At 40.1% G+C, this 72,089-nt stretch overlaps 3 protein-coding genes and 1 long non-coding RNA gene across 6 annotated transcripts; 3 read left to right on the top strand and 1 right to left on the bottom strand.

Moving 5' to 3' along the window:
* Positions 1-19,048: 19,048 nt before the first annotated feature.
* On the top strand, positions 19,049-32,333 carry LOC131299135 (truncated transcription factor CAULIFLOWER A-like). 2 transcript variants are annotated; one of them, XM_058324730.1, is made up of 9 exons: positions 19,049-19,138; positions 19,176-19,524; positions 29,199-29,277; positions 29,382-29,446; positions 30,034-30,133; positions 30,212-30,253; positions 30,848-30,889; positions 30,986-31,119; positions 31,940-32,333. In XM_058324730.1, exons 2-9 carry the CDS (start codon positions 19,340-19,342, stop codon positions 32,046-32,048), a joined length of 756 nt encoding a protein of 251 aa, XP_058180713.1. In that variant the 5' UTR covers positions 19,049-19,138; positions 19,176-19,339; the 3' UTR covers positions 32,049-32,333. The 2 variants fall into 2 exon arrangements, with proteins under 2 accessions (XP_058180713.1, XP_058180712.1); XM_058324729.1 differs by having other exon boundaries at positions 19,059-19,127; positions 19,160-19,524.
* LOC131299136 (uncharacterized) lies at positions 20,473-29,192 on the bottom strand. 2 transcript variants are annotated; one of them, XR_009190634.1, is made up of 4 exons: positions 28,385-29,192; positions 27,676-27,727; positions 25,787-25,995; positions 20,473-20,994 (listed from the first exon to the last, which is right to left on the bottom strand). It is a non-coding gene; the product is annotated as an uncharacterized LOC131299136 (long non-coding RNA). The 2 variants fall into 2 exon arrangements; XR_009190633.1 differs by having other exon boundaries at positions 20,473-20,946.
* Positions 32,334-35,220: 2,887 nt separating the features above from the next.
* On the top strand, positions 35,221-43,070 carry LOC131298655 (uncharacterized). The gene is made up of 6 exons (XM_058324131.1): positions 35,221-35,331; positions 38,747-38,797; positions 39,013-39,026; positions 40,081-40,352; positions 41,944-42,020; positions 42,780-43,070. The coding sequence occupies exons 1-6, from the start codon at positions 35,221-35,223 to the stop codon at positions 43,068-43,070; spliced, it is 816 nt and encodes a 271-aa protein (XP_058180114.1).
* A 12,868-nt stretch (positions 43,071-55,938) lies between these two features.
* Positions 55,939-69,717, top strand: LOC131299134 (hexosyltransferase GAUT11). The gene is made up of 2 exons (XM_058324728.1): positions 55,939-56,583; positions 67,789-69,717. The coding sequence occupies exons 1-2, from the start codon at positions 56,428-56,430 to the stop codon at positions 69,241-69,243; spliced, it is 1,611 nt and encodes a 536-aa protein (XP_058180711.1). The 5' UTR covers positions 55,939-56,427; the 3' UTR covers positions 69,244-69,717.
* Positions 69,718-72,089: the final 2,372 nt, after the last annotated feature.

Genomic DNA, 72,089 nt, shown 5'->3' with positions numbered 1-72,089 from the left:
TTAGCCACTACTTCCGGATTCGTTGCCAAGTCAAGTATATCTAATTCTACTCAGAGTCTTCCTTTATTTATTGGAAATAGTGCTTGGATAATTGACTCAGGTGCTACTGATAATATGACTTGTGATAGCTACGTATTCGGTTATTTATCCTCTAACTGTTCAAAATCAGTAATTACTAATGTCAATGGTGTCTCTTCTCCAATTATCGGCATTGGTATTGTATCTTTGTCACCTTCTTTATCTTTTAATTGATATTTTATTTGTCCCTTCACTAAACTGTAACCTTATGTCTATTAGTCAGCTAACCAAGTCTCACAATTGTGTTGCCACTTTTTTTCCTACTCACTATATTTTTCAAAACATCCATACCAAGGAGAGGGTTGGCAGTGGTAAAGAGAGATGAGATTTGTATTATCCGGATGGCGGATTACAACGATCAGATGGCGCATTGGTTCATGCTATGGGCGACACCATATTGAAAAATCAGAGAAAGATTTGGATGTGGCATAGACGACTAGGTCATCCCTCATTTGGTTATTTAAGATGACTATTTCCATTCTTATTTAATGGTTGTCATCTTTTAGAGTTTGCTTGTGAAACTTGTGTAGTAGCGAAAAGCAATCGTACTATTTTTTATTCACATGATAGTAAAGCTGAAGCTCCTTTTGCTTTAGTTCATTCAGATGTTTGGCGTCTAGCTCCTCTTTCTACACATAATGGGATGAAGTGGTTCATTACATTTATTGATGATTGTACCAGAATGACATGGATTTATTTAATGAGATGAAAGAGTGATGTATGTGCTATGTTTCGCTCCTTCCATCAGATGGTACTCACCCAATTTGGTGTGTCTATTAAAGTTCTTCATTCTGACAATGGGGGTGAATATGTTAAAAGGGAATTGACTTAATTTATGACTTCAGTTGTAACCTTACCAGACTTCTTGTACTAATACTCCTCAACAGAATGAAGTTATAGAGCGCAAAAATTGTCTCACTTGATCTCTGTTACTTAGCGGTCATGTTCCCTCCCACTTGTGGGGTGAAACCTTGAGTTCCGCCGTCTACTTAATTAATAGAACTCCTTCTAGTGTTCTACATTTTCGAAGGCCTTTGGATGTGTTATCCGATCAGTGCACGCTTTCTTCCGTTGCTCAATTGGAGCCCCGTATTTTTGGTTGTGTGGTGTATGTATATTTACACACCTATCAACGTACCAAGCTTGATCCACGAGCTTAAAATGTGTTTTTGTTGGCTATGGATCTTCTTAGAAGGGCTACAAAGGGTTACCATCCCCCTACCAAGAAGTTTTATGTTTCCATGGATGTCACATTCCATGATCAAACATTGTACTAGTCGAAAGGGATCACTGATTCTTCACTTTAGGGGAAGACTAGGGAAGAAGTACAGAATCGTGATGATATGGGGTTCTTTGAAATGTTTCAAATCTTTAATACATCTTCCACTGACTATGAAAGCCCAGCACCCTCCAATGAAAACCAAGCTGACTCAGTTGATTATAAAGATCTAGTTCATGATAGTACATTATCTCCTACTTCTACAACAGATGCATTAACCCAATCTTCTTCGGATGACTCTTTAGAGGTATCATCTGACCATATTCTTGTTGATTCAAATATCCATGATTTAGTTGATACAACTGATCTTAATTCTGAACCATCTCGATATCATCTCCCACCCTGGTCTAATCGTGGTCAACCACCATCTAGCTATGTCCCAGATATCAAAGCTGAAATTAAATATTCCATAAACAGTCATGTGTCCTCCCATAGGTTGTCCAAGTCATATGCATCATATGTACTTCAATTATCCTCTGTGTCTATTCCTAGTATGCAAGAAGCTTTGGCAGATTCTAGATGGACCAAATCTATGGCAGAAAAGATGGCAGCATTGGAAAAGAATACTACTTAGGAACTTGTGCACTACCAAAGGGAAAAAAGATAGTGGGGGTGTAGATGGGTGTTTGCAATCAAACACAAAGCAGATGGGAGTATTGAGAGATTCAAAGCTCGGCTAGTTGCAAAAGGATATACACAGTCTTATGGTGAGGACTATCAAGAAACATTCACGCCAGTTGCTAAACTTAATATTGTGAGAGTACTTCTATCATTAGCAGCTAATCGAAATTGGCCACTCCTCCAGTTTGATGTCAAAAATGCTTTTTTGCATGGAGACCTAGTTGAAGAAGTGTATATGGATCCTCCTCCCGGTATACCAGAATGCTCTGAGATAAAGATGGTGTGTAAACTAAAAAGGCGTTGTATGGGTTGAAACAATCTCCAAGGGCTTGGTTTGGTAGGTTCACTAAGTCTATGAAAAAATTTGGTTACAAACAACGTAACTCAGATCATACTTTATTCTTGAAGCACAAAAGAGGTAAAATTACTGGTTTGATTATCTATGTGGATGATATGGTCGTGACCAGTGATGATTATGAGAAGATTTCTAGGTTACAAGTTTGAGATGAAACAACTTGGAGACCTAAAATATTTTCTTGGGATTAAGGTAGCTCGATCAAAGCATGGAATTTTCTTATCCCAAAAAAAACATGTCATTGATTTATTATCTGAGATAGGGATGATTGGATGTAAGTCAGTGGACAGTACTCCTATTGAGTAAAATCACAAGTTATTTGAATAATTGAGTGCCTCTCATACTGATAAAGAGAGATACCAGAGACTTATGGGGAAACTGATTTATCTATCTTATACTAGACCAGATATTGCATATGCAGTGAGTGTGGTGAGTCAATTCATGCATGACCCACGTAAACCTCACATGGATGTTGTAGATCGCATATTGAAGTATTTGAAGTATGCTCCGGGTAAAGGTCTATTGTTCTCTAATCATGGTTACCTGAAGGTTAAAGGCTATACCCATGCTGATTGGGCAGGTTCAACTGACAACAAAAGGTCAACCTCAAGATACTTCACCTTTGTAGGTGGTAATCTTAGGACTTGGAGAAGTAAAAAGCAACCGTAGTAGCAAGGTCGAGTGCCGAAGCTGAATATGGGGGTCTGGCATTTGGGGTATGTGAATTGCTCTGGTTGAGAAACTTATTGACTGAATTGAGGTTTAAACCAAAAGGGGACATGAATCTTCATTGTGATAACCAGTCAGCCATTGCTATTGCTCATAACCCTGTTCAACATGATCAAACTAAGCATGTGGAGATTGATAGACATTTTATCAAAGAGAAGCTTGAAGCTGGAATTATTAGTTTTACATTTGTGAAGTCTAAAGACCAACTAGCAAATGTGCTTACCAAGGCAGTAGCTAGCAGGGTATTCCTTGACTCACTTCTCAAGTTGGGCATGTGTGATATCTACGCACCAACTGGAGAGGCGATGTTGGCGTGACTCAACTGTGGAGTTAAAAAGTTAGTAAATATTCACTAATGTTAAGAAGGAATTAGTGAATATTCACTAATATCAGTACTAATGGGATTCCACTGATATAGCATATGTGTTTATGGTGTATATTTGACTGTAATTAAGCGGCATAATATTAGGTTTGATTAGTGGCCTCATTACCTGTAAATCCTCCATAGAATCCTCCTTGTAGGAATGTGCATTTATACCACTATTGTGGTCCTTATTCAATATCAAAAAAATTACTTACACAATTGTGTTATTTGATACTTAGTTCTGGTCAGTTTTCTTCTTCTTAACAACCAACTTATAGTTGTTATTGAGGACAACAATAACAAAGTTATGTCAAGACTTTATATATTAAGGAACAGTCAAACCGAATCAATTCTCTTATTTTTCTTCAAGTTGGTTGTCTTGAAATACTTATATAGTGAGCCTACATGTTAGAGGCAAATAGTAGGACCTCATGTCTTGCAACCTTGTGCGCGGATACTGGAAATCATTACATGTGATCCTCATGCACCGACCCACCTTCATTGCTACATTTTCTTTTAGATCTACCTGTGCAACAACCAGCACCTATCCTATCCTCTTCATATAACTTGAGAATAAACAAATTGACAAACTAAAAAGCAGAACTATGAACAATTAAATACAGCTCGAACACTTCAGAATTCAATACAGCTTCAAGTGTGATCACAAAATAAAATGAAATTTTTGGGGGGCAAAATGTATGCACATAAAAAGCATCATTTCTGCCACAAAAAAGAGCATGGTATAAAAAACAAAAAAAAAGTACCATACACCAAAAAAATGCCTAACATTTTCATGATACACCTATGTGTACCATACCATTCACCCTAAATGGATATAAATCTTCGCACCAATAACTTACTCCTGCCCCTTCTTCCACTTCTCTAATTGCAGCCATATATATGTCATGGTTTGTGGACCTGTGAGTAATAACACAATTGCTGGTAAAATGATAGAAACAACATATCTTTGTATAAAACTAAAGCTATCAAACCAATAACATACCAAAAAAGAAAAGCTCAATCTTCATTGAAGGCACCAGTAGGAAACTTCCATGTGCCTGTGCGGTTGTGCCTTTGTAATGCCAATGTTGTCCTTGACTATCCATAACCAGTAAATAAAACTCATTCCAACATCAGAGACAAAGCTTCAACTCATGGCACCAAAGTCACTCAAACTAAAAATGAGAACACAGATTAGATCAATGTAAATCTTAGAGAGAGAACCAATATAATGAAATCTAGTTTGCCACAATTTGTATTTCTTAAATGGTTTTTGGTTACCACTTTCTGATAACCATTGATTGTGAAGAGAATAGAATGAAAAATTTGCTTAGAAGAGAATAGAGTGAAAAGTTGATGGTCACTCCAATTCTAGACACAGTTCACTCAATTCATACCCATTTCATGTACGAAAATCCAAAATCAAAGGCAGGCCTCAATTTCCACTAGCCCTATCCCATAATAATACTATAATAATAGGAATCCACCATTCAAAAACATTACTACCAAGTAGTTTGGGTAACAATGTTTAACATAAACAATAAAGAAATACCATTCCACATGTGTCTTGGTATCCAAATCATGAATATCATCATTTTTTTTATCCAAAACTGTCTTTCTCCGGCTCAAACCCAGCCCGGCAAATATACAACTTTTACAAATGAGCATGTGATAGAGAAGACCAACACCAAACGTATTTGCAACACTCGTTCTATCAAAAATGCTTTTCATCGCAAACTCTTCTTCTTTTGTACCAGTAAATGCATCCCTACTTTCTATCATTTCATGTACAAAAATGTCTTGAACAAATTTACACCAATTTCATATCCACAACTTCTAATCTGGAGGATTTGAAAGCAAACAAAGAGTAAATACACAAACAGGACAAAAGTCAAATTACCTTGGAGGCTTGGAGTCATACTTGAGTGAAACATTTTATCAAACACATGGGATGCAGTGAAGCATTTATCTTTCTTCAGGGAAGGAAGTTCTTTGAAATCTATTTCGATGTCCTTACAGTTTTTTTCAAGGGGAACCATTGCGGCGAATTTGAACGAGCCAATTCGAAGCTTCAATGATGTGTTCGGAAAGCTTGAATGCTATCTTTGGAAACTGTTATGGGTTTGCAATATCATTGACAGATGATTAAACCGAAAATTGAAATCACTTCGGAAATTAAAAGATTAGTAATCCCACAATTGAAAACACTTCAGAACTTACTGCGCTTCTGAAATCAGGTTGGTGGCAACGGGCAAACACTTCACAACTCCTTTCCACTCCAAGATTGATTGAGAATGGGAGGAAACTAAAATCAGCAGAATGATAGCCAGAGAGAGAGAGAGGGTGTCAAGGCAAGAGAGAGGCAGAAGTAGCCATCGTGTGTTGTGGGGGAGAAATCCCAGGGGGGTGGGAGTTGTTAAACTGTTTGTTGGGCGGCAATTGTTGAGTCCTACGGAGTATAATAGAAATCCAAGTGGGGTATTTTGGTTTTCCATGTGGAGGTAAAGTGATGATGGTTGAACGTGGGTGTTTTTGTGTGTGTGTGTGTGTGTGTGACTGTGTGGTTCTTTTTCTTGCTGTAAAATGCAGCATGAGTAACAAACCGAAAAACTGGAATAAACCGAACCATTAATATTTGATATGGTTTGGTTTGTAAAATGTACAAATTGAAATGTCTAGTTTTGTTAGAAAAAATGCCAAAATTGAACCAAACCGAACTGTATACCCCTTAAGTTCAACAGGTAATTAAATTCAGTTGTGTGCTAAACAAGGTCATTCACAGACTTCTAGAGTCTTTTTGATCAATCAAGCCTCCTGTAGACACCCCATTCTGGACTGTCCATATAACGTTATTTGTCGATCTTTTATTTTCCCCAATGGTGATTAATGGTCGAGAACAGTCCGAGGACGATGGTGTGTTTGAGTTTTGAGCATCCCGAGCCTCTTTCAAACCCATGTCAAACCCTTCAAACCAGAGCCAAATGGCCCCAGCAAAACCCAACTGGCTTACGCCAGTACCTTGATGACGTACGCCAGTTAGCTGCCACGTGTCAGTCATCGACCGTTGACTCAGCTATCACCGGCGCATGCCAGTACATATGTGGCGCACGCCAGTCAATTCCAGTCAAATCAACTTTATTCAGCCACTTGGGCGAGACTTTGGTAGCCACCCTGACGTCGGCCACAGTTCCCCTGATGATTATATTCTGCAGGGACGTCCCCCTTCTCTCCTACACCCCCCATCAAGCCAAGTCCCATGCATTTAATGCATGGGAGGCTCCCTTCTTCAAACAACCAGCCAAACAAGGCCTTAGCCCCAACTGATCTCAGCCTCTCTCCTCTATATATACACCCCTCTCTCACTCTTGCAAAGGGTTCAGAAAAAAAAGGCTACACTCAAGAAGCTCTCAAGCTCTCTCCTTCTCTTCTTCTTGCTCTCTTCTCACATTAGTTGAAAGAGCAAGCAAACACCTCTCTCACACACCATTACACAGCCATTCTTTCATCTCCCATCCATCAACACTCAAGTTCAAAGCTTAAATCCATCATCAAAACTCAACCCAAAGAGGTATACCACCCTTTTGTTTACGTTCTGTTCTGACCCCTGAGGGGGGCTAGCAAGGTCAAGGCCGGTAATCAATACCAGTCCTGGCCCTAAAGCTGGCCTAATTTCAAGGATCGTAAGGAGTGAACAATGGCGCACGCCAGTAATATCGAGCCGTACGCCAGTCCTGGCGATATGCGCATTACTGGCGTGGGGATCATTGATCATCCATCTCTTGCTTATACTTTCTCTCATCACCTTATAGCATGCTAATAACCAGTTTTACAGCTTTCTGTATCCTAAAACTGTTTAGCTATAGCCTTCAATATTTGCTTTCGTCTGCTTCAAAAGGTCATCTGGGATCTTTCTGGTCGTGTTCCAGAGCCCAGATAATGCAAAGCCAAGCACTGGATTAAGGACGGACTGGCGTACAGTCTTCTATGACTGGCGTACGGCAGTGTTGCCCAGGATCCAGTGGCTGACCCTTGCATCTTAGCTTTGTCTTGGCCTCGTTTCTGTCCCCACACTGTTTTTGGGGCATTCTATTGTCTTTTGTGGCTTCAAGCCATTTCAACTGTTTGTAATCTGTTCATACGCTGCTATTTAATTGCGTGGTTTGTCCTGGGTGTGCACCGGTCCTTTCCAGAGCCCAGAGGGTTGAAAATAAGAGCTGTGGGTTTAGGCTTACTGGAGTACGCCAGTCTATGCGTGGCGTGCGTAGGTGAAGCCTGCATGTAGTGTTTTGGGCCAGTGCACGCAGACTTCTTCTTGCGCGTGTCATTCTGGATCAGTGTTATCCAGTCTGTTTAAAACGCTCACAGAAGTGTGTTTTCAATCTATACTATCTCAATAAGCATCCATATCATTTTGTCACATAAAATGCAACTTGTTACAGTATTTAATCCCCCTTTAACTGTTCCCCCGCCCTAATTGGCTAAAAAATGATTAATGAGAGAAAAATGCAAACGTTTTATAAAATGCCCGAGTAGAGACCGATCTCCGGATTGGACGAGAGGGGTGCCATAAAACCTTTCCCCTCTCGTAACCTGGCTCCCGAATCTCAGATATCGAAGGTGACGACGGACCGGTCTACAAGCCTTTTTCAAATCAAACAAACGTGGCAAACGTTTTCGAGTTCGGTTCCTCGGGTGCTCTCACCGCTAAAACCCGAGTGGCGACTCTGAATCGAGGCGTTTCGCCGCGCTTTTCCAAAGAGGGCCGCACACCGATTTTCTTTAAGACTAAAAAACGGAGAATTTTTGGGGCGCGTGTCCACATCTCCCAAGTGTTACTTTCCAACCGCTACACTCCTATAATTCAGGCATCTATCTATATCTATATAATATGGAAGGGAAGTATTTGAACTTATACATAAATCCAACGGCCAACATCCATTGGGTGCTTAATTGATGGTTGAGATTGAGTAGCCCCTTCCACTCAAGGGCTGAGATTGAAAGCAAGAAAAAGCAACATATGAGATGCATTTGAAACCTCCATTTTTTCCCGCCCATGACGCTACACACACGATAGTTCCCACTTCCAATGGAAGACTCACCCACGTTGCCCACTCATCTCTCTCTCTCTCTCTCAAATCATCATTTGATTTCCATTTAAAACTAGTCAAGTTAGCATTGAACTTGACCAAGGTCCAAGAACAATAAGGAGAGTATTGCAATGATAAGAAATCAAACTATTGGAGTGTGATATAATCAGGAGAGAACATGGGATAGTTGTCAAGCCCTGAGGCGGACAAGCAACATTCTGTTCAAAGACCGAACCAAACTTGCATTTGTTCTCTGAATACAAGTTAGTGCATGACCCAAAAATCTAGGCTCCTACGCCAGGGCTTGTTCTAAATTTTCTGAAGCCCTAGGTGAGCTTTTTAAATGGGGCACTGTATTTTTTTTTGATCCGCAAAAACGTAACTTTCTTGGTGGAGAAAACAATGCGGAAAATGCAAGGGCACTGTATGATTCACGAATAAAATACTTTAAAAATTCCTAAGAAAGAAGGAGGTCTAGGTTTTAAGAGGCTCACTGAATGGAACAAGGCTTCTATGCTAAGGCATTTATGGGCTCTCTGCAGAAAGGAAGACATTATGTGGGTCAAATGGATTCACTCTTATGTGATAAAGAACCGTAGTATCTGGACTATGGATCTCCCTCAAGACTCTTCTTGGACTCTGCGGAAGATCTTTGGTTTGCGAAGAGATGGTCAGAGGTTTATTAAACACAGGATTGATAATGGTTGCAACACTTTTCTATGGTTAGATAATTGGCATTCCCTTGGTCCTTTGTACCTTAAGTATGGGGATAGAGTGGCTTTTAATTTAGGGAGATCCCTTAATGCGAAAGTTAGCACTATAATCCATAATGGGGGATGGAGATGGCCTAGAAACAGAAATGTTATAGTTAAAGAGATTATGGATAACACTGCTCCAGACTTGTTGCCCCATCAAGGGAGAGTGGATACAGTTATTTGGACCTTGACTATTTCTGGTCGCTATTCTACTAAGTCAGCTTTGGATGCCTTGCGCTTCAAAGCTCCTGTTGTTGGTTGGTGGCCCATGGTCTGGTACAAAAAGCACGTCCTAAGGTGGTCCTTCATTTTGTGGTTGGTTGTTCTTGGTAGGCTTTCTACCTTGGATAGGTTGTGTAATTGGGGGATTATAAATGACTGCATTTGTGTGTTGTGCCGTGGAGGAGTGGAAAGTCATTCCCATTTGTTTTTTGATTGTCTTTTTTCCCCTTCTGTTTGGCTCCAGGTTAGGGTTGCCTGTGGCCTTCCAACCCACGCATGGGATCTCAATTCTGAAATTCAGTGGGGTCTTCTTCATAGCAAGGGAGGTTCTATGAGGTCTACTTTGTTTAAGCTCTGTTTAGCAGCCTCTGTCTACCATCTTTGGAAGGAACGAAATGGTTGTATTTTTCAACAGTTGGGTCATGATCATTCTGCTGTGGAGAAGTTGATTTTGGAGGAAGTGAAGAGTTGTACTAGCTCTTGGAGACATGAGATCAAATCCCCTGACAATTTCAGAGTTTGTTTTGATTGGAGGATTTCTAATTCAGTTTTCTTGTAACTTTTTTCTTCTAGTTTGGTTAGGTTGGTCAGGTTTTGGTTGATTTTAGTTGGTTTGGTTGTATTCTTTATTACGGTCTTTCCTTGAGTTTTGGGCTCGGTCCCTTTAATAAATCTGCTTTTCTCCAAAAAAAAATACTTTAAAAAACATCAATACAAAAAAATCAACTTTAAACGGGACTCTATATGATTCACAAATAAAAGATAAAATCAACTTTAAAGAGAAATATTACAAGTATTCAAAAACATAAGTACAAAAAATACAAAGTATCATTTCTTTTGTTCCAAAGTTATTAATTAAAACATCACTCTTCTTGCATTTTTAGTGGTACAAGTACGTAGTAAAGTAATTCTCATACTCCTTTTGTGCATATATAGTCATAAAATAAGAGTATTAAAATTTTGGAGCCCCAAAATTTGAATAAATATGGGCCTGATGCGGCCATTCTCACCGTATTTTTACCAAGTATCTTTACATTTCCGCATAATTAAATCACTCCTAACACTTTGGTGATCCAACTTGCAGACACCCCAATTTTACAACGTAAGTTAACTAAGTCCCCACTTTTGACTCAATGATGAAGCTAGTCCCTATCAACAACAAAAGCAAGGCTCTGGCAAAGACAAGGAGTAAACTAAGGCAACTTTAGAGTGAGGAAAACCTCCCCCGACACCTTTGAAACCAACACTAAGTCACGGCCCTCATTTCCCTTTTTTTACAACTCAAATAGCCCTTTATCTGGACTTTATAGACTAATTAAAGCCCAATCCTTTGTTTGACCCGCCTAAGGTAGTGCCTCACAATATTTGATGCATGCACTCAGAAGCAACAACTGAATGAATTGCTAGATTGGGGTGAGGTTTTATTAGTGGACTGTGTTCCACCCCTGTGAACTCATGTGGTTCCGATGCGCCGGGAGGCCAAAGGTGAAACTAATTTGAGGTAGCCGTAGATTTTATATAGTAGCTAGAATGGGGAAATTAGGATAAGCAATTTAGGAGATGGTCTTAAAATGGGTCTGGTATAGAAAGAGAACTCTCAAATGGGGCAACACCGACTACATCATTATTGATTTTAATCTATTACCATAGTAATCGTGGCAAGTCAAATGCCAATCTTACTATAGGTCAAATTGAAAACTTCATTCAGTTCTCTACTTGACTCAGATTTTTCTATCGATAAGTTAGGTCTTGTTACACCATCTATAGGGGAAGCATCCTTCCTTCTAGACTCCACGATTCAGGCCGTGATTAGCTCGACGCTTTTTCCTCTCCTTGCTAGCGTCTTTCACCGTGTCGCTATCCAGCTCAAAAAATGCAATCACTTCACCTACTTCATTGCACTTTAGTAAATAGGATATAAATTAAATTAAATTAAATAGGATATATAAAAATTAATGTTTTGGCTACCTGTTGACAAAATTTCAACCAAATTCTTATGATACTTCGGGTTTCTACTTATCCTTGATATATTTTTTTCCTTAAAGTGGAAAGTTGAACTTGTACTCACCATAAAAATAACTAGAACTTATTGAAATTTTCTTGATTTATAAGCAGCAGAATTTCATCGATCTATTGTTGAAGACAGTGAAAGGAGGGTCGACATTATTTCAGTGGTGGGTGGTTTTGTCCACAAAACTGCAATGTCCTTATACTCTAAGAGCATCCACAATGGTAATAATCAAAACCAATAACCAAAATGTGCTACGTCAGTATTTGATTATCCATTTAGTTCATAATCAAACTTAACAACCTCTACTTCCACATTGGTTATTTTTGCATCCCTAACCAAAAAAACCCCCACAATACACAATGCATATTTGTCCAGTTGCAAATGAATTTCAATCACGCACCCGACTACACCAAATTATTCGTCTCGATGAGACGATTCCAATGTGGGGTGTTTTTGAGTTATGAGTTTTTAGTTTGGTTATTGAGTTTTGGTTATTAGTAAAAGTTGTTAAGTTTGGTTATGGAATGGGTGAAATTTGGTTATTTGCTAAAAGACTTGTAACTTTGCTTATTACAATGTGGGGTGTTTTTTGAACATTGTTGTTAAATTTGATTATCCAAACCCATTTGCTTATCACAATGTGGATGCTCTAACGTTCAATATGCTTGTCTTCGCACTTACTAAAAAGGAGCCGTGCTACTTGCACCGACCAAAATCCCTACTGATGGGGTAAGTGCATGTGGGGCCTACACGGATGATCCGAGCTGTTCAATAATTTTAAAAAAATAATCAAGTGGGCCCATGTGAAAAATCAACCCAATCCAATATGTATAAGTACTCGATCCAATCTTCTATTTTTTTTTATCCATATTACAGAATACTCAAATCTGAATTAAAAAATGAATGATTGGATCAAGCACTTACACGTATTGGATTGAGCTAATTTTTTCATGGTCCAACTAAAAGTATTGAACGACTTAAATCATTCATGCAAGATTCAGAGTGAGTTCCGCGTGCCTATCGATACCCCATCGGTTGGGGGTTGGTGGGTGCAAGTAGCTTTTTCGCTTAAAAAGGGAAAATGTCAAGGATTTTTGAATGAGTTTCCCTTCTCTTTTTTTAATAACAAATGGAAAATACTAATATAGAATTAAAAAATTCTGAAGAAATGGGAAAATATTGTAATCATAGTGGTGGTAAACGTGAAGGAAGGACATGTCCCTTCCATGTTTGGACACGCATGTTTTGGCAGGCTTTTTTTTACCAGATTAGGCCAATCAGGCAGACAAAATGTCCAAATGGTAAGGCCAACCAATACCAACTTGGGCTGGGGCATGCAGCTGGGCTAAGGTGCTCACACGAGAAACCTCATAAATCACAGCGTGCGAAACTAAAACCATTAAGGAAAGGAAAGGAAATGATAGGCCAGGCCCCCCACATTTTTGCAATTATGTCCTTACTCTCACTTTTGTGATAATTCTGTGCCTTCTATGATAGTACTAAATAAAAATGTCACCCAGTTGAAAAGACAGGACAAAGCCTTTTCTTTCTTTTTTTTTTTTTTTTGTTTAAACAGAAAAAAGTGCTTCTTGGGAAATACTAGACTTCCATTTTGGAAAATATTACTCCCTCCGTCCCTTTTTTTGTGTCCAGTATACCATTTTGGGTTGTTCCTTAATAAGAGTCCATTTTATAAAGTTAAGGGGGTAAGAGTTGGTGTATTGTCTATTTTGTCCCTAAAAGTAGATTTTATTTTGAAAAGTTAGTGAGTAAAAGTGTAATGATGATGGGTAAGTAGGGAAAGTGAAGGAAAAAGTTGATGTGAAATGTGTAATGATTATGTATTTTTAATAAGTTGGAGTTACGAAGTAGGACACTTAAAAAGGGACGGAGGGAGTAATGTTTTGGGGCAATGAGAATAGGAGTACATTCAAATCCAAGCATCTTTTTTGAATTGATAAAAACGACCATTTTTCTTTTTTATACTTTTAATAAATTGTCAAGCTGATAACCACCTTTCCTCGTGATAATCTTAGACAGTGATCAATAAAAAAAGATGATTGCAAGATATCTATAAAGAAATAAATCTTAAATTCGATTACAAGATTAATTCAGACATTTTATATGAAAAATTACCACTTTTCCTTAATCTGAAACAAAATAAGTAACACGTTAATTTTGTTGCTGTGAAGTTAAGGCCTCAACAAAAATGAACTTTTAGAAAAGGAACGTAATTTCAAACTCAAAAATAATATGTTTACGCAAATAATTTTTCTACCAATATGAATCTTGGTTGATAGATCTCATTGAGATCTTTTAAATGGTGCAAAAAAAAATTAAAAAATTATTTTTCATTTCTATTATATTTAAGCTTGAAATTACCTTCTTTTTCACTTTTTGAAAAAGAAGGTTTAAAATGAAAACGGAACGGAACCTAAATATGAGTACTCCTTTGGACGTAGAAAGAATAAATTAAATTGTGTGTCGAATTCTCTAAAATAAATCATACATCGAATTAGATGATGAACCAATTTATAAAAGTAAACTGACATTGAAATACACCATCACGTATAAATACTGTAAGGCACTACAAACTAGATTTTTTCTTATCTTCATTAATGGAAGACAACGTAGAATATGAGCTGAAAAATGATCACTGTATCCAACTCACTGTCATTTTCTTTATGAAATTTCTTATTTTTTCTATGGTATGACAGTTAGGAGTATTCAAGTCGGCTTATGCGTATCTCAACTAATTTTCGATTGATCCGATTAAGGACAAGTCATCCACGTCTAGACTAGGTAGTAATTCACAAAAAAACTTTTAGGTCCGTTACTAAAGAAGGTGGATATCTAATCGTAATACTAATAAGTTGTGGATGCTCTACTTTGGATCCCCTAAAGCCAACCACTTTCGAATCACCATTTATTTTTATTTTTTTTTATGAACACTGCTATTGGTATTTGGTACCAACCAATAGCATATCGATGTGGCACGAACGGGCACGCGGAGCCCACTTCGAGTCTCGCATGGATGAATATTCGAAATCTAAATAAAAAAAATTCGCTAAAAAAATGAAAGATTGGATCGAACACTTACACATATCGGATTGAGCTAAATTTTTCAAAAGTTCACTCGTTTTTTTTTTTTTTTAAATTATTGAACGACTCGGATAAACCGTAAATGACCCGAAGTGAGCCCCTTGTGCCCGTCGGTATCCCATCGATAGGGGGGTGGTCGGTCTCCTTAGCTTTACAATTTTTTTACTTCGTCTCAAAAGAGTTCATTGCTATATAAATCATTTCTTTGAAATTTGATTCACGAACTTGAACTTGATTTTCATTTTCAGTCCTGGCCTTCAACTCGAGATATGAATGAAAGCGTAAAGAACGGTCAGGACTGTCATGGACAGCTTATGTGTATTTCAACTATTTTTCCTTTGATCTGATCAAAAATTGGTCATTTACGTCGGAACTAAGAAATTTACAAGAAATTTCTCTCTTTCAACTTGGCCTTAAGAATTAGGGGTGTACACGGTTCGGATTGATCCGGTTCTCTAGAAAACCAGTAACCGAACCATTTCAAACGGTTCTAGAAAATTGAGAACCAGAACCTAACCAGTATATGTATGGAACCTAACCAGAACCAAACTGCAAGACCGGTCCGGTTTTGGTCCGGTTCCGATTCTATCCAATAAGCATCCAAAAACTTATTCACAAAATATGAACTCATAAAATTAAAGAAATAACAAGATAATCTGTTGGAATAAGAAAGGAAGGAAGAAAATAAAAGTTTTCCTAATAAATGAAATTTCATCTCTAAATAAATTAAGTTTAGCAAGGAAAATATTAACCTACCAAATTCAAATACTTATTTAATTACACACACATATGTATATCTATATTATTTTAGTTTTAAACGGTCCGGTTCGGTTTTAACTACGGTTCATTAATTGAGAACCAATAACCGAACCAAAATTAATGGTTCTTATTTTTTTGGAAGCATAACCTGACCGTAGATCCGCAGAACCTGACCAAATAAGACGGTTCGATCCGGATCAGATCGATTTTACGGTTCGAGCGATTTTCTTGAACACCCCTATTAAGAATCTTCAAGTTTCAAATTCAAAATATTTGAGTTTACGGTTCATCTCTATTATTGTCACTCCAACTATCCCTTTTAGGTTGAAGCGTGAAGAAGTTGCTTTACAAATAGAGATACCTATAACTTGTACGGATATCAGTACAGTGTTTCTTTACTTATGAAAGATGGTATTAAGCATATTAATTAATTTTGAAAAGAAAACAGAAAATAGAAAGTTCTGGATATCCTCCTTGATAAAAAGAACAAAAAAATAAGCATTACTCAAGTTTTGGATGAAAAAGTCACTTTTGTCACTATTCAATTTTTTTTTCGCATTTGTTAGTTGTGTATCGAAATTTTATAAATTATTGATTCGTCTCGATAAGTAGAATAAGAAAATAAAAAATTCTGATCGAAACTCATAATTCTTTTGAATAAAGACAAAAAAATAAAAAAATAGGCTTATTTTCGTCTTTATTCAAACAAATAAAAGTTTCGATCTTAAATTTTTACTTTTCCAATTTCTCTTGTCGAGGTGAATCAATAATCCAGAAAATGTTAACGCAAAACTAACAAATGCAAAAAAATAAAAATAAAGACAAAATAATACTAAGTCGCTTTGACTTATTTATCCAAAATCAGCCTTAGCACGGAGAAGGGCAGCCCACGGAGAAGGGCAGCCCGCGTATCGGCTTAGTGTGGATCGGTCCGGTTTTCAATCCTATCCGCTCGCAGCGGATTGTCGTTTTCTTCATCCGCCAACCGTCGGTGAGTATTGTTTGGTCTGTTTAGTTTGGATGCGGTTTGGACGGATCGGTTTAGGCAATTTCGGCGGATTTGAAGACGCAATATATATACACACACACACACACACACACACACGTATATCGGGGCGGTTCCAGTGACAACTAATTAAACATCTAAAAAAATACCTCATAGTCCCCGATCAAATTTTAATGATCCGAGCCTCCCAATATGATCAAATAGTGATAGTGATTTTAAGGGTACCCGCGAGAAATCAGCAAAAAAAAAAAAGACTAGGAAGGGCTTGATTTGAGCAATTTTTAGCTTAGATTTGATGAACGATTCAATTAAAAACTGGTCAAAACAAGCACTTCCCAATCATATTTTTTGCTAATTTCTCGCAAGCACCCTTAAAATCACATTCTGTACACATTGAACGGTTTGGATCAAAATTTGATCGGGAACTATGAGATTGAGATTTGGGGTATTTTTTTAGATGTTTAATTGGTTGTCCGTGGAACCGCCCCGTATATATATACAAGGCAATTCTGGGGACTTTTAAAAAAACCTCTAAAATATATACACACACACCAACCGTATTCGCAAGAATCAATTTTTTTAGATCTGTATCTGTTCATAGCATGCCTCGATTTGGTCCAAATTGAACGGTTCAGTTCACAGAGTAAGGGCTCATTCAGCTGCCATTTGTCTTATTTTGTTCTTATTCAAATTTTTTCGCATTTATTAGTTTTTCGTCGATTTTTTGAGAATTCTTGCTTTGTCATGACGAGAGGAATTTAAAAGTAAAAAATTACGATCAAAATCTAATTTTTTTTGAATAAACACGAAATAAGTCAATAAGATAATTTTTTCGTCTTTATTAAGAAAATAGATTTTGATAGTAATTTTTTACTTTTTATATTTCTCTCATCATGACAAAACAATAATTCTCAAAAAATTGACGAAAAATTAACAAATACAAAAAAATTTGAATAAAAATAAAAAAATAAATCAAATAACTTATTTAGCCGAATAACTTATTTACCCGAATTTAGCCCCAAGAGTTAAAAACTGGAAGTGGAATGGACTCCTTACTTTTTTTTGAACAGAAATGGACTCCTTACTTGGAATAGGCTGACAATATGCCAGCGACAGACACGGTACCAGCGGAGTAATTATTCAGTGCAGTTCCACTATGAGTACCGACCCCTTGTGCATCGATGATGCCCAAATCGGTCCGGATCCATATAAAGTATCAGAACCATTCAATAGTTTTACAATATTTTTTGAAAGGTTCTAAAAAAATCAGTTTCATTCCGATTATTGTAAATACTTAATCTTAAGTTTCAAATTTTTATTTAGAATTCATGATCCACCTACTAAATAAAAAATTGGAATATCTGATTAAGATTTTACAGTTATCAAATTAAATTAATTTTTTATAAGTCCAATCAAAAAATTAATTTTAAAATTAATGAATGAATCGGATCACTTATATGGAACACGAACGTGAGTTCGACACACCAACTGGGGCACCACCTGTGCGCAAGGGATCGGTACCCACAGAATTATTATTATTTTTTTTGATCCGCACCCACAGAATTATTCAGTGCTTCAGAGGTAACACTCTTCTCCACAAATTCACGACCCTAACCCGAAAGTTTTGCCCTTCCCCCGAACCCGCCACAAACCCCGACCTAAATTGCCCCGCCCCACTCTGCTCCTACTTTTTTTTTTTTCCATTGGAAAAATATGTTCTAGACTCTAAAATAACAAGAAAAGTTCACGAAATAAATATTACAATTTAGTCAAAATCTACTATTTAAAAGTAAAATGGAAGAAATAGTTAATATTTTATGTGGTATTTTAGTCGTAAGGGTAAAAATAGATTTTTATGCATAAAACAATTTCGTAGCGAGTACCGAAATGGGATAATGTCTACCCGAACCCAAACCCAAACCAAATCCGACCGAATTTCTTCAATTCTCCTCGACCTGACTTGATACCCAAAAAATTCAACACAAACATGCCCCAATTGGGGGTGGGGTGTATTGGGAGATGTTGTCAAGCAGAGGTGTTTGACAGCAGTACCAAACGGCCGAAACTGACCGTGCATTTCGGAAATCGACTGCTTAAATCTTGATCGAGGAATGAACGTTTCAAATTTATATTTGCTAATATTCAATCCAAACCATCTATACTAAGATGAACGACCGGATACTGCTCGACACTCCACTTGACAGGGAAGCAAGGTTAGGACAGGGGGTCTAAAGGCGGTGACCGTCACGACAAAAATTTTAAAAAATACAATTATTATATGTAAAAAAAAAATTTATGCCAAACTTATATAGTCTCGCCACCACAAAATTTTTTTAGTATACATTTTACTACTTCTAGAGTAAAATTCCGATTCCGTCGTTACATGGAATGAAAGTGCTCGGTAGCATCTCGGTTCCATCTCTATCAACGAAGCATTAGTAGTAAATTTTACAACTCAGTGGGAGTAACGTCAGCGGGCCCCACCCCGCATCTGGCTGTTCACTTCCGAAAAAACAAAAAACCGTGGCCTCACGCGCCTATAAACTGAGCAACAGTACCCGTCCTCCAATCAGAATTCGACAACGCTTTTTGACGAAACCACCCCGGTTTTCCAATACCGCTCATCCCCCCATCTGAACGTATATAGAGCCTTTTGCCCATTATTTCGTCCCCTTCCTCACACAAACTCCAGTTTCCTCCCATACAAATGAGCAAACAACAATTTAGATAGAGAGAGAGAGAGTGATAATATTATATTTGTAAAGAGCTAGTGAGAGAGAGAGAGAGAGAGAGAGAGAGAGAGAGAGAGAGAGAGAGAGAGAGAGAGAGAAACACCAGTACTACTGTTGTATACACCATTCCTCTCTGTAGACTTTCTATTCTCTCTCATTGACTCGGAGGCACCTGAAGTCTCCGGAGTGTTTGGAGATTTAGTCTAGAAAAAAAAACACATAAAGAGGAGAGAGAGGGAATGGGGAGGGGAAGAGTGCAACTGAAGAGGATAGAGAACAAGATAAACCGGCAGGTGACTTTCTCGAAACGGCGGTCCGGGCTTCTGAAGAAGGCGCACGAGATCTCGGTGCTTTGCGATGCGGAGGTGGCTCTCATGATCTTCTCCACCAAAGGCAAGCTCTTCGAGTACGCCACTGATTCCTGGTTAGTCATCATCTACCAATCCCTAAATGGCTGAAACCATGATCGTTTTTTCTTCTATTATCGTTCTTTTCCGATTATTTCTTTTTCCTTTTTTTTTTTTTCTTCCTATTATTTGCTTTGCTGATTCCAATTTTTTCAATGATATTATAGCTACTGCTATATTGCTTTTTGGTTCGTGGGTTTCTTTTGTCCCTCGTCCAATTTAATTAGTTTCTCTCGATTTATCGAACTATTGTGTTTCTTTCGTTGCTAGGAATGAATTTTTGGAACGCTTTATTGCGTTTTTCATGCAAAAAGCTAAATATAGTAAATAAATGGAGATGCTATTGCTTTTACTATTTTGGCAAAAATCTGCATACACATAGTATTGCTACATAAATGCGGTTGACGGAGATGTACGTATTAATCCCATTTGGTATGGCGTACAATACTCGTACGCATAGTATTAATCCCATTTGGTATGTAGGGGAATTGGAAAATTGAACTTCTGATTGGAGGAGCATTCCAGTTTAAGGGAGAATAGTAGCGCCACCAGTGTCTCTGTGGCACTGTCATTTAAAATACTCCTAGATTTGCTCTTTAAGGAATTTTTGCTTTTTCCTCATCTCTCTCTCTCTCTCTCTCTCTCTCTCTCAAAGCCGTATTTTTTCCCCCTTTTCTGACGTCTGGACTTCCGAATATCTGGATTCATTCATACTCGATCATTTTTGATCCTAAAACTTTGATCGGTTTATATTTTCATTTTTGGATTTTCTTTATACTCCGTATTGGACTATCGTTGGCTTTAGCTTATAAAAATAGTGCACCTGGGATTATTTTTCTTCGAAGTAAAAATTACTAGGAGCCATGGCAAACCTGTTGATCAGCAGTTCTCATGAGTATTGAAAGCTGGGTAGTTTGTAGAAGTTGAATCAATTATTACAAGTACATCTGAAGAACTATGTGATATTCACTTGGTGAGTATATGAACAATTCATTGAATGAGTATGATCGATCAAGTCTCAAGTCCCAACTCACATAGTTTTATGTTGGGAATTAGTTTTCTCCAGCTCAAACATACTGAGAAATCACACTCAACCGAATTCTTGTTACCACAAGAAGTACAAAATTACAAGCCCACTTCTCTCACCAGCCCTCTTTCTCACACACAATTTTTCTCTCCCTTCCCCCTTCTCTCTCTTCTCTCGCACTCAATTTATCCAAAAACCAAACAAAATATTACAACGTACACAAGAAGTTAACTCTCATCAGCTCATCTCCCAGCTGCCTAATTAACCTATTGAATTTTCAGCTATTGGTCATTTGCTGGCTTGAATCCCTGTGAGAACCGTTTTCCTCTGGTCCTACACTTTTTGTTTGAGTTGATTGCCTTTTGCCGCCACCAATTAGATAGAATGATATCCCCTAATCAACTTCAATATTCTGCACATGAACAAACCCGTTAGAGACATCCCGGTCTGGTTGGTTGACCTGAAATGTCCTCCAACGATCAAGTTGGTATCCAGAAGATCAGAAAAAATCAACTTTATCTCATAAAATATAGTACTACTATGTTTTCTTTTTTCACTTACCTCTTCCTCAAGTTTCTTCTCCTATTTATATCATTTTTTAATATTCCCCAAAATGCTAACTTTTCATCTTCTCCGGAGGATTTGCCGTCTCTTCTTGGGCAACTGAATCCTGTCGATAATCTTCAAATTTTGTTCCTGAAGTCATTGGCTAAGTGGTTGGTCTTCGGATAACCTTTTGCGGATGATGTCTTCGTCGGGCAGTGTCTTAGTCGGGCGACCGAACTGTCTTGTCACTTCACATCTATGTCTAATCTTTTCGCCACCCTAGTATGTAGATCCTAACCTTGTTATTGTGTAGTCTGGTCATCCGTACTCAATGTCTATTCCAAGTAAAAGATCTATTATCCAAAGGTCCCTCTTGCTCATTTTTTTCCATAAATAGGAAAACTCATCCTCTTGTTTCCTCATTCTTTCCACAAATAGTTGGATGGTGTTGGCCAAACATCTCATTTTGTCTTTTTAGTCATCCTTTCCTTTGCGGTGTTCCAGAGTGCCTTTGTTCTTTAAATCAGCTCTGCTCTCGCTGGTCGGCATGGTGGGTTTTGGGAGTACAAGGATCTGAGTTTGTCGAACAGGGACAAATGGTGCCCTGGGTTCACCAAACAGGGCCACGTGGGCTTAGATTGTACCTTCGACGGCCGATTGGGATGTGGCGGTTGCCTTCCCTTAGTCAATTCCAAGCTAGGAGGGAATGACCTCTCGTGGCTCGGAATTCGTTCCGACGGCGAACCCGGCCGCTGACAAGTCATCCACACGCCCTCTTGGCTTGAGGTCTTCCTTCAGAGCCCTCAGGAATTCTTCTCGGGGCATGGAGCTCTTTGTTGGGCATGGAGCTCTTTGAATGGCTGGAGTGTAACACCCTGTCCTACCTCAGAAGTCTACATGGATGATTTTTAGCATATAAACAAACCTTTTGGGCTACTACTAATACATTGAACTTAAGTTTTTAGGCCATGTGGTATGGTTCGTGGATCAAAATCAAAATATTAGGCTAGTGGTCTGCTTGGGGTGTTACAGGTGGTATTAGAGTCTGCATCAACCGGAAATGTGGAAAAAATCTTGACCCCACACGAAGACGTGTGTTCCTAAGTGGGGAAGATTGTGACGCTCCGTAGCCAGAGAAAAGATCCGGGTTGAGGTCGTGGTGACCCTTGGGCTTGATAGGAGGGAAAAGACCCAAGTAAAGCTATGGTGACCCTAGTCACGAGTCCCACATCACTTGGTGAAGGGTAAGTTGTGAGCTATAAGTAATAGATTATGACCTTACCTTGTACAAGGTCTTTTAAAGCCGCGAGGGCATCAAAATTCATTGGAACTTCACAGTGAAGAGTGCTCACCCTAGAGTAGTTTTGGGATGGGTGACCTACTGGAAAGTCCATGAGCTTAGGCGGCCAAAGCAGACAATATTATATAGGGCATGAGCGCCCTAGTCTACGTGGTGGGGGCTACCTCTAGAAATTTGGTACGAGCCTGATGATGATGATGTGTACACCCTGGTCTACGTGATGGGGGCCACCTCTAGAAGTTTGGTACGATCCTGATGATGATGATATGCTGTACAGAGCTAAGTGTTACACCATGGCCACCAGGGAAAAGGTTGCTCGGCCAATGCAACGAGGATGTTAGCATCATAAGGTGGGGAGATTGTGAGATCCAACCTCCTTAGTCCCACATCGATGGGTAAAGAAAATTAAGAGTAATTTATAATGAACGCCCGCTAGCTAATGTTAACTTGAGGTTAACCTTTTAAGCCACATGATTAGGCGAAGAGTTTGTAGGGCAGCTGGTGCGGGTCGTTACAAGTGGTATTAGAGCAATCCTTGTACACGACCATGTGGGCCTTGGACTTTGGTTTGATTTGGTTTGATGATTTTAGTGCTCAATCCCTCGCGAGGGCGCGATGCTTTAAAGTTAGGAAGATTGTAACACCTTGTCCACACATCGAAAGTCTACATGGATGATCTTGAACATATAACAAATCTTGTAGGCTACTACTAATACCTTGGACTTAAGCTTTTAAGCCATGTAGTGTGTCTTGTGGATCAAAATCAAAGTACTAGGCCAGTAGTTTGCTTAAGGCATTACATGGAGCCTCACTATTTCGAGTGCCATCTTCGGCTGAAATAGAGCCCTGTCGCTCGGAGGGAGCCTGAGGTTCACTGTCGACTTTGAACTTGTGGATCTGAGGAACTTGAATGACTGCGCGTCATTTGTTGGCTTGCTTTTCGGTGCATGACTCATGCCAAGGGTGTTCCCTAGTGTGAGTCCTTTTCTCTTTGTAACAACTGTTTTTCTTCCTTTGTGACCTTGTTTCTGTACTTGGCTGTCCGTTTGATCGGCTAAAAAGTGTGTAATTACATCATTCGATCAGTCAAATCCATTACCCTTGATCCTCGTTTCTCTTTCCTAAATGTTCTTTGGCGTTTAACCTTGGGAGGACATGTGGAAAAACACATGTCCTCTTGACTTTTCCATGCTGATTAAGCTGAGCGTCTGGACTTTTTCACTTTAAAAATTTTGGCCTACCATAATTGCCCCCTAGCTCGTGGTTGATTTGTCCCCTCGGGGACGATTGAAGTCAAAAGCTAGTCGTATAGAAAGTTTATATTCCCTAGGGGTTCCGCGTCTTATTTGAACTTTGATGTCGTAAGCCTATTTCATTGCGCATTAAATGTGATTCAACGCGCACGCTTGTTTCTGCATGTTCTTCAGCCGAAGCGACGCTTCTGACGGTTGCCATTCCCTAAAATCCTTCTAGCGGTTTTATTTGGGTATTTAAAAGGCGTTTGAGGCTTTCATTACCCCATTTTGTATTATCAGCACCCCAAACTTTTTTAGAGAGAAGAGGAGCGATCGTAGAGTACCAATGTCGAAGGATTTGAAGCGAATGGTGGCTGCATCACTAGGTTTCATGCTTTGTACAACTTTCCTAACAATTGATGTGCAAGTCGATTTGGTGGAGACGAGGGAAATCGTCGTTCGTTGGACAGAACGATGACTCGATCATCATCTCTCTCATTGTGCACGATAGTGGAGGGTGGTGTTAGGTTTTCGATTTCTCTGTTGTTGCGACAAGCACTCTGCTTCTGCAGTCTCTCCCTCCCCGATAGGTAAACGTGAATTTTTTTCGCATAGTTTTTGGAACGGCTGTTCTGAACAAGATATTAGGATAAGTCTTGGGGTTGCTGTGTTTCGCCATTGTTAGTCGTTAGTCTTGTCCAATCGCGCGAGCGCGGAGGACGATGGGGAAAACCTGGAGATTCCTCCTCCTCCTGACCCTTCCTCGGAAGTCGGAGGTAACCCAGCCGTCGAGATTATCAGCGCCGAGAAATCCGTCGGCGAGGAAATTGGATCCGTCGCTGAAGGGTCTTCATCTCACCAGAGCGATCCTGACCAGGAGGGAGTGTGCTCTAACCCTCCCCCCCTTTATAAACCAGCGAAGTGGTGGCTTGAGGGCTTGTGAAAAGCATCACATCGTACAACTGCTTCCTACTTCTGGCAAAAGCCCCGATGACATTTATGTGCGCATTTCGGGGAATTGGGAGTTCACTACTGGTCAGCAAGGCCTTGGAAGGATTGAATGACATTGAGTGGGGAAGAAAAGGACAGCACGTTGGAGGTTTTGAGCAAGATGAAAATAGACAATAGATTAAAAAATAATAATAAGGAACATGCCCGACAGAAGCAATAATGATATCCAGAGATGAAAAAACATCACCCATAATGTCATTGGCACCTAAACCCAGAAACAATAGAGGAAGGAAAAAAATGGCAATCACTGGTCATATTGTCATTAGCACCTAAATCTAGAACCTAAGTAGTTTTCTTAGAACGTGAAAGACAATTAATGGGAGCGCCTGAAACCAGTGTAGCAGTGGGAGTCGGAGATATGCCCTGAGCTCGGGCAGTAAGAGTGCCAAACTGCTCCTGTAAGTTGTCCAATCCAAGTCTGAAGGCGACTAAAATCCTATAGGGCAAAAGACCCAAAGAGGTAGCAGTGCAAGAAGAGCCAAAAGTGCTTGAAGAGCCATTCCAAGTAAAGTGTTGCTTCAACTCGCGGTAGAGTTGAAGCAGTGGGCCTTAACATGCCCACTTTGACCACATTAATGACAACAATTTTCCCAACTGGAGTATGGGAGCTAGAACTAGCAACGAATGCCATCTAATCAGTCATGGCAGAAGACTTAGAGGCGGGGAGAGGACCCGATAGTTGTACCATGCAACGACGGTGCTCCTCACTAATCACTATCAATAGTAACAAAAATCTCATACAATATGGCATGGGGGAGGTGTTGACAAATCTGAATTTGAAGGGATTCAAACTCAGGTTCCAAACCGATAAAAAATTGGTATATGTGCTAACAATTGAGTCGTTTAACCACAATAGCGGCTATATCATCCGGAATGTCACTCAAGGGCTCATATTGAGCCAACTCCTCCAAACGAGACTATAAATACCCTAAAAAATCTGCTACCGATAGTTTTAATATCTCCTAAGATGCATGATGGATCTCCTTATATCGCCCACAAATATGGACATCATTGCAGGCATAAGCAAACATCTGTCTCAAGGCAACTTATCAAAAAAAAAAATCTGTCTCAAGGCAGCCCACCAATAAGGAACTGTGTCACAATGTATGAACATGGTGTAGACATGGTCATGAGGTCATCTATAGAGTTTTAGAACTAACCCAAAATAGTGCAGTTGTCAATATCCCATCAAGCACGTTTGGGATCCTTGGCTGCTGGTTGTTGTTTAGTCTCAAGAAGCCGACCAAATTTGCCTTTACCGCCAAGAAATAGATGAAGAGAGCGACCCCATGACCCAAAATTCTTACCATTCAATAGAACACTCATAAACCAGTGAGCAGGTGATGCTGGGAAGCATATAACTGCGAAACTATTTGCAGGAAAACAGGAACAAGTCAGAGCTAGAGATAGTCTCCCTACGAACAAACCATATTGAGATAAATCTCATTTTTTAGTAATCAATAACAACCAAGTTCTGCCATAGGCCTTACAATGATACTTATAGGGCCAAAGAAACCCTAGACCAACTAGGAAAGTAATAAACTTGCTAATCAAACCGAAATCAAAGAAATTACAAAATGTACCAAAAATGAAAATTCGGAAATAAACTGCAGAATCAAAATACTAAACGAATAAAGAAAATTGCCAAAACAAATGGCAACCAAAATGGAGTTTCCTACTAGAAGTTATAAGCAAATCAGTTATTTCCTAATTAAGATGGTAAATTAGATGAATCAAAGGCCTAAACAATGGAATTGGGCAGAAAACCTTCGGGCCTCATGGTTCTATAGAACAATGGGTCTTGATTATTGGGCTGTTTTGCTTCAACCATAGGACTTCAGGGCCGTTTCGCTAACGTTGAGTCGCACACCTACTAGTGCCTCTTGGGCCTCAAACGGTCTAGATGATCAAGGAATGTGGATGCGACCCACTCTACATCGGCAAGCAAATGGTGAGACAGGGAAAAACAGATTGGGTATATTGGAGGTAGCAGTTATGGGTTCAATTGACGATAGTGTATTGAAGAAAAATATGAAAGACGAGATGTGTGACGACAAACAGGAAGAGTTCAAAATTTCTGGCCATAATGTGGTAAAATATGCATAAATCCTCATTGGACATTGGGTGTGGAGAGGTTTAGGTGATGCAGGTTAGGTAAATATGGAGAAGATTCCAATCCGCAAGAACTAGCAAAAGCACGCATATCAATACGCAAAAGCTGTTGAAGAATGGATGACTCCGCAAATGAATACGTTTCACAAGATTTACACACATTGAAGAGATGGCCGTGAAAATTCTTGCTATGGAAGGTGGGGGATTTCAAGAAGACAATGCTGCATCAAAACCCTCATCGAAAAAGCTTTTCAAGAAAAAGGACACCAACTCAACAATGGACTTGTTTTCTACAGTTATCAGAGTTCTGGTATTCTTTCAATGTTCATCCAAAATAGTGCTGTGATTAAACGAAGGTTTAATGGAGGAGCGGTTGAAAAATGATGATAATTATTGCAGTATGTAGTGAGAAAGTGCGCGATACTGTGAGCTTTTCAGTCAAGAACTTTGGTCCTATATTTATGGATGTAACAAAGCCATTTGGATTATGACAATGCGATGATGTTACAAAAGAAAAAAAGAACATCATAATGAGTTAGGCATGAGTGATGAGAATGGGTGCATGATAGGTCAGAGAGAGCGACCTTATGATATCGATACCACTTAGGGTGCCTGGCCTACACCCCTCCCTTACTTCCGTATGTCACTAGCCTATTTACCGTCCCCTAGGACTCGGGACACCATACGAACATAACATAGAAACATAAGCCTGGGCAATTCTTAGCATTAAAGTTCCAAAGTCATATTCCATGGTCTATATCCAGCCACAATAAAACACACGTGAATAGGCCACTTTCTGATAATTCACGGTTTGCTAAAAATAACAAGTTTCATGGATAACTACCTGATTCACATTTTTCAGCATTTGAAAGCAAATAGCATTTCACATCAAAACGTATAGATAAAATGCATGTAACCAAGGTATTGCGTAACTCACCTAACGAAGTGTCTAGCTCATTACGCTTGCGGTTTATCCATTGAACTTGTACCTATGTAGAAACGCACTGATTATCACTAATCCGAAAATATTGGTAAGTAATTAGTCTCAATTAGGACACCCCATTAGGAGTTATAACAGTACTAGCTTGTGGGTTCGGAATATGACCTTTTGAGACTTCGATTGAGGGTTAATAGAACATCACCATATCAGCCAAAGGGGTATTTATGAAGGTTAGGGGACTGTACAGTCACAATTTAAAGAGTTGGGGCAATCTTAGAATTCCAATTGGCCACACTACATCTTTTCCATAGTTAAGGGGCTGAGTATAGATATTCCATGACCCAAATTGAACAATCTGGGTTTGGTTTGAGAGTTCGCCGGTGTCCACGGGCAGTGACGGAATGGCCAAATTGGGTTCTTAAGAATCTATTTTGCGAGTCAATTCACTGGTAGGATAAACCGTGGTGGCGAGTCCTGGTTTCCGAAATCATTCACGGAAAAGAGGAATTATTGATTTCGAGTAATCGGTGAGATAGAGAGCTCAAAGAGAGGTGCGGTGGAGAGCCAAAGGGAAATGGACAGCCGGTTTCCGGCTTTGTGCACGATGTAAAAATTCTGTGCATGGTGTGTTTGTGATATACAAAACATGTACATATTCATACTACTCATGTTATATAAATTTGAGAGAGTTGGGGAGAGAGATTACCAAGAGAGAGGAAGAGAATCTGGCGAGGAAAGTTTTCCCGGCAAGCGGCGAGATGTCGATGTAATCCCAGAAGTTGAATTTATTCTAGTTGCTTTTGTTTTGTTTTGTAAGGTCAATTAAATAGACTATATATAACGGTTGTGTTAGGCTGAAACAGGTGAGGATACTCTGCTCTCTTTCTTTCCACGACACATGTAAATTCTTCTTAACCTCGTCGCAAATTCTGTTTGAACGCGTTCAGATTTCGGTCTCCGAAAAATCTCAGAAATTCAACATAGACTAATAAAAATACGAGGATTATTGTGGTGGTGTCCGATTTTAAAGGAAAGATTCCAACGTCGCGTAACTCATACCGTGTATTAGATGTAACTCAATTGTCTCATACTCCAGTAGTTACAAAATTAAATTGGGATTCACATGTTTATTTGGACCACGATACACCTCGCGTAGCCTAATTTACTATTAGAATTAAATTAAAGTGTCGAGTTCCTATTTGGACCATGTGGCTAAAATTTCAAAAGTCAGGATTTTACATTGATAATGCTTATGCTTATTCTTGTATCAATCAGGGAGGAAATGGAATTATAGTTTTCATGACAATGCAAGTTAGTTTGCTGCTAAAAGTATGCTACTGTTCTTAGAGTAGTGGTGTGCTTGATTTGGTTGCAATAATTTTCCTGATCAGAAAAGTTGTTAAATACGTACTTTATCCTCTTGATCACATATCATTTGCTGCTGCTTGAAGATTTGGCTTAGATAGTTCTATGCACCACCAACTTCTTAAAAAAAAACTAACTTGGTTTTTCTTTGACAGCATGGAAAGAATCCTTGAACGATATGAGAGATACTCATATGCTGAAAGGCAGCTTGTCGCAACTGATCTTGAATCACAGGTATGCCACTAGTACAGACCATATAAATGTCTAGTTTGACACACTTATTCTCCATCTACTCTTCCATGTTGGTTAAGTGAGACAATATGCCAAAATTTGTCTAGGGAAGCTGGACTCTAGAACATGCAAAGCTCAAGGTCAGGTTGGAGGTTCTCCAAAAAAACCAAAGGTGGCATTCTGTCTTTTGCTCTTCAATTACATGTAGACTTCAATTTGTTTTGCAAAGTAAAAGCCGTGTCTTTTTTCATGTAATGTCTGATATACTACCCACTCAATAACACCATGAAGTGAAAATCCACGTTGCTCACCTAAGCCACCCAAACTTAGCTAAATGTTATCTAATGGCTATTCCTTTTGTTGTAAACTAGTTTTAAGTTGGACCCATTGTCCAAAAATCACATGGTATGTCTTGAGTGACATCACCTCACATGGTTGAGTCACGGCTGAGTCAAATATTCTCTCACCTTCTCAACTCATACCTCCATGTGCTACCAGTTTGCACGTGAGGGAGAGTGTTCCAATGTAGCCCGTACTGCTGACCTAAGCCAATCAAGTTTGGTTAGCATAACCTAGAGGTTAGCCCACCTATTGCCAATTGGTTTAAGGTAGGACCCCACCAAGATATCTCACAAAAAGAATGATTTGTTTTGAAATGTTAAGTATTCTTATTTTGCAAAACACAAAAAGTATAGCTGACAACAAAAAATTGAAGAAGACAAAAACAATCCTAATACTTTTTTTTTATTTTTATTGTAGGCATTTTATGGGTGAAGACCTTGATACCTTGAGTCTCAAAGAGCTTCAGAATTTAGAGCACCAACTTGAGACTGCTCTGAAACATATAAGATCAAAAAAGGTGAACTGAGCGAACTCTTGAGTGTTTTTGTGTGTTTGGTACAAATGCAAATCAAACTCACATTGCTTTTACTTGCAGAACCAACTAATGTTCGAATCCATCTCTGAGCTTCAAAAGAAGGTAAGATCACATTTATGTAGTTTTGCGTAGGTATTCTAATCAACCCATGTTATTCACACATTAGTTATTTAGTTGTTAATTCTACAAAATGATCTGACGATGGTATTTTTGAATGTTTGAACTATATATGGAGTGATTAAGTTTGAAATAAAGAGGTCAGAAATGCTATGTAATTTTCTACACAACTGATGTGGTCTTTTGCAGTCTTTCCATTTAAACTATGACAATTACTGTTGTTTATGTTAATTTAGAAAAAATGGCACTGCCATATCATTGGTGATGAGTTTTTAGTTGCATGTTTGCATCCATTTCATCTTCCGATTACAAAAGGCAACATCTATGAGAATTATGTACAACAGTTCCTTTAATATCCCGTGTCCAGAGAAGTGGGGACTGGGAGGGACCAAAGCGGATCCTTCAATCTCCGTAGAGTTTCCTAGTTGATCGATCTTTACATGAATTGTGTCGAGTGCTAAATTATTGTGATGGTTATTGTTTTGGAAACAGTTTTCCATTACAGCACAAAATTACTGTAGCCCTTCAGAGGATGTATCACTCTGTTCTTAGATATACCTTTGGAATTTCATGTGACAGGATAAAGCATTGCAGGAGCAAAATAACTTGCTTGCAAAGAAGGTGATCGTTAGCATAAACACATCATCTTCATACATTCTATTCATATGAAATATTCCAATTTTCATGCCCTGTATCTAATATTTCAAGCCAAAGTAGATTAAGCAAATCGAGAAGGAGGAGGAGAAGGAAAAAGAGATGGAACAAGCACAAAGGGCGCAAGTGGAGCAGGAAAACAATGACCTGAATTCATCTTCTGTTCTGTCACAGCCATTGCACTCCTTAAACATCAGGTTAGCTCACAGCCCCTCTCTCTCTCTCTCTCACACACACACACACACAGAGTGAGTTATAAAGAACATAGGTAACCTTGTGCAGTTGGTGATCCAAGTGATTCGAATTTTTCAGAGAAAGATCAAATGTGACAAATATAAATCCTAGAGGGAGTCTGACAGACAAACTGAAAAGAAATTAGTCATTTCGCTCAACGTGTTTTGCATGAACATTTGGGGGGAAAAAAAGTTGTACTGAAGTTGTTTAATTGGAAGCTCATCACCTAACAGAAGTACAAACTAGGATTGTAGTACATTCTGCAGTCTACCTTTCTTGAACATTCAGGACATATGGAATACCACGCACATGTTCTGATCTTCATGTAGGAACAATTTGTATCCAGGCAGTGGCGAATCATAGGCTCATGATTTATGTTGTTTTCCAGCAACCCCATCTAGTGTACCCTGCAATGGTTATTTTGCTGTGAATTCCTTCCTAAACAGTAGTAATTTTAGGATCAATGACTTTGCTTTGTTTTCCATTTACATAATTACAAGCTTATTATATCCCTTTTTTCTCCTCCTTTTTGTTCTCGTACTCTTATTGCACCAAGGCTCTCTAAGTTCGTAGCATGTTGTGGGGATTGATGGCATTGGATTAGCTCAATATATAAACTGACTTGTTTGGTGAAAGAAATAGAATTAGTGTTATAAAATAAGTAATTCAATCAATAATAACAAAATATAAAGATCAGTTGCCCCCATTCAACCAGAATTATGGCTCACAACTGATTCCAGGTTATTTATCTTTCATTATATAATGACATTCATTCCCATGCAGTGGCATGTACCAGGCAGCTGCAGGCCATGGAGACAATGATGAAACTCCACTTGAAAATCAAAACAACCCAGTAATGCCACCATGGATGGTTCGTCACATCAATGGTTAAAGGGATGCATGACTTTCTTCTACCTGCAGTTTTGATGTCTCTCTTTATATACACATGTGTGGGGATGTGGTGGTTATGGAACCCCTTTATGTAGTCGAATTCTGAAGAACTGTCTGCTTCAAATTCAAGGGTACGGCAAAGTACTATGTCTTTTGTGTAATGGCTGTAGAGATGGGAAACTCGTTTGGGAATCTGAAGAACAAAAATCAACCCATCTCAATGTATCCTTATATGTAAATATGTTACTCATAATCGTATGGGAGTGTGTTGATTACTCTTTCTTCATGAAACCCACCTCATTGATTTTATGGTACGAGGTGATTGCCTCTGAAGATAAAGGATGAAACGAATGTGTTTGTGATATTTGTGCAGGATATTCCTGAAAGAGTACTAGTCCTTGCTCAGTTATTATGCTTCAGCATCACCTTTTAAAACGTGTACGTAGAAAATGAAACACAAACACTAGTAATTTTTGTACGAAATTGGATACAAGTATAGACAGTGGCTCAATAACTTCTTGAAGTTTACGAACATGATCCGAATTATTTAAACCCAAGTCAGCAGTAGTAACTTGTGTGGGTCTTAATATTTCCCATGTAAACTTCCACTGTGAAGGTGGTATTGTGACTATTGTCATTTTCAAGAAACTTTCAACACAATGTTTTCTTGTGAAATATTGGTACTTTGACCAGGGAAAAATAGAATGGGTACTTTCTAAGAAAATTTCTTGACAAAAAATTTCAAATTCCATCAACAAACAATGTTTTCAATAAAGATTTAGTCAATGTATGCATAAAGCTGATCAAGATTTTAGTAAGAGGAACAGAAAAATTAAGAACCAAATATAGGTCTTTTCTGTGTGTGTGTGTGTGAGAGAGAGAGAGAGAGAGAGAGAGAGAGAGAGCAGCATCAATGTACCCCAAATCTACCAAGTGAACTATGTGTATCAGTGTACGTAACAAGGAGCCTAGTGAATGGCAGTACAACATGTTTGACCAATCAAGGGGAACACCCCTCTTTGGGGTCCAAAATCATCCAGAACTAGAATTTCCTACGAGCTCCTTTTGGAAGTAAGCAATTTTTCTTTCACAATTATGACCTCTCGGACTCTTAAGTGACAACACATCAATCAAGACAGTTTCCCCTTGACAAATAGAAAACAATGGCCTAACATATGCAAATACATTTCAACTCCATTCCATCCTTCAGCCCTATTCTGTACCCAATATGGAAAGTTGAATATATATATATATTTTTTTCAAAGCCTGTTATTGCATACCCATCAAAGGGACAAAAGATGACTCAAAGTTTAATGGTGTGCATGTAGGTTGTGAGACAGAGGGGGGAAGAAAATAAGAAAAGGGAGGATCATCTTGAAATCATGGAACTTGGACAAAATTACAGCTACACATAGCTGTACTAAACAAATTAAAGTTGACAAATGCTTAATGGATGGGGATATACCACCATCTAAGTACCGTTCCAAGTGGTTGACTTTTGATTAATTCCATTTTTCTTCAGAAAATCAATGTCCACAATTGGGATTCAAAATTTTCTAATCGACTAGAGTAATGGTCTGGTTTGACTCCAAGATGTTAGGTACTCTAGTTCATGTATCTTACGACTGATATCATAATGAAACCGTTTATTGTATTTATCAAAGTGGGCATCATTTTCACGACAAATAAACAAACATGGCCGTGGATGACTTAAGATATGTTTTTTCTGCTCAATTCTTGACATATTATTGTGCATATGGGATCATTTACCTTGTGTTACTTTGTTTCAAGGCGCTTTTAATCACATGATTACGTGTAGAGCTTGCACTTTTTTAAGATTTTCATCTTCTAGAGGTTGTTCATCGGTTAAATACTTAGTCATCGGTTCTGGGGCGTTTCGGTTCAGGACCGACCAACATGACCTGCTTGGAGTAGGAGGCCTCGTTCAGCTCGTCCCGGATGATGCGAGCGGCCTCAGAGTTTAGAGGACCGTGTATGACGTGGATCGTCTGGATCTCTTCCTCGGTGTTGGTTTCGGTCCGTTGTGCCCGAGCCGTTGTCTTCTTGTGATCAATGAAGTTGCCGAGGTGGCCACCCGCAACAAGCTGCTCCAAGTAGGCCTTGAAGGGCTTGCATGCTATGGTGAAGTGACCCTGCTCGTTGTGGTAGCTGCATCGGATGATGGGATTCTTGATTTTCCCATTTTCGGTTCCTAGCTTTTGATTTGGGAAGGAGAAAAAAGGCTGATCTTTCACTTGATCGATGATCCGGTAGATGGGAATGGTGAAGACGATTTTCTCGGCGTTGAAATCACTTGGCTTCGGTCCCTTCCTCTGCGACTGCTTGATGGTGTTGACCTATTTCTTTGGTGTTGGGACAGGTGCGGGAACCGGTGTGGATACCGAGGTGTTTAAAGTCGTTGAACTCGTAGGCTTCCCGATGCCTCTCTCCGCCTTAGACTCGATGAGCTAACACCAACCCTTAATACGAGTCATAAGGTCCTTCATAGAGTTTGGCTTATGGCGAGCGAGGTCGTCATAGACTTGCTCGTCCTGGGAGGTGAGACCGAGCTTGAATCCTCGGGCTGAGATGACGCCATTGCAACCCTCTATCTCATTGAATAGTTCCCAGTAACGTCCGACGTACTGCCGGAGCGTTTCGTCATTTCTCTTGCGGAGGGCCAAGAGGGAGTCGATCTCCTTCTCGTGCTTATTGCCAGTTACGAACCGGGCCATGAAGTCATCACAGAGGGAATCGAACGAGGAAATTGACCGAGCCGGGAGTTGATTGAACCAGGTGAGGCCCAGGTTGCCGAGGCTTGCAGGAAACACTTTGCACAAGAAGGCATCGTCCGAGGGTTCGTTCTGAAGAAACAAAGACATGACGAGCCTGTACTGGACCAAATGAGTGTATGCCTCGGTCTTGCCGTCGTATTTGGCAAACTTGGGTTGGGTGAATCCCTTGGGGGGGGTAACCGAGTCGATCTCTCTCGTAAAGGGGGATGTCGTGAGTCGTGTAAGTCGCGCGTCGCGATGAGGTCGGATCGAACGGTCGAGACCGTTTGGACGCTCAGTCGCTGTACGCTTCTTGGGGACAGGTTTGCCCAATTGTTCATATTCCTTTCTCTTTGAAACAACACTGACCGATTTCCTGGGAGAGCGTTCTTGGCGGTGATGGCGGTAGCTGTCCCGAGCAGAAGGCTCGAGGCGCTCGGTGATCGGGCTCTTGCTGTGTGCGCCGCCGGGGTGCGAGGTGATGGGACTTCTGGTTCCGGGGCCCTTCAGGTGCTCGCGGTATCCCCTGGTTTGGAACTCCACAAGGCCGTCATCTCCCCTGGCTGCCCTTGTAAGGCTAGGGGTAGATTCCTGGCCTGTCTTGCCCACTCGGACCGAGTGGGTGGAGGAGGCAGAGTCGCTTCCAGCACCGAGCCTCTCGAAGGCCGAAGGTCTCCTTCGAAGCTGCATGGGGGAGCGGGAACGGTCCCTGTGCGATGTGTCTTTTGCGGCTCGAGCGTCCGCCGCTCCTGGTGGCTCGAGACGATCCTTGATTGAGGGGCGGGATCTGTGCTCCAACAGGTGACCGACTTCGCGACTGCGAGGGGGGGTGTGACGGTCTTTCTTTCTGCCGTGACTCCCGGAGGAATGAGAGGGGGAGATTTGGAGGAGGTGTTTGATCTCCGCCAACTCGTCTCGGACGTGTCTGTCGCGCTCCATCACCGTCGCGAGGTCGTCGATTTTCTGTTCAAAATGACGGATGTAGGAGTGGAGCTCGGAGGATGGTCCTACGTCTGGAACTGACGCTCCGGCGCCAACTCCGATGGATACATGGGTCTTTCCTAGGGCGGTTGCTCCGCCGGAGGCCAGGCTGTGGTCCACGAGGGAACCGAGCCCGTGGGCGGTACCACCGTGATGCGCGTCGTCAATTTCAACCATGTTTCGTCCCCAGCAGAGTTGCCAATTGTAGGAGTACGGATTTTATGGGGCCATTGCCGAGATCCAGGCTGGGGCTCCTCTCTTAGCTCCGTTGCTCCTGCGACGTGACCTGCAACAGGTCACTAAGGCTGAGATAGCCCAGTGACCCTCCGACGATCAAGTCAGATCTCAGGGGTGGAAATTAGGTCTAGAGCTAGGGCAAAAAGCATACCTCTCGCAATGAGCATCCCTTCATATTTATAGACCTAGGGTTCCTTGGCCTTCAAGCCAATGCGTGGGGCGTACGCTCGGGTAACCGCCTCAGGTGACGTCATACATGACGCGGGAGGAGAACGGCCATGGAGCACATCCTGATCCAAATGATTGCTGTTGACACGTGGTAAAAGGGGGACCAAGCTGATATAACCACCACACCCGGAGCACTCCCAAGGCCTTTAAACCGAAGCACGCTTCAAAGCAATGCACCGAGCGTTATACCGAGCACACGATCAAATCTGTTATCACGTACCGAAACTCACAAGGCATAGATTCGATACGCCTCGGACCGTTACCGACACAACAACCGAGGCCACCACATAGAGGTTGTTCATCGGTTAAATACTTAGTCCATCGCCCTTTGGCCTTCAAACATAGAAGCGAAGTTTATTTCTTAAAAAGGCTTGGACAATCTGTTAGTAAGTCTTATTTTCGGCCTAAAATGGCAAAACTATATTGCCACGATCGTTTGGAGTTTTTGGCCGAAATGACCATAAATTGTAATCAAATTGGGAGAATACCCATCTTTCTAAACGTTTTGTAAAAATATGCCATCGCTCTTTTTCAAAAGACGTTATAACGGTTAGGCGCCATGTGGCCGCCACGTAGATAGCTCCTTTTGAAAAAGAGCTATAATTTAAACCCTAATTGCTCCTTTTGAAAAAGAGCTATCATTCGATAATTGCTCCTTTTGAAAAAGAGCTATCATTCGAACCCTAATAGCGCTTTTTGAAAAGGAGCTATAATTTTAATTAGTAGCACCTTTTGAAAAGGAGCTATATATAATCTTAACCCCAAAAACACCAACGTTAGTTATCTCAATTTTTGAAACACAAAGTATGAGAATTTGTAGTATTATCCAAAGAAATAGACTGGCCATAAAGATATTAAATTTTTTTACGATTGTGTTAAAAAAATTAGAATTATTTTTAATTTGGAAAAGATTGGATATAAAAGAGTTGAGTGATATGATATAGAAATTTCCATATTAACTTCCCCAAGAAACGAGAGAGGAAGAGCCCGAATTGGTGATTTGAATGTGGTACATAGTTAAAGGGAGGAGTAGTTGATTATTAGTTGTTTGTTGATTATATAATTTGTTTACAAATATGTATGGTGGGATATACTAGCTAGTGTGAGAGAGAAACCCCAAAGAGAGGGAGAAGAGTTAGAGAGAGAAACCCACTACATGGGTTTGTTCTTACAGAGTGACATATATTGTTGTAGTATGATTGTTTGTGAATACTATTAATTTTTCTCTCCCACGATCACCAAGTGAATGAATTTGCTCTCTCTTGAATTTGCTTTCTCTTAAACCTCACCTAAGTACTTAACTTATTGAACAAATTCAACTAGTGAAACATGTCCGGATAAATAATTGATTAACATAAAAAACTTGTTGAGTACAAACTTTTCATATAAAAACATCATTTCACATGACATGTAATTTGAATTTCATTTTCCGCATCTTCTCTTGTTGTGACCTTGTTGACCACACTTTGAGCACATCTGTGGCGGTTGGTGCTCAAAATCATCCATCTCATTTCGGATTCGATTCACTTTCGGGCGGCCTCGGCCTCGGAGACGTTCTTTGTCTGGAAGAATTCTTGGCCCATCGTATGGCGGCCAGTAGGCTTGTTCAGGCAGTGGATTGAATGAGAGAGATCCATACATGGCAATTGTTGTGTCGACCGTCCAATATTTGCCGAAGTAATCAAGAGGGTCAATATGCATTTTGTTGCAAACCGCAATAACGTGCGAACAAGGTATTTTCCACAATTGAATCTTATTGCAAGTGCACGTCTTGTTAGTCAAATCAATTGTGCTATAAATGCGAACCATTACCTCCAAACATACCAAAAATAGTTTTCACATAATATCTTCTCTCATATACTTTTAGTTGTGTAAGATGGTTTGTTCCCAACAATCAAACCGCAATCTTAGTTTTTGAGTGATTATGGAGCTGGCTTATAGTGATGAAATTTAGGTTCCACATGGGATTTTGCCAAGGGTAAAGGCAATTTTGCATGGAGGAACTGGCTTATAGGGATGAAACATTCCCATAATTCCATTATTCCACCTGCATTTGCAGTGGGGAAACAGTGGGAAAAATTACTACTCCTTTCGAAAAGGAGTGATCAAATTATTGGGGGAAAAAATTACTGCTCCTTTCCAAAAGGAGTGATCAAAAGGAAACGAAAACAGTGGGGAAAAAAAAAACCCGCTCCTATCGACAAGGCTTGATCAACTTATTCAAACTTTTTTGGCCAGGCTTACTTGCCAGGCTTTTTGCGGGGGAAAACAGTTGGGAAAAAATACCGGTTCTATCCAAAAGTCGTGATCAAGTTTTTCATCCCAAGTAAATATTATAGTGCATTTCGAAAAGGCGTGATTATGTTTCCTATATATATACTGCTTGCCGAAATCCAAAAGGATACACCCGATCAAAAAGTATTGATATGAGCGACGATATGTATGTTTAGAATGATAAGTTGGAGAAATGTATATTTAGAACTGGTTTATAGGGATGAGATGTATGTTCAATCCAGGTGTTCTCATAAAGGTATATAAATATGTACCTTTATTCAGTAAAGGTCCAATACTTGTTAGGGATTGTAATTTATTTTATTTTATGTAGTCAAAAGGGCCTTTTTGTATCCCATCGGTCGTGGAGGTTTTGTAAAGCGAGGTTTGAGATATGTCAACCATGGCATTTTTGAAATGTATGTTCAATCCAGGTGTTCTCATAGGGGTATATAAATATGTACCTTTATTCAGTTAAGGGATGAAATGTATGTTCAATCCAGCCAGTAAAGGTCCTATACTTGTTAGAGATTGTAATTTATTTTCTTTTATGTAGTCAAAAGGGCCTTTTTGTATCTCATTGGTCGTGGAGCATTTGTAAAGCGAGGTTCGAGATATGTCAACCCAGGCATTTTTGAAGCTTGCATTTATTTTTTCGCTTAAATACAATTTCTTTATGTACCATCTTGTTGTGAAGCGTGCATTATTATTTTGTATGATGTACCCCTCATGAAATTAATTGACGTAATTTTTTTAAAAAAAACAATACATTAAGGCATTATAACTGATATTACGGGTTTCTAAAATGAGTTATAGCTCCTATTCAAAAGGAGCTAAAGGAACTATAGTTTTACCCAACATGATTCCTGGCAGATTCCTGGCATGGTTTGTTTTATTGAATTTAATAGGAGGAGAAAGAGAAATATCAGATAGGAGGAGAAAAGGGGATGGTTTGATTAAAGTCTGGGTTTTTAACCTATCGCTCCTTTCCAAAAGGAGCTTTAACCTATAGCTCCTTTCCAAAAGGAGCAATAATACTTACAACACGCCTTTGTAAAAGGCGTTATAAATCTGACTTGGACTCTTTGCCACGTAGGAAACCTATAACGCCTTTTAAAAATGAGCGATGACATATTTTTACAAAACGTTTAGAAAGATGGTATTCTCCCAATTTGATTACAATTTATGGCCATTTCGGCCAAAAACTCCGACCACAAGTGAGCAGGATTAATTGCATCTGTTTAAGCACCAAAAGCTTCAATATTTCATATTGGTCTCAGTATGGGCCAGCTGCTTCATGGTAGGCACGTTGAAGAATCCCCAAATAGGACACCAACCGAAACAAACAAAAAAGAAAGTGATTTGCACACACCATTTTCCCAAGAGCAGAGAGCTATATAAATTCAACAGAACCAACTACGTAGTGATATACTCCATAATCTTCCTTCTCCTTATACCCGAAGGTAATTTCGCACCCAGAAAGGCTCATAAGTCATATCGAAATATGGTTCGAGTGCGTATGAGGTTGTCTGGTTTCTGCAGGAGCCGTGGCACGACCCGTGACAGAGTCAAGACTCAGTCTCAACAATGCGGTCAAGCCCGTAATTCCGTATATGCCAATGACAATAGCATTAAAGTGAATTTCAATGGCGAAGCAATGCTGAAGGTGGAGTCGTCTAAAGGGGGAAAAAGGGCGATGGTTGTGGTTGAATCAGGCCTTGAATCTAAGGATGCTCTGCATTGGGCACTTTCTCACGCTGTTCAGAGTCATGACACCATTGTCCTCCTTCATGTGACTAAACCCTCCAAACAAGGTGTGTGTTCTAGTTTCCTTTTGAAATACTCCATGCATCATCAATTAAACTGAATCCTGATAACCAATGTGACACTGATTTTTTTGAAATAGACAGTTTTTTGCGCACTTCAAAATTAACCATCTTTAGGGGCAGTCCCAAGGGCGTGCAAGGGGGAACCTGGACCTTGCACAATTCCAAAAACTCTCGCGTATTATACTAAATTTTAGGTTTTAATTAGGAAAAATTCTATGGTACTATTAGCCCATGCAAGTCTCCTTAAATATGTGTGGGGTAAAAATCTCCAAAACTTCAAGTTACCAACCATTTTTTTAGCTTGGATGTATAAAATGAAATAGTGGTTTCGCACATACACATAATATCGTCTCTTCTTTGGACCTCACAAGTAGCAATATATGCTTTTTGTCAAAAGGAAAGAAGTGTTATTAATTTGGTAGGCGCAAAAGCCTAAACAACAAACAGTTGTGAACCCCATGGGGGCAAAATGGATGTCCACAAATCGGACCAACCATTCAAAAGGGCCTTTTGAGCACGACAATGTGCAACCCTATTACTTTCGCGTTTAACAAAACCAAAATCACAAGAAAAAAAAAAGGATTCTTTCAAACCTAAACGGTCAATGTGCATTTATACAATATAATGTATTTTTTACTTATAAGTTTGAAAATACAGGTGATTTAGGCCCTTGATCATAAATCCTGTGTCCGCCACTGATTTGCACTTCACAGTGCAGAAATCAATTACCTGTTGAATTATTGAGTCATTATCAATGTTTTAAAAACCGGACCGGACCAGCCGGTTGGACCGTCGACCAGCTCTTGCTCCGGTCTGGACATACTAGAAAACCGTTTATATTTCAAAACCGTCCTCTTTTGTAAGAACCGCTTGGCTGAATTGGTTCAACCGGTGAATCAGTTAACCCGTCGCTGGGTCAATTGAACCGAACTGGCGCATTGAAATTTTAAACTCCATATGTATGTTTCGCTTTAAGCGATGAAAGAAGAAACTGAGAATAGCAGACACGTGGGCCCACTCTATTGCACCTTACCATTCAAGCATATTCTCCGATGCTTTACGGTGCCTAACCTTTCATATTCTCCGGTGCAGTGGAAGGAGGTAGTGTATGTAGCATTTTTGAACCCATTATACAAACTTCATCTCTTTTGATGAGTAAAATACTCCAGCAGCCTAAAACCTCCTCTTTCACTTTCGAATAATGTGAGATACAAATGCATTCCAATCATTTTTTTTACTCGTGTATTGTTTTACATTATTATTATAGTTATTTCTATATTATCAGTATTTTTTTAATATAATTATGACGTCACGGTTCGATAGCGTTTCAACTATGGTTGAACCGATGATCCGTCCGCCCGATGCCTTCTCCGGGTTGTCGACGGATCTGGGTTTCAAAACATTGGTCATTATATATGGTTGGTGTTTTAGTTTGAACTTAAAGGCCATCAGCAGCCACATCATTTAGGATTCTTTAGGATAACTCTGTTAGCCTTTTCCACACTTCATGGAACCAAAATTTCACCACATAATGTACATACAGTTTTACTACATGATACATTTTGTTTGAATGCAGGTGCAACCTGTACGACCAACAGGGCTTATGAACTTCTTTGCTCCATGAAAGAACTGTGCGAAACGAGAAGGCTTGAGGTAAGCAAAAATGTGTTCAAGTAAGATAAAGTTTCACGATTTATCTACCGCGACTTCTTTCTTACGGGTACCGATTTTCACCTACGTTTAGCATTTTGGCAATAACAACTTCAATGTCACGTACGGCAAGAAAAACCAAATTTTGACCACCAAAAGATGTGTTCAAACTTCAAATCACCATGATATTTTGGAATGAAACAAGGCATGACGTCGTACATTAATCTGGGGCGGAAGTATGCTCTAGGGCCTACAGCCCCCGTGCACCCCATAGTTTGTATAGTCTCTAATATAAATTTATAACATATTAAAACAGTAGGATATTATTAAAAAATTAGTCACTAAAATTAAAAATTGAATTGATTTTGGTGTTAAATTTAAATGATTTTACCTACATCTTTCACAATTTCTCCTTCTTGTTAAATATACCAAAATCTAAGTACGTGGGTGTTCTAGCTTACGGGAAAAAAAACTAACAAATTAGAAGGTACTTTTTTTAGAACATATAAGAAGGTGCATTTTGTCAATAAATATTTATATTAACCATTTTCGCCCCTCCTAATAAAAATTCGAACTCCCCCACTGCACACATTGCATTTTATTTTTACCAACCACATAATACCGATCACATATAAAAAAACAAGCAAATTATTTCGATTCATATCATGAGATTGTAAGCCGTCCTTCATGACTGATGGATCATAACGAGCTCTATGACTGATATTTTCGGTTTCCAATCAATTGATGCTTTGTATCAACTAGGTACAAGTTGAGATAGCAGTGGTGGAAGGAAAAGGAAAAGAGAAAGGTCCAAGAATAGTGAAAGAGGCAAAGCAGCAGAGGGTTTCACTGTTGGTTTTAGGGCAAAAAAAGCAATCAATGGTACAACGACTGTGGACGGTGTGTAGAGGAAGAAGAACCCGCAGTAGGGTTGTGGAGCATTGCATCCAGAACGCCAACTGCATAACGATTGCAGTGAGGAGGAAGAGCAGGAAATATGGTGGGTACATAATCACCACCGAGCAGCACAAGAACTTTTGGCTTTTGGCTTAGCAGAAACAAGACTAATCTTTCAAGCCTACGGTGGATATATCATATATAGGAAATGTGTGCAACACACATTAATTGGTTTATAGGATCGACCTTAATCTCGTACTAATTGGCCAATTGATCTCTATCCGCCATCTTGTTTGGCTGTGATCTTTATTAATTGGTGACACCATGTGAGAACTGATAAACAATGTCTCATTGTGAGTCTTAATTGAGACTTTATGTAAAATCATATGCATCGAACTTAGTACGAAAGTAAGGAGATGTGAGGAAAAGTTAAAAGTGTAATGACATCATGGCATTATTTAGTGGGAAGTTGCTGGAAATAGAGATGTCTTGTATGTTCTTGATCAGATTCCAAGAAAGAAGTAATTAATGGCCGGCGGGCAGAGTTTAAAATCTGGTTCCATTTTATGACTTGGAAGCTAGCTTAGCTAGCTAGCCTATTTGCTTCAAGCTCCTACGTACGTAGTACGTACTGGGAGGGATGAGATCGAATTTAAAAAAAAGTACTAAAAAATAAGCTAGTCAATGAATTTTAATAGTGCAGCTAATACAATTAATGCTCCTATCATGAAATATTCCAAGCTAAGACAGAGCTGTACCCTCTCCATGCTGATGATCTTTTGATTGTCTTAGACTTAGATGCAGCTGGATTGGACTAGGAATTCCAGTACTGTACTGGTAGAAGATCGATGATCACCAATTAATATATATACTCGTTCTTTTTAATTACTTAGGCCCGGCCAATTACTTAATTGATTCCTTGCCAAGAGTGAAACAACAATCTCCTCCTGGAGGAGGAGTTTGGTAATTAAGGTAGGGTACTGAGGCCGAATACTAGACCCTAGCTAGCTAGCTCAAGTTGCTGCTGAGCTAGCTAGGTTGGGTACGTATGTTAGATTTTACTCAAAGATCTGCATGGGCATCCACCCAATTAGTCTTTATCCTAGCTACTACATACTATATATATTTGGTTTGATGATAACATTTTCTGCACGTAATAAATTAATTAATTAGCCTCTCTAATCTTGTACTGTATGCATGCGCGCTCCAAGCACATCGCACGAAGAGGATTCCTATTTTGTGTCAACAACGTTGCTGCCAAATGGTTATCAAAAGAAAAAAAAACGTTGCTGCCAAATCTGGTATATATATATCATCAAGCAAAATTCTTCATGCTGATCAGCTAATTGCTTATGGTTTAGCCTCTTCCTCTGGCTTAATTAGTTACTTGAAGAACAAATTGTAATGGCTCAGTATTAGCCAGAGCAGGACTGCGCGCGTGACTTCCTTATTTTCTCTCTTTTTTTTCTTTTCTGGGCAAAAGTCAAGTAATGTTAAAATAGTTAGATTAACACCTCAAAAGAGAAGTTCAACTCCTGACCAGGAATAAATTAGTTATAGTTCATAGTGTATAAGGCTATTTGATGCCAAGTAGCTGGAGTTTGTTAGAGCTGTAATTAACTAGCTAGTGTATCGTACTTTTATACTGTTGATGTTATTACACTATATAAAATATATAGTACGTTAATCATTTGTTAATTAGTGAGAAATTATTAGTTCTGTCATATGAAATTCATCAATTAGAAGTGTGTAGTTGGGTTACACGAATTCGACATAAAAAGAAACCATTTTATATTAATGCTACTATTAGTTCTTGTCAAATACTCCTATGTGTTTGAGTCACGTTGACTTCGGACAGAGTTTAATTAATATTAATAGATCTTGTAAAAAATCCTCATCCTATAATGGGAGAATTGTAAAAAGAGAATTAAGGAAAAAGAAGTTAGAACCAAGAATCTTGTTTAATTGTTATCTTTGGTGGATATATATTGAGTCTTCAATACTGAATCGCAATTACATGCTTAGTTTTTTCTCTTTTTGCAAACAAAGACGTCGGGAGTTTAGACTTGACTTGTCTTGTTTCATGTAGTCATACCTTTTTTTATGTATGAAGTTTTTTAATGCATGCATGGGTGGCTATAGAAGAGATTAAGCAAAAAAAAAAAAAAACAATTCTGATCGAATTATTCATTATTTAGGGTTGAATCTTATTTGACAATAACTTCTGCTGCAATTTGTAAATGTCGTCTCGATGAATCTTTCCGAAAAATTGAAAAGTGATTTTGTTTGTTGATGGTTTTTGTAGTTTGGTTATTCCAATTTTTCCATTGAAAGCAGCAAATAATATTGTCTGTGGAAAAAAAAAATGTATTTTCATATTCTTGAGAGCACAAAACTTTGTAACCTTAGTAATACTACGTACCTTTCCAAAAAAAGCCAGAAAAATACATTTTAAATATCAATTTTAAAAAGGGGGATTTAGAGGTCAGCCTTGAAAATTAGGCTCGGACTGAAATCAACCCCGCACAATTTTTTGCGTGCTCGAAATAGTCCTGAAATGATCATTATTCCAAATATGCCCCAATGAACTTCCTCAGGCGCATGCCCATGGCGCATCTAAATATTAGAAAGTTATCCAATGCTCTTGGAGCATTGTCATATGGTGCACCATTAATGTATGATTGGTTAATGTTAGAAATCTTTTACTTTTTATTTATTTATTTGAGCAACAAGTTAATATGTGGCATGTGACGATTGGTTGGAACAATACTTCAAGATATCTCAAGACCATTGAATAATTTCTTGTATTCATTTGGAGTACTTTTTTTTCCCTCCTGACTTTGACGTTTTACAAATAAAGAGACACGTGTATACATACATATACGTGTATACATATCCATCTATGTGTGTAAGTAATACATTCTTCAAATTTCAAATTATAATATCTTTTATTGTAGATATTCAATTTTTTAAAAGATTACATTTTTAGAATCTACTCGGCGAAATCTACCTAACAAGATTCATATTGAATATGAAATTATGTAAAGATAAAAAAAAAAGTTATTTGAAGTAGATAATATCATTTGGCTATGAAAACTGTCTCTATGAGAACTGTTTATCATGAGAACTGTCTCTATGAGAATTGTCTATGATAACTGTCTTGTTTATGAGAACTGTCTTGTTTACGAGAAATGTCTATGAAAACTAGCTAATACACAGTTCTCATAGAAAATACACAGTTCTTATAGAAAAATAGACAATTCTCATAGACAATACATAACTCTCATAGACAATACACAGTTCTCATAGAAAATTGACTATGAGAACTGTTTTATCTATGAGAACTATTTTTATGAGAACTATCTTGTTGATGAGAACTGTCTATAAAAATTAGCTAATACACAATCCTCATAGAAAATTGTCTATGAGAACTGTCTATATGATAAGTAAGCTATGTGAACTGAAAAATACATAGTTCACATAACCTCACTTGTAACACCCCAAAATCGAATTCCATAAAATCTCAAGGAAATTAAGGTATTACCATACTCTCATCAAACTAGCTAGAATTAATTGCCCAATACTCGTACCATACTCTCATCAAACTAGCTAGAATTAATAGCCTAATACTCGACTACTCCCACTTTTATCATTTGACTATGAGAACTGTTTATCATGAGAACTGTCTCTATGAGAATTGTCTATGATAACTGTCTTGTCTATGAGAACTGTTATAAGAACTGTCTTGTCTATGAGAAATGTCTATGAAAACTGGCTAATACACAGTTCTCATAGAAAATACACAGTTCTTATAGAAAAATAGACAATTCTCATAGACAATACATAACTCTCATAGACAATACACAGTTCTCATAGAAAATTGACTATGAGAACTGTTTCTATGAGAACTGTCTTGTTGATGAGAACTGTCTATAAAAATTGGCTAATACACAATTCTCATAGAAAATTGTCTATGAGAACTGTCTCTATGATAAGTAAGCCATGTGAACTGGAAAATACATAGTTCACATAACCTCACTTGTAACACCCCAAAACCAAATTCCATAAAATCTCAAGGAAATTAAGGTATTACCATACTCTCATCAAACTAGCTAGAATTAATAGCCCAATACTCGTACCATACTCTCATCAAACTAGCTAGAATTAATAGCCCAATACTCGACCACTCCCACTCTTATCATTTGACTATGAGAACTGTTTATCATGAGAACTGTCTCTATGTGTAACGCCCTGAATTTCGAAAACGTTAAATAAATATTAAAAGACAATTTTCTTAAAGGATTAATCCGATTTACTGCGTCAGTCATTCCAAAAGCATACATCAAAATATTACAACCATATCGAATTAAGTTTAAAGTTTCGAACAAGTCACGTAATTACACTTTCCAAATTTAAACGTTTAAGCTTTCAAAATCAAAGACCAATTTTCTGCCAGAGCATCTAAGCGTACGGCAACCAGGGTTCCTCGCCTCCGTCCGTAGTAGGGTTAAAGTCAGGCTGCTCGAACGGCACTTTCGTTCCGTCTTAGTACCTGGCGTTCGAGTTACCAGGGCAACATAGTACCGTGAGCGATGACGCTCAGTAGCCAAAACCCACTCGAACCCATAACTTACAAGCAACAAGATATATAATAGGAATGCAATAAGAATAACATCAAAAGAGAACAAATTCATTATTTCATTACTATTCTTTAACCTAAGTGAAATCTCGGATCTTATCCACAGATCCGTTCCTACCCATAACCTTCGGCACAAAACACTGGAGTGGTCCGACTCCCCTTTTCCAGATCTGGATGAAAGATACCTAAGTTATGTACTCGGGTATCCCATCCGCGACCATAAGTTCGGATAAAACTTCCCGGGTGCGCACGCGAGCACACTCTATCCCGGTTTGTGACACAAGCACAATACCTCCCTTATGACCCGTCCCAATATCCGAGAGCCGACCACCACCATGTCGTACCCAGGGTTTCGTAAACCAACAATTCACAAACTCACCACCAATCAATCTCCAATCAATACATCACCACGGGTTCCAAGCTCGAAATCCAAATCTCAGCTTCTCACTTCATTATCTTTTCCATTAATCCTATTTTCACGTCTAATAAGTTAAATCTACACCTCGCAACCAACCTCGGGAACCTATTTGTCCAATCTATCAGCACAATAAAATACTACACAGCTCAACATTTCAACTAAAATACTAACATACTAACAACACATAAGCATGCGATAAAATTAATCATGCGATATAACAAATCAAGTACTTCTTTTCATTTTCTCTTTTCCTTTCTAAGACCAACAATCTATGTCTACTCTAAATCATTTCGGAGTGTTGACGGTATTAGAGAAATTCGTATTTTTGACAAAGCTAGGATCGATCAGAAACTAATTAACTTTGGGGTTTTGTATTCGATTCCAAAATACTAGGCTGGATTTATAAACTAACCTAACTCGAGGGGTTAAACTGTGATTTTTTAAAAAAAACTTCAAACTTTCCGGTGGTTGTCTTCCTTTCTTTTCTTTTCTTTTCTTTCTTTTAGAAACAGAGGCGGTGGTTCCACAAAGTGGGCTTCCGGCCCGGACTCGACCCGTGACGTCGAGTCCGAATACAATCACACCGAACACAAAAAAATCAATATAGAGCATGATATATACGTAGGGAGGTGAGTTTCGGACTACCTCTCGTCTAGCGAAATGGGGATCGAAGAGAGTTCGGAGTGGGTCGGAGCTCGGTGATGAGAGGATGAGTGGCGACTAGAGGTGGCGGTGGTGCTGATGGTGGTGCTCGGTTGGTGGCAGTGAGTTCCGGTTGGTAAGGAGGGGAGTTCGGGGTGGTGATGGAGGTAGGCCGAGAGGTGGTGGAGTTGGCGAGGATGATGGTGGTGCGACCGGCTAGCGGTGGGAGGTGGCGGCAATGGCTGCTTGGTCTCTCTCTCTCTGCCGAAAGTTGCTAGGAAAACAGAGATACAAAATGGGAGGGTTTTTTTTTAATGGATTGGATTTTTGCATGTAGTGTTTTACCCAATGGGTAATGGTGTGATGGAGTGTTGGATGGGATAGGAGGTATGGTGAGGGAGTGGGAACTTCTGATTTTTGTTGGGGAGAGGGTGGGTTTCGACTGAGTAAGGAAAGAAGGAGGTGAGGTGATGGTGGAGCGTTATTTTGGTAATAGTTGGGTTAGGATCCTAGTTTAGGATTTAGTTAGGTTAAGGTTTGGGTGAAATGATCCAGTGTACACACACGCACGCAATAAAGAATTAACTTGTCGGACGCGCGCGCGCACAATCGATTATAGAAATAAAATTGGTGTGACGACATAAATAATTTTTCGCATTAAATAACTAACGAGCAAAATAATATATATATATATATATATATTGGTAATTATTATTATTTATTAAAAATACAGGGTCTTTACAACCTATCCCCCTTAAGACAATTTCGTTCTCGAAATTAAAATGTACCTTCAATTTGAAACAAGTGCGGGTAGTTGGCTCTCATTGTGTCCTCGTGTTCCCAAATTGATTCCTTTAGTCCTCGGTGTCTCCACCGGACTCTGACTAATTTGATTGTTCGTCCTCAGGTAACTTTTTCTCCATGATCCTGGATTTCCACCGGTTGTTCTTCAAAAGTCGTATCCTCGTCCAGTGTTACTTCCTCCCAATTAAGCACGTGGGTGGGATGGGCCATATATTTTCGCAGCGTAGAAACGTGAAAGATGTTGTGAACTTTGGCAATCTGCGGTGGTAAAGCAAGGCGATAAGCTACTTCTCCAATTCGCTCCAAGATCTCAAACGGACCAATGTAGCGAGGTGATAACTTCCCTTTCTTGCCAAATCAAATGATCCCACGACGAGGCTTGATTTTTAAGAACACATGATCTCCCACATTAAACGTCAAAGGCCTTACCCTCTTATCAGCATAACTCTTTTGTCTATTCTGTGCGGTCAAAAGTCGCTCTTTGATCACCTTTACCTTCTCAGTTGTTTCTCGAACTAGCTTAGGTCCAAGTAAAGCGTTCTCTCTAACCTCGGTCCAACAGATGGGCGATCGGCATGGTCGTCCATATAGTGCTTCGTAAGGGGCCATCCCGATGCTAGCTTGATAGCTGTTGTTATAGGCAAACTCCACCAGCGGTAGGTGTCTCTCCCAACTTTCTTTAAAATGCAACACACAAGCTCGGAGCATGTCCTCCAGGGTTTGAATCGTCCTCTCAGACTGTCTATCAGTTTGAGGGTGAAAAGCTGTACTCAGGCAGATATCTGTTCCTAGTGCTTTCTGCAAGCTTCCCCAAAAGTTGGAGGTGAAATGAGGGTCTCGATCAGAAACTATAGATGCCAGCACTCTATGCAATCAAATGATTTCGTTGATGTAGAGCCTGCTGAAAGATTCCATGGTATCAGTCATTTGAACGAGTAAGAAATGAGCAGATTTGGTTAGTCGATCCACAATTACCCAAATAGCGGTGTTCTTCTTGACTGACCTAGGCAATCTTGTCACGAAGTCCATAGTGATGTGCTCCCACTTCCATCCTGGAATTGGTAATGGCTGAAGGGTCCCTCCTGGCTTCTAGTGTTCAGCTTTCACTTGTTGGCATGTGAGACACGTGGATACGTACTTGGCTACGTCATTCTTGATTCGTCCCCACCAATATAGTCTACGAAGGTTCTGATACATCTTGTTCCTTCCAGGGTGCACGACAAAGTTTGATTGATGAAACTCCCTCAGAACGGCTTCCCGTAGGGTATTCACATCAGGTACAAAAATTCAATCTCAAAATCTGAGGCTCTTATCGGCGTGGATTGTCCATCATGTTGCGGCTTTTCCTGTTGCCAATTGGTACCTGATGAAGTCGCATTTCTGATCGAAAGTCTACACTATAAGAATCTCTCGATGCAATGCTGGTGTGGCGACTCTGGCAAACAAGCAAGCTCCTCCTTCGCTATTGGCTGGTTGTAATTGAAATTCGTTGAGAGTCTCTACCATCTCCCATTCTTTCATAGCTAGTCTAGCTAACTGTCCCCTCGTCTTGCGACTAAGGGCGTCTACCACAACATTGGCCTTGCCTGGGTGATAAGACAACGTGAAATCATAATCCTCTAAGTATTCCATCCATCTCCTCTGTCTCAGATTTAGCTCCCTCTGAGTGAATAAGTACTTGAGGCTCTTATGATCTGTGAAAACCTCGAATCGCTCTCCATAGAGGTAGTGGTGCCAGGACTTGAGAGCATAAACAACTGCAGCGAGTTCCAAATCATGCGTCGGATGGTTCTTCTCGTGCGGTTTCAGCTGTCGTGATCCATAGGCAATAACCTTCCTGTTTTGCATCAGCACACATCCCAGACGGTTCTTGAGGCGATAGTCTACCAGTAGCTTTTGCTTCTCCAGGGAGCAGTTTAGGGAGTCCTCGTGCACTTTTTTGATGTCCCACATAATGCTCTTCTCCGCTTGCCATTTGAGTTTTCCTTGAAGCTGACGCACATCTCAGGGGATGATATGACGTCCTCTCTGCCTCCACCTTCCGTTGGTGTCAAAGCTCAGGTTGTCTAATTCCGACTTTGATGTTAATGAATGGCTCGACATCCTACATTTTAAAATTTAAGTTTTATTAGTAAAATATTATAAGAAATTGATAATTTCAAAGAAACGTAGCGATAGTGAATATATGGTATGCTTAGTTACCAGTACTAAATATCCCCAAGCTTACTTCTACCCATTACTCACGTCCTCGCGATTATCGTTAAACCTAGGCTCTGATACCAAGTTGTAACGCCCCGAATTTCGGAAACGTTAAATAAATATTAAAAGACAATTTTCTCAAAGGATTAATCCGATTTACTGCGTCAGTCATTCCAAAAGCATATGTCAAACTATTACAATCATATCGAATTAAGTTTAAAGTTTCGAACAAGTCAAGTAATTACACTTTCCAAATTTAAACATTTAAGCTTTCAAAATCAAAGACCAATTTTCTGTCAGAGCATCTAAGCGTACGGCAACCAGGGTTCCTCGCCTCCATCCGTAGCAGGGTTAAAGTCAGGCTACTCGAACGGCACTTCTGTTTCATCTTCAATACCTGGCATTCGAGTTACCAGGGCAACATAGTACCGTGAGCGATGACGCTCAGTAGCCAAAACCCACCCGAACCCATAACTTACAAGCAACAAGATATATAATAGGAATGCAATAAGAATAACATCAAAAGAGAACAAATCCATTATTTCATTACTATTCTTTAACCTAAATGAAATTTCGGATCTTATCCACAGATCCGTTCCTATCCACAGCTCCGTCCGACTCCCCTTTTCCAGATCCGGATGAAAGATACCTAAGTTATGTACTCGGATATCCCATCCGCGACCATAAGTTCGGATAAAACTTCCCGGGTGCGCGCGCGAGCACACTCTGTCCCGGTTTGTGACACAAGCACAATACCTCCCTTATGACCCGTCCCAATATCCGAGAGCTGACCACCACCATGCCGTACCCAGGGTTTCGTAAACCAACAATTCACAAACTCACCACCAATCAATCTCCAATCAATACATCACCACGGGTTCCAAGCCCGAAATCCAAATCTCAGCTTCTCACTTTATTATCTTTTCCATTAATCCTATTTTCACGTCTAATAAGTTAAATCCACACCTCGCAACCAACCTCGGGAACCTATTTGTCCAATCTATCAGCACAATAAAATACTACACAGCTCAACATTTCAACTAAAATACTAACATACTAACAACACATAAGCATGCGATAAAACTAGTCATGCGATATAACAAATCAAGTACTTCTTTTCCTTTTCTCGTTTCCTTTCTAGGACCAACAATCTATGTCTACTCTAAATCATTTCGGAGTGTTGTCGGTATTAGAGAAATTCGTATTTTCGACAAAGCTAAGATCAATCGGAAACTAATTAACTTTGGGGTTTATATTCGATTCCAAAATACTAGGGTGGATTTATAAACTAACCTAACTCGAGGGGTTAAATTGTGATTTTTAAAAAAAAACTTCAAACTTTCCGGCGGCTGTCTTCCTTTCTTTTCTTTTCTTTCTTTTTAGAAACAGAGGCAGTGGTTCCACGAAGTGGGCTTCCGGCCCGGACTCGACCCGTGACGTCAGGTCCGAATACAATCACACCAAACACAAAAAAATCAATATAAAGCATGATATATACGTAGGGAGGTGAGTTTCGGACTACCTCTTGTCTAGCAAAACGGGGATCGGAGAGAGTTTGGAGTGGGTTGGAGCTCGGTGGTGAGAGGATGAGCGGCGACTGGAGGTGGCGGTGGTGCTGACTGGTGGTGCTCGGTTGGTGGCAGTGAGTTCCGGTTGGTAAGGAGGGGAGTTTGGGGTGGTGATGGAGGTAGGCCGAGAGGTGGTGGAGTTGGCGAGGATGATGGTGGTGCAACCGGTTGGCGGTGGGAGGTGGCGGCAATGGCTGCTTGGTCTCTCTCTGTGCCGAAAGTTACTGGGAAAGCAGAGATACAAAATGGGAGGGGGGTTTTTTAATGGATTGGATTTTCGCATGTAGTGTTTTACCCAATGGGTAATGGTGTGATGGAGTGTTGGATGAGATATGAGGTATGGTGGGGGAGTGGGAACTTCTGATTTTTGCAGGGGAGAGGGTGGGTTTCGGCTGAGTAAGGAAAGAAGGAGGTGAGGTGATGGTGGAGTGTTAGTTTGGTAATAGTTGGGTTAGGATCCTAGTTTCGGATTTAGTTAGGTTAAGGTTTGGGTGAAATGATCCAGTGTACACACACGCACGCAATAAAGAATTAACTCGTCGGACACGCGCGTGCACAATCGATTATAGAAATAAAATTAGTGTGACGACATAAATAATTTTTCGCATTAAATAACTAACGAGCAAAATAATATATATATATATATATATATATATATTTGGTAATTATTATTATTATTAAAAATATAGGGTCTTTATACTATGAGAATTGTCTATGAAAACTAGCTAATACACAGTTCTCATAGAAAATACATAATTCTCATAGACAGTTCTTATGGATAATACACAGTTCTCATAGAAAAATATACAATTTTCATAAAAAATACTCAACTCTTATAGAAAATACATAATTCTCATAGAAAATTGACTATGAGAACTGGCTATGAAAACTGTCTTGTCTATGAAAACTACATCTATGAGAACTGTCTATGAAAATTGGCTAATATATAGTTCTTATAGAAAATATACAATTCTCATGGACAATACACAGTTCTCATGAAAAATACACAATTTTCATAGAAAAATACATCGTTCCCATAGAAAATACACAGTTCTCACAGAAAAATACACAATTCTTATAGAAAATTGTATATGAGAACTAGGCTATGTGAACTACCTCTATGAGAACTAGGCTATGTGAACTGTCCATATGAGAACTGTTTTTATGATAACTGACTTTACGAAAACTATTTCTATAAGAATTGTCTCGATGAGAACTGTTTATGAGACTGTCTCTATGACGCTGGCTATGAGAACAGTTCATAGATGCAGTTCTCATAATCCACCGCACAGTTCACATAGTCTCACGACATACTAAAATAAATAATTCGCACATGCAATTCTCATAGCCCACCGCACAATTCACATAGCCTCACAAAACACTAAAATAAACAGTTCGCACATGCAGTTCTCATAGTCTAGGGCACAGTTTCCATAGTCTTACCACACATTAAAATAAACAATTTGCATATGGAGTTCTCATAGACAGTTCTCACAGAAAATACATAATTCTCATAGAAAAATACACAGTTGTCATAGAAAACACACACTTCTCATAGATATTCTCATGAACAATACACAATTCTCATTAAAAAATATATAGTTCTCATAAAAAAAACACACAATTCACTTAATTCACTAAAATATACATAGCCCCAACACACAAAATTCACATAATCTACTACGCAGTTCACATAGCTCAATACACACTAAATACACAATTCACACAGCCTCAATCAATGTATTTTACATCAATTGAAGTAATAATGTTGTGCAACAAACAAAATCAAACTCAAAAGCGGTAAAACAGAGAGTGTATTGAACTTTATATTTCTATACTCGTCCGGTAAATCATCGTCGGTCATCATCGTTAATTTCACTACTTGTTATATTGCTCCGTTGGGTCCAACAGTCTCCATTCGGTCTTCGTCATCAACAAGCTCTATTTGAGCCCTAGCGAGTTCGACGTGCAAACGAACACCTCGTCGTTGTCGATGAAATTGGACCCGGTGGACCGACATCCTTGCATCCATTGACCGACATTACCACAACATGCCAAATGTAACACCTAGTTTCTTGACACAAGAGTCAACATTATAATAACAGATTGAACAATAGGTGATTAACGTGAACATTGAATACAAAAAAGGCACTTCCATTGGCAGGGAAAAAGCAAGGAACTAATGGCAGATTTGCAGACGATAAATCTAGGACTCGCAAATGTTATGGTACCTATGAAGACGGACACTTCTATAGACGTGTCGGAGAAAAATATGCAGAGGACATGCAGACAGACACTACAGTGATGGCGCTGCTGCAAGAGGTCTGGCTCTCGATGAACAGATCGCATCTGAGCGAGATGCTGAGCGGCGGCTTTGGCTGCGAAGTTCTGGTTCCGGTTGATGTTGGAAATGCGGGTGGCAGAGGAGGATTGGGCATGGTGGTGGCGGCGCTACAGATCTCTTTGAACAATGCCGTCGCCATCCTTTTTTTATAGTAATAGCAGAGGTTTTGGAGAGAGAGAGAGAGAGAGAGTTACAGTGGTTGTCTGGAATAAAAAGGGCAAAAAAGTCCTAATATAACATATCCGAACCAATCTAGATTCAGAAATAATATTTAGAGTTGGAATCAAAACAAATCTAAAAAGGAGGACCAGCCTCTAATTTTCTATTTTTAAAATTGCAACCAAATTTCGTGGATTAGGACAAGCCACTTGATTCATCAATTTTTGTGAACACACGAACATGTTCGTATTCCCAAAGGTTACAAGGGAACGTGGACACATGTGGTGTCCCTACCCTACCTTCCTTCAACCCCAACTCATGTTTTTTGCCTCTTTGACTCTTTCCCTCCTCGAGAGGCTGAAATTCACGTTCAGAGTTCTCTTCAATTCAGAACCATCTTTGTCCAAAAGCTTCACTCCCCTCCTCACTCACCGTCAGTTAAAATTGCACCCGTGCTTGATTCAACGCGTGACTTCCTGTTCGACACGAAAACTGTCCAAGTCCTGTAAAAATCCCATTAAGCCCAGATTGGAGGGATACCCATTTCGTTTTGATCCAGTTTCAGTGATGGGTGGCTTCTGATTCTTTTGTTTTTTGGCTGTTTATTGGGTGGTGGGTCGTTGTGAATTCTTGATTTTCTTGTTTGGGGCTCCAGTTCAGTGATTCCTTGATCCAATCTGAGTGAAGGGTCATCTGAGATTAGTTTTGTCGGTGGGGAATTGTGGAGGAACCGACCCAAGATGCGGCGGCGGCCGGCCGACTACCGGCGCCCGGTCCGAAGGAGGTATTCGTGCTGGATCTGGTCTCTTCTTGGGCTTATTTCAATTGCAGGATTTCTTCTGTTTGTTGTTCATCATAATCAAACCCATGAGGATCGGGTGGAACATCCAATACTGGTAACACACAAAACACAGATCCTACTCTCTTTTTTTGAACTTTTTCTTTTCATGTGTATCTTTCTCAAGTCCTCTCTATCAGAAACTATATAACCTGATAGGTAGCATTGTCGGTTAGATACTTGACCTTTGTGTTTTCCTTCAGTTTGTTATAGTGAAGGACTGCCAGGGCTAAAATTCTCATGTTATGGACCTCATGATTTCGCATTCAAGCAGCATCCATGGCTATTTATCTCAATTATTATATAATTATATTGCCTGCAGCAAGCATACACCAAATGTTATAAAACTAGGAAGAGTGGCATGCAAGTGGTTGATCGCTTAATTGTTAACCAAGTTATGGGCCTGCGGCAGTCAGTTGGATTTAATTAAGCTGTTTCAGTTTTGTGAAAGAAGTGTCTTTAGTCATTTGGTTGTCAACAAGGAGAAGGCATTAGATAGTGTTTGGTTTTCCTTCTCATGGCATATAGAATATGTTTTGCCAACAAGATTTTTTTTTTGTGGGATGAGTAGTAGACTATAGAGCACTCCATGGACTTGGAAGTATGTATATGTTACCTTTTGAGATGGTTTCCTTACTTGAAAGTTCTCTGTTTTCCTGGGACGAAAAGTTAAAAGATGTCTTTTGCCCAGTGCTCGGGGTTACCAGTGTTGTTTGGAGAAGAAAAGTGTGTAAGGTCTTAAATTAACCCTCACACATAATCATTTATTTATATAAGGAAATAGTTCGTTACACAATGTAATTGAGCAATGTGGGACTAAACACAATATACTAGTATTCCAACACTCCCCCTCAAGCTGGGAAATAGATATCACACAAACCCAGCTTGTCACATAACATCTCCAACCTGGGCTTAAACAACGACTTGGTGAATATGTCAGCCAATTGAGCACTTGTAGACACGAAGGGAGTTGCTATAACACCATCAGTCAACTTCTCTCGCACCAGATGACAATCAACTTCGATATGCTTAGTCCGCTCATGAAATACAGGGTTGGATGTGAATTGCTGCTTGGTTATCACAATACAAATTCATAGGCAATTGCTCATTGAATCCTATCTCCTCAAGAAAAGATCGCACCCACACAATCTCACATGTGGTGTGAGCCATGGCTCTATATTCTGCCTCTGCACTAGACCGTGCAACCACGGTCTGTTTCTTACGCTTCCAATTATCAAGATTGCCACCAAGAAAAACACAATATTCAGTGGTTGACCTCCTGTCAAATGGGCCTCCTGCCCAATCAGAATCAGTGAAGGCCTCAATACGCAAATTACCATTAGCTCTATAAAATAGACCACGTCCCGGATGAGATTTGAGATACTTGACAATGCTAAGAACGGCCTCCCAATGTGGCAAACAAGGAGCAGACATAAACTGACTCACAATACTCACTGCAAATGAAATATCAGGACGTGTAATAGTGAGATAATTCAGTTTACCAACCAAACGGCGATATTGATCAGGACTTGACAGTGCCTCCCCCTGACCAATGCATAGTTTGACATTGGGATCCATAGTGTAGGGCTGTAAATGAACTGACCCATTCGTGAACTGTTCGAGGCTCAGTTCGGTAAGAGCTCGTTCGAGTTCGATTCGTCTGCTAAACGAACTGAACCTGAACCTCAATTCTAGGCTTGTTCCGTAAATGAGTTGAACCTGAGCCTAACGGTATTCGGCTCGGTTAGGTTCGCGAACCTATACTTAAATTTAATTAATAATTCAATAGGGGTCTATTTGTAAATGTAAATTTTTTTAAGATTGTATATATAATTCAATACTTATTTTTCTCCCAAATTTTATACGATCAATGAGAGAGTTTGGGTTCGCTTGAGTTTAATGAGCTGAGCCGAATCGAATCTGAGTCTTGGCGAGCTCAATTCGAGCTTAGATTCGGCTCGGCTCGATTCATTTGAGTTTAACGAGCCAAACTTGAGTCAAGATGTTCAAGTTTGAATCGAACCCAAGCTATATCCGAGCCGAACTCGAGCCAAACTAGTATCTTAACGAACCCAACCGAGCCGAACCAAAGCCTTGAAAAATTTTAACGAGTCGAACTCGAGCCAAGTTGTTCAGGCTCGAATCGAACTCGAGCCAAACTCATACCTTAACAAACCCGAGCCGAATTTAATAGGATTCGGCTCGATTCGGTTCGTTTACAGCCCTACCATAGGGGTATCGACAAGTTTCGCCCCCAACAAACCAGTCTCATCTAAGATATCCAGCACATATTTCCTCTGCGATAAACTAATACCATCTTTAGATTGTGCCACCTCGATACCTAAAAAGTATCGCAATCTATCCAAGTCTTTAGTATGAAATTGACTCTGCAGAAAGACGTTCAACGCATCAATACCTTTCTGGTCGTCACCTGTAATAATAATATCATCGACATACACAATCAATAACACTTTGCCTCGAGTATATGTGAGAGAGAAAACAGAATGAGCAGACTGACATCGACTCTTACCAAATTTCAAAACTGCATCACTGAACTTGCCAAACCAGGCCCTGGGAGATTGTTTAAGCCTATAAAGAGCTTTACGAAGATGACATACCTTAGAACGCTCCCCCTGAGCAACAAACCCAGGTGGTTGCTCCATATAAACCTCCTCAAGAAGGTCGCCATGTAAGAAAGCATTCTTGACATCCAATTGGAATAAGAGCCAGCCAAGATTAGCTGCAAGAGAAATAAGGAGACAGACAGAACCAAGCTTCGCAACCGGGAAAAATGTCTCAGCATAGTCAACACTATAAGTCTGGGTGTAGCCTTTAGCAACAAGGCGAGCTTTGTAACGCTCAACAGATCCATCAGGGTGATATTTCACATTGAATACCCAGCGGCACCCCACAGTGAATTGTCCAAAGGGTAGAGGAACCAACTCCCAAGTCCCATTATCATGGAGTGCAGAGATCTCTTCCTCCATAGCTGTCCGCCAATCAGAAATAGACAAAGCCTCCTGAACAGTTTTAGGAACAAAGACAGAGGAAACAGAGGCAGTAAAAGCACGAAGGGTGGGGGACAGATGATCATAAGATACAAATTTAGCAATAGGATGAAAGATAGTACAAGTGCGAATACCTTTACGAAGCGCAATGGGAGGAGAAGGTGGAGTAAGAGGGGCCAAAGGAGGTAGACGCGGATCTCGCAACGGAGGAGAAGGCTCAGCAGCAGGCGGAGGTGGTGGTGGTGCAGCTTTGGCACGATGAACATATACCTGCATCAGGGGTGCTGCTTCTGAGGTTGCCCGGAAGGAACCAAAATATGCATATAATCAGACTGATCCGCATGAGATAAAGTCGGAAAATAGGGTAACGACTCATGAAACGTAACATCAGCACAGACAAACTCGCGATGCAGAGTGGGAGAATAACACTTATAACCTTTTTGAGTCCGAGAGTACCCCAAGAATACACACTTGATAGAGCATGGATCACGTTTATTACGGCCGGGATCAAGGGCATGAACATAACACGTGCACCCAAAAATTTTAAGAGGTAAAGAATATAAAGATATAGGGAATGTGGCCCCTAAGAACGCGAGAGGGCATGCGATTCACGAGATATCCTGCAGTAAGGACGGCGTCGCCCCAAAAGGATTTGGGAACCGTCCTTTGGATTAAAAGGGCTCGGGCAACCTCTGTCAAATGACGTATCTTGCGTTCGGCAACCCCATTCTGTTGTGGGGTGCGAGAACACGAAGATTGATGAAGAATACCATGCTCATCAAAAAAGGCAGACAAAACATTATTGAAATATTCACCAGCATTATCAGAACGAAAGATACGAAGAGAAACATCAAACTGAGTCTTTATTTCCATATAAAAAGATTTGAAAAAAAAGTACAAGTCTGACCGGTTTTTCATGAGATAAACATAAGTAAGCCTAGAATAGTCATCCACAAAAATAACAAAATACTAAAAACCACCACGTGATGAAACAGGCACAGGACTCCAAATATCGGAGTGTACTAAATGAAAAGGACGAGACACTCGACTCTCTACTCTAGGTGGAAAAGAGACACGACGGTGTTTACTGAACTCACAGACTTCACATGGCAAAGACTGAAGACTACGACACGACGGAACTAACTGTTTGAGAGTCTGCAGGGAGGGATGACCAAGACGACAGTGATGTTCATAGGGAGATACGGAAGCCTGAAGAGCAACAGAGGTAGGAGGTTCGCCAGTGTCAAAATAGTATAGACCATCACGCTCAACACCGCCACCAATCTTCTTCCCCGTCTGGAGATCCTGAAATACACAATAACCAGGAAAGAATGTAACCGAACAATTTAAGGATTGGGTAAGTTTATTGATAGACATAAGACTATGGGAAAAACGAGGAACATGTAAAACAGAATCTAAGGTAAGAGAAGAATGTAAAATAATAGAACCCAAACTAGCAATGTCAGAAGAGGAACCGTCAGCCAAGGCGACACGAGAAGGCTTCACAAGAGGACGAGAACCAGAGAGGTGGATGGAGTGGCCTGTCATATGATCGGTAGCACAGAATCAATAACCCACGGAGTATTAGAGGCCAGGCCAGCAAAGGTGGAGCCTTTCTGAGCGAAAGTAGCAGTGGAGGTGGAGGGCACATGAGAAGGCGGTTGGGAAATTTGGCGATGATACTCATCCTCTGGAAGAGTAACAACACGTGGGACGGGGCTGGGCATAGAAACGGAGCCATCATCCTCAGAAACGGTAATTTGATAAGCAGATGGGCGGCCATGAAGAATCCAACAAAAATCAACCGTATGATTAGTACCATGGCAATAGGTGCAGTAATGAGACCCACGACCACGGGCACGACTACTATTACTAGAATCACGACTACGACGACAGAATCACGGATACTAACAGACTGCACCGGACCACTGCTACTAGAATCACGACCAAATCCACGGCCAGGAGGACCACGACTGCCTCCCCCTGACTCTTGACTGCCACGGTCAAAACCACAAGAGGAAGTACCGCCACGAGGAACCGTGGTGCCTCCCCTTGACTCTCGACCGCCACGATCAAAACCACGAGAGGAAGTACCACCACGAGGAACCGTGGTAACCAAAGCCGAGCAGGCAGCAGGGGTCAAATCAACAGCACTGGGTCAGGAACAGAGGCCTGGCGGACGCGACTGAACACCTCACTGAGAGAAGGTAAATCTCTATCACCCAAAAGATTAGACCGGATAGAATCATAGGCCGGTGAAGGTAACCCAAACAGAAAATGAGCCACCTGTAAGCACTCACGCTGACGCTCCATAACCTGAATATCTGAAGAAATGGGCTCACAAGTATTGAGTTCCTCACAAACACCGCAGAACTTGGCATAATATTCCTTCAAGGATAAGCTGCCAAGTTCAAGAGAAAAGAACTGTTGATGAAGAGCATAAGTCTGGCGAAGATTGTCAGCCCCAAAAAACATCTCCTTAACCTACATCTCCTTAACCTACATCCATACTTTTTTTGCAGTAGATAAGAAAACCAGAGTATTCTTAATGTTTTCCTCCATACTATTCCAAAGCTCAACACGAATCTTAGCATCTGAAGGAACCCAAGCACCATATGATGCGACAGTCGCCGCGGGATGGTCATCAGTAAGATAATGGTATTCAGACTCCCCGACATAATAGACCTCAACAGTCTTAGCCCAAACAACATAATTTCGACCATTCAGCAAGGTAGAGGTAATGGACAACCTGTCACGAGACCAAGAAGAACAACTAACAGCGGAAGTCACAGTACTAGAACTAGAAACAGAGGCGGTGCAAGAGCTCATTGCAAATATACCAACAAGGAACTTGACCAATAATACAGAGGCATCCACAAACATCAACAAACCATGATCACCAGCAAACAAGAGTAGTAAAATAACAAGACCAAGAAGAAACCAGAAGTTCGAAACAGCCAGACATAAAGCAGGGCGGCCGAATAATCCCACAAACACGAATACAATAGAATACCAACGGCAAACTCATACTAGAGTGTCAGAAGCAAGCGGCAGAAGCATCATGAGACAGAGAGCAGCAATTAGAAGAGGCGCCGGAGGCAGGCGAGGGTCGCTGGTGGCCGAACGAGAGCCAGCGAGGAGCGACGGCGAGAGTCGCCGGGGGCTGGGCAGGGCCAGAGAGGGCGCTGGAGACCAGCAAGAAGAGGGTGGAGGTGGGCGAGGATGGTGGGTGACTCGCCAGAGGTCTGTGAAGACAAAAGAGAGGTCGCCGGTGATCGGCGAGGGTTGGGTGGGGGCCGACGGGGGCTGGGGAGGGCCGACAGGGGCTGGGGAGAGCCGACGAGGGCTGGGTGAGGGCCGACGGTGGCCGTCGGGGCTGGATGAGGGCCAACGAGGGGTGGATGGTGGTTGGCGGGGCTGAGAGGTGGCCGACAAGGGATGGGTGAAGGCTAGAGGGCTGGGTGGTGGCTGGGCGGTACTGGTTAGGACTGGAGAGTGGGCTGTCGGGGCTGGGAAGATGTTGGAGTTGCCGAAGGTGGTGGGTGGTTGCTGCTATAGTAGGTTTAGGGTTTCAAAGGTGGTTTAAGATTGGGGTTGAGAACCCGCTTTGATACCATGTTGTTTGGAGAAGAAAAGTGTGTAAGGTCTTAAATTAACCCTCACACATAATCATTTATTTATATAAGGAGATAGTTCGTTACACAATGTAATTGAGCAATGTGGGACTAAACACAATATCCTAGTATACAAGTATACTAGTATTCCAACAACCAGTTGCTCTGTGACTGTGAGAATACTTTTATGGTACACAATCTGCACTCTTCAGTGCTTCCTACATCTGAGTTTTCGGCTTGTGAAACAAGTGCAATTAGTAAAGCTAGTGTTGTTCAAGTAGCACACCATATGTGTGGTTGCTTAGGGCCTTATGCATCATGTTGTTTATGATCTTGTAGGTATAGTTGTTGAATGAATGCGACTTGGCCTCTAGAAAAGATTACAGACACTAGATTTTTTTGTATCATAGATAGGAGCATTAAAGAAGGGGAGCCACCACACCTTAGGATTGGGACAGCTGGCTGCCATCTAGGTGGATTGACAGATTGAAGGTTAACAAGGCCTCTACGCAAGTCCTAGGATCAGACTTTGAGGTCTGCATCACGACAATTTTAGTGGTTGGTATAATTTGTTCAAGTTCTTATCGTAGGACTTGTTAGATAGTAGGTATAATAGGTCATCTGAGATGTTAGCTGGTAGTATGATACGTGCTCTGAGGTGTCGAAAAGTCTTGGCCAGCGTCGCCTATCTCTATACTGGTCAAGGTGGAGCTGCCCTCGTGGAGAGTGAGCCAAACCACCTTAATAATCTCCTTGCTTTATTCTCCAAGCCACATGCCTCATTTGGTTTCAAGCAACGAAAGGATATATTAGCCATGGTCTCAACTATGATGTTGCTACTTGCTAGAGTGTCAAATGTAGCTCAATGCTAGCGCATATCCAAGCTAAGCTGTGCTCGAGCGTGGACAAGTGGACAATGACATTCTAGAGTCGAGCATTATGATTACTGAGTAGTGATGCTTTTGAGATATTGCTAAGTGCAGTTTCCTTTGCCCGAGACATGGGATGGAGCCGGAGCTTGGAGGATAGCACCATTGGGTTAGAAAGTGTCAAATAGTGCTACCCTACCACTGAATGAGGTTTGGTTTGCCAAGGCTCTTGCTACAGTAATTTAGCAAACAACCAATGTGCTCAGTGCATTGAAAGGCCAAGTAGGGGCTTGGGTAATCCAGGAGCCTTCAAGCAGGATAGGCTTGTGACCCCTGTAGTTTGTCCTTGGGACAGCGATGAGCCAAGTGGCTCAGTTGTTTGGGAGGGAGGGATCTTGAGCCATTACGAAGCTAGGGCGGCTGGCTCAGACATATCTTGAAGCTGGGTGATCCACTCAGGGGGGTTTCCTGTGGGGCCTTTAGGGGTGGGACTTGGCAAGCTGCAATGGCCTTGTAGACCTGCATTTCCTGAACCTTAAAACTGGAGTTTGATACCGATTTGAGTATTCATATTGACGGGAGAATACCCAATGAGAAATCTTAGCCTCATGGTTGAGGTGCAAATAGAGGCTGGAAATCAAAAGCCAACTATGATCTCGTAATTTGAACAATTTGTTTGATACACATGGATGATTTGCGAGGCCACAAGTGTAGAGATCTGTTGGTCTTTGAATCAGCTATAGGGATCATGCAACCATCACCTTTAGATGGTTCTGCTGTGTACATCTAATGAAGGGATTTCTTTTTTCGGCCTTTCTCCATTGGCTTTCTTAATGAAGTCTTTTCTAGAAAGCAAAGAAGATAGATTTATCTGACAGCAGAACAGAAATCCATTAACACTTGACCCGCTCTTACTTTGTCAACTGGACTATTATTGTAAATATTTTTCACCTCCTCTTTTTGGTATTCTATGAGAGTCACCAAAAAACTTTTGTAGTCTTTGCAAGCTTCAGTCGCAGAATGGCAGCAACTGCCCATGACACCTGCAACTGGAATGATGAAGTGCTGCTGAGAACACCACAATTCATTGTTCAAACATCTAATCCAATTGTGAGGCCTGGTGGAAAACTCGTTGTTGGACTTGAATCACTTGATTAAAAAATGCTTATCCCCAAAATGGCTTTGATTTCATAATTTTCTGATTGTCATTGTTATAGCCTTCCACCTTCCCTTCTAATTCGTTGTTCAAGCATCCCTCCTGCACTGCTGGTGTCTCTATTATGTCAATGACAATTGACAGCAACAACAGTATCCTACATTGCTTCTCCCACCATCACTGCTTGTGCCAAAATGAACTCTCTAAACCAAAGTTGTCAATCCTGTACCGGCCAGCGTACCGTTTTCACTACTGGAATGGTACGTACCGGTACCAAGCTGTATCTCGGTACCGTTCCGAATTTCCTGCTATTAATATTTTATATATATTTAATATATATCTACCAGGTTGCAAAACCATTTCCGAGAAACAAATGGTAGCAAAAAATTATCCAAAAAGACTCAAAACAAAGTTATGAAACAAATCAGGATTCCATCGTGATCTTAATCGAAGAAAATCATATATAAGCCCATAAGTTTCTTTTAATCAGTTTAGAGCCCACAACTTATGTCATAAAAAAAGAAGAAGAAGGTAATTTTGTACCGTCTGGAACACCAGAAAATGTCCGGAACAGACCGGTATCGTCCGATACATCCGGTATTGGCCGGAACAGGCCAGTATTTCAACCGGAATGGATCTTGAGTCTTTGTGTTTCGTTTAAGCACCGGTATGTACCGTATTGGCTGGTACGGAACGGATTTCACAACTTTGCTCTAAACATGTGATACTCTCACATGATTCCCTCATGATCTTCTCATCTGATACTCACATGAGGAGAAAGGGGGCCCACAATTATCCCATTTAATGACCAGTGCCATTCATTATCGAGGTCTTGCATTGTAAATTATTCATTCTAAGATTTCAATAGCCATCACGATCATTCATATTTGCGTTGAGTCTGTTGACTGTTGAGAAATACAGATGGAATTCTGAGAGTTCTGCCACCACACCCTTTTCTTGACCTCTTGTTACTCCCTCCCATTTTGGGATGTCCCAAAATACATTTCCTCCTTAAAAAGTCAGCCAAAATCTTTGTAATTTTCCAAAAATATCCTTCATGTATTATTACAATTTGAAAGGTTGGTATAGGAGGACAATTCCAAAAATATCCTTCATGGATGCTTTAACATGGTATCAGGATTAGGGTTCGGAGAATTCGTTCCCCCTTGTTTATGCCATAAGTGGACCGTTGTTTGTTGTGATCCATGTTTTATGGATTGTTTGTTTACCTCTCCACGTGCGAATCGAGAGTTGCATATATGGTGGAGTGTGGAGTTTGTCCCACATTGGTTAATTATCTCCTCCAAAACTAGTATATGAGCCTGTGTGGCCTCTCCCCTCATTGCCAATTGGTTTTGAGTTAGATGCTTTAAAACACCTCTTAAATCATGGGGTGAAGGTGTGGATCCCTTAGATTTGGAATTCCACTATAACGTTATAATATGGTCTATTTGTTTGGAACTCATTTTGGAAGTGTTGGTCTTAACTAGGAAATGGTGCATGCTACCTAGCTGCTCTCCATTGCATATCTGTCTGCCTGTGTGATGGTTGTGGCCTGTGGGTATGTGTTTGCGGTAGAGTGTGGCAAGCTTACTTGCATGAAGGTGTATTTGCTTGCCCTAATATATGCCATAAACTAGTAAGTACATTAGAACAATGAAAACCTATTGTTAATGTACTACCTGTATTTGGCGTCTAAGTAGCACAAACATATGCATGAAGGTGGCATGTTCGCGGTGGACACTTATCATGTATGAGACACTAGCAGTCATAGCTGTAGCAGTGTTGTTTGATCTTTCGAATCAGACACACTTCGGACACTTGGGAGGCACGTGTCCATCACTTACTTACACATGAAACACATAATAAGTTCACAAAATATTAGAGTTTCGATCTAAGAATAAATGGAACACAGTGTATATGTCTTTCCTGTGAATTCCTCCCCGATTATTTATTAGATTTCAGCTTTTCTAAATCATTGGCAAACTGCTAGTATGTGTGATTTGAAAACAGTTTCATTCTATTTTGATACGGTGCAATATGAATCAACCACGTCCTGTGTTCGTATCCATGATAAGACGATAATCACGGTGACCAATACTAAAGATCCTCTATTTCATCACGTCTCCACGCTCGTGCGAAAACTATGGTGGTAGTGGTAGCAAACTCACATATGGTAAAGTTGCTTCATACCTTCCCACTGTTGTGTATCTGTAGTATTGCCACATGACTAAAGTAGTACTGGGGTACCAAACTCACGAATGGCAAAACTACTTCTTACCTTCACTGAGATTCGTTGGATGCCAATTTTAGCAACACATTCTTACTTGATATGCTGTACAGTACTGATATAATTGGCAGGATGGTTCTTGTGCCGTAGCCACTGCAGTATTTGTGCTCAGGCAACACAAATCTTTGTATAGTTACTTCCTTTCTTGTAAGGTGGATTTTGTTTCAGTCAACTTAACCCTATTGTTTTATAGACCAATACATTCAAGAGTACCCATTCACACTATAATTTAGCTTTTACTTACTGGATATTTTGTTAAATAGCTTGTGATTTTTCAGTTGTCTTTTGAGGACTAACCCAAAACATGATGTACTTTGTTTGTGCAGGATAAAAATGAAGTAAATGATCGGGTGGCCCATGAGCGTCTAAATTATACTGAAGAATTATTAAATGTCAATTCATATGCTAGGCAATTAGCTGAACAAATGACACTTGCAAAAGCTTATGTCATAATTGCGAAAGAGCACAATAATCTTCACCTCGCTTGGGAGCTCAGTTCAAAGATCAGAAGTTGCCAACTTTTGCTATCAAAGGCTGCAATGAGGGAGGAGCCCATCACGCTCGATGAAGCGGAACCCATCATCAAAGGCCTATCATCTCTAATATTCAAGGCCCAAGAGGCCCATTATGACATTGCAACCACAATAATCACAATGAAGTCTCATATCCAAGCCCTTGAAGAACGTGCAAGTGCAGCAACAGTTCAAAGCACAGTGTTTGGGCAATTGGCCAGTGAAGCATTACCTAAGAATCTTCATTGCTTACATGTCAAACTCACGGCTGATTGGATTGAGAACAAGTCCCTAAAAGAGCTTGCCAACGAGAAAAGAAACTCTCCACGTCTTCTTGACAACAATCTCTACCATTTCTGTGTATTTTCAGATAATCTAGTGGCTGTTTCGGTTGTTATCAACTCAACCGTTTCCAACGCGGACCATCCAAAACAACTTGTTTTCCACATTGTGACAAATGGAGTGAACTATGGGGCAATGCAAGCTTGGTTCCTAAGCAACGATTTCAAAGGATCCACAATAGAAGTACAAAACATAGAGGACTTCACTTGGTTGAATGCTTCTTACTCTCCCGTTGCGAAACAGCTACTTGAAAAAGTTTCACAAGCCTACTATTTTGAAGAATCCCTTGACATGAAAATTGAGCCCAAGTTTCGGAACCCAAAGCACATATCATTGTTGAATCACTTAAGATTTTACATCCCTGAGATATATCCCCAACTCGAGAAGGTAGTTTTTCTGGACGATGATGTTGTGGTGCAAAAGGAACTGACATCTCTCTTTTCGCTTGATTTGCATGGGAATGTGAATGGAGCGGTTGAAACATGTCTAGAAGCGTTTCACCGATACTACAAATACCTCAACTTCTCAAATCCCATAATTAGCTCGAAATTTGACCCACAAGCATGTGGTTGGGCATTTGGTGTGAATGTTTTTGATTTGATAGCATGGAGGAAAGCAAATGTGACTGACCGGTATCATTACTGGCAACAGCAAAATGTGGATCGGTCTCTTTGGAAACTGGGAACGCTTCCTCCCGGCCTTTTGGCTTTTTATGGATTGACAGAACCACTTGATCGAAGATGGCACGTTTTGGGATTGGGTTACGACCTAAATATTGATAACCGCCTGATTGAGACTGCAGCGGTTATCCACTTCAATGGGAATATGAAGCCATGGCTTAAATTGGCTATCGGCAGGTATAGGCCTCTATGGGAACGGTATGTGAATCGGAGCCACCCTTATCTCCAATATTGCTTCACAAGTTGAAATGCGCCGCACTTTTGTGATTAGGTTCATGCAATCTCAATATTTTCAACTTTTGAATTCTGTGTCCTCATCAGTGTAGATTCAAAAGATAGAAAATTTTGGCCTTATAAGGACTTTCCCTATTGTTTTTTTTTTTTTTGTTTCCTCAAGTGTCTTTTCGAAACTTGAAGAGGGAAAAGTTATTCTTGTACACTTGAAATAGCTGAATTATATCTGGTAAAAAGGGGTTTGGGGGATTTGATTTTTCGCTGATGGGGGTTTTCATTATCCCCTTCTACAAGCAGTAGAATTGTTTGTTCTTCTGCAATTCCTGTAATTATCTCTCAGCTCCTTCAAACTACATTAGTTCTACACAACTTTTTTTTTTTCCGAAGATGACTTATGTTTACTTTATAGTTCTTTGTTGATCCAAACTTGAAACCAGATAATCTGGGCACTGTAAAATGATTTCTGCAATGTACACTTCTTACGCTATACTCCCTCCGTCCATTTTTAAGTGTCCTGCTTCGTAACTCCAACTTATTAAAAAGACATCATCATTACACCTTTCACATCAACTTTTTCCTCCACTTTCCTTACTTACCCATCATCATTACACTTTTACTCACTAACTTTTCAAAATAAAATCTACTTTTAGGGACAAAATAGACAATACATCAACTTTTACCCCTCTAACTTTACAAAATGGACACTTATTAAGGGACAGCCCAAAATGGAATACTGGACACAAAAAAAGGGACGGAGGGAGTACTATTTCTTATAGTTTTCTTTTGATCAATTGGCTTAGTGATAATTTTGGGCATCAAAAAGAGACTTCTTGTTGATGGATATTCATGTTCCAAAACGTGATTTGTTTAGTCTCTCTCTCTCTCTCTCTCTCTCTCTCTCTGCGCACTTGTGAGTAATATTGACTTCCCGAAGCCGAATTAGCAGGTATTCATGTTCCAACCAGAAGCTTTAGGGTACACCATTACGGACCGGTACAAATGATCTTCCATGACAAACAGTTAAAATCCAAGTCCATCATTAGAGTATCTCCAGCAATACTTACCTGATAATACTAAATCTGGGACCACCAGATCAGTGTTATTGTCAAATTTAGCACCATAATCGCGTTTGGTCATGGTTGATTATATTTCCACGTATCCCTTTTCTTTTTCTTTTTTTTTGTAAAAATCAGGAGGTTAATTTAATTCAAGAAGAAATGACGTAGTATGTATTTTATGTTTGTATTTGTTGGAACTGCGAATTAAACGTAAGAATTTAAGTGAGGAATTTTTTAGTAATTGTAATTGACAATTATCAATAACGAAGACAGTGCGTGTATTCATATCGTTGAGGAACCCATGGCCGCATGTTACAAATACAGACATAAGAAAAGAGTAATTCGGACCGTCTTCCGTAAGAACCATCTTATTTTAATAAAATGTGGACCTCCCTTTTCGGATTGAATTTCGATGATCCGAGCTGCTCAATGTGTTCAGAACGTGATTTTAAAGGTACCCGCGAGAAATCAGCAAAAAAAATGACCGGGAAGGGCTTCATCCGAGAAGTTTTTGTTTGTTTTTTATCGAACGGTTCAAACAAAAACTGCTCGGATGAAGCCCTTCCCGGTCATTTTTTTTGCCAATTTCTCGCAGGTATCCTTAAAATCACGTTCTGAACACATTGAACGGCTCGGATCATCGAAATTCGATCGAAAAATGGGAGAAATGAAAAGTTAGATGGTTGGATGAAGCATCTATAGGTATCGGATTGAGCTTATTTTTTATGGGGACCCTTGAAAAAATGTTTTACATTTAATGAACGGCTCGGATCATTTGTGTGGGACCCGTGGTGGGCCCCACAACGAAATCTGTGCACAATATGTGCACAGATTGCCTGTGTGTATAGCAGGGCTCATTTTGTATGAACAGATATCCAATGATCAAATCAGCAAGCAACTCCAGAGTTTTGAATGGTGAAGGAGTTCTTTAGATCTTTTACCAACCAAATAGAGCGAGGTTTAGAAATATCGACTCTGGTACATAGTAACTTTAAGTCCAAATATGAGTCGATCCATCTTAATTTTTTGTTGTTGTAGAACAATAATTATCCGTGATTTATGCGCGCACTATTTACACTATACTTTAAGTTTATAACGGAAGATGAATATTTGATGGGAAGCAATTTCAATAGTATGTGAAGAAAAAAAGAAGAAGAGCCAAATGCAAGACTATTAACATAATTTATCATTTTCAAAAAGGAAATTGTAAACCTCCAAAAAGGAAATGTTAGTTTGATATCTAACCGTTTATCCATTTTAGAAGGAAAGCTACTATATATGGGTTTCAAAAGCTTCTCTAGTTGTTTTAATTTGAGTCTTTTGACTATTGTGTTCTACCCCCAACAAGGGTTACTTCCACTAGTTAGAGGGTTTGCTCTCATCCTGGAGGTATGGGTTCGATTCTTGGAAGGCAGGCCAATCAGTTGAGAGGTGAAATTCCGTGTGGGGATAGCCTTATGGGAACGTCCAATAGTTCTCCCCGTGAGTGTTGGTTTCTTGCGACCGCCCTAGGTCCTAGGCGGATTAGTCTCGTCTATGTTTCAGAGTGGGGATACCTCCTATGTAAGAGAGAGAGAGAGAGAGAGAGAGAGAGAGAGAGGTCCTAGGCGGATTAGTTTCACCTATGTTTCAGAGTGGGGATACCTCCTATGTAAGAGAGAGAGAGAGAGAGAGAGAGAGAGAGAGAGTGAGTGGTGTTCTACAAGAAAATTACCCCAAATCTTCGTATGTATGTTCTTTATGTTGGGGCCTGGATGCCATGTAAATTATTAAACCGAACTGTAGGAATAATTCTTTTAAT

This window comes from Rhododendron vialii, chromosome 8a (assembly GCF_030253575.1).
Source record: "Rhododendron vialii isolate Sample 1 chromosome 8a, ASM3025357v1".
Lineage (NCBI taxonomy): Eukaryota > Viridiplantae > Streptophyta > Magnoliopsida > Ericales > Ericaceae > Rhododendron > Rhododendron vialii.
This window is presented reverse-complemented; position numbering and strand designations above follow the sequence as displayed.

What these genes read in the sequence shown, in the direction of transcription:
- LOC131299135 (XM_058324730.1), top strand. Translation starts at nt 19,340, where the DNA reads ATGGGGAGGGGAAGAGTGCAACTGAAGAGGATAGAGAACAAGATAAAC. An exon ending in GAGTACGCCACTGATTCCTG is followed by an intron (nt 19,525 to 29,198) that starts GTTAGTCATCAT and finishes TTTCTTTGACAG; the next exon opens with CATGGAAAGAATCCTTGAAC. An exon ending in ATAACTTGCTTGCAAAGAAG is followed by an intron (nt 30,890 to 30,985) that starts GTGATCGTTAGC and finishes AAGCCAAAGTAG; the next exon opens with ATTAAGCAAATCGAGAAGGA.
- LOC131298655 (XM_058324131.1), top strand. Translation starts at nt 35,221, where the DNA reads ATGGCGGTAGCTGTCCCGAGCAGAAGGCTCGAGGCGCTCGGTGATCGG. An exon ending in CTGGTTCCGGGGCCCTTCAG is followed by an intron (nt 35,332 to 38,746) that starts GTGCTCGCGGTA and finishes ATGTATATTTAG; the next exon opens with AACTGGTTTATAGGGATGAG. An exon ending in GCGAAACGAGAAGGCTTGAG is followed by an intron (nt 42,021 to 42,779) that starts GTAAGCAAAAAT and finishes TGTATCAACTAG; the next exon opens with GTACAAGTTGAGATAGCAGT.
- LOC131299134 (XM_058324728.1), top strand. Translation starts at nt 56,428, where the DNA reads ATGCGGCGGCGGCCGGCCGACTACCGGCGCCCGGTCCGAAGGAGGTAT. An exon ending in GGGTGGAACATCCAATACTG is followed by an intron (nt 56,584 to 67,788) that starts GTAACACACAAA and finishes TTGTTTGTGCAG; the next exon opens with GATAAAAATGAAGTAAATGA.